The sequence below is a fragment of the Ciconia boyciana genome, chromosome 2 (assembly GCF_034638445.1).
Source record: "Ciconia boyciana chromosome 2, ASM3463844v1, whole genome shotgun sequence".
Taxonomy (NCBI): Eukaryota; Metazoa; Chordata; class Aves; order Ciconiiformes; family Ciconiidae; genus Ciconia; species Ciconia boyciana.
Genome location: NC_132935.1, coordinates 115105139 through 115177227, shown reverse-complemented (window position 1 = coordinate 115177227; position 72089 = coordinate 115105139). Strand labels below are relative to the sequence as shown.

Genomic DNA, 72089 nt, shown 5'->3' with positions numbered 1-72089 from the left:
TCCTCAGTAAACCCAGTATGGGGTAGATGTATTAGTAGACTTGTTCCTCAAGCCTAGGAAGTGGGTCTGGTTTCCCAACAGAGTTTTGTGAGATCTGGCCTGTTCTTCCTTGCTTTGATCACATAGGTTTTTGTGATTGTTTCATTTGTTATAAGCGTCGGGGGGGGCGGAAATTTGGTAAATTCAAATTATACCAGAGAGGGTAAAATTAACTTTATCTGTGTGGCATGTGCTACTATCTCACATATATTAGTTTAAACCTCTTCCAGTCCTTGTCACTTGGATGACTAAACAAGCTTGTTAGGAGCTTCACCATAAGCCTTCAAACAGGACCGCACCTAGACACGTCTAAAGCTATTTGGTATCAGTGTGGCAAGTTAATACAAAGTCTGCTGAACAGACAGTAAATCTGGTTTCTGTCTTTCTTCTTAAGAAGAGAACCCAGCTTTTGTAAAATCTGGGTTCCATATGCAGAGCCAGCTATGAAATCTTTCCTTTCACAGGAAAAGCCTGCACCAGTGTCCTCAAGTTTCATCAGCTCTGTCATGTCTCTCATGTCCCTTCCTTCCCCCCAGGAGATTCAAAGTACCAGTGCTTTGGTCAGGCCTGCCTCTTCTTTACTAGAGACAGATGATGATAAGTAGGTTTCATGTCCCCACTACCTGTTAATAAACAGCAACTCAGGGATAAAAGTGATGGGCACGTTGCAAGGACCTAGGTAACAGCCTAGTGAGGAACGGCAGCTTCTGGTGTCAGTCATATGAGTCAATGAAGAAAATGTGACTGGGTTGCGGACAGCCTATTAGTACAATTCACTCTTAGTTTGGCTGCAAAAGAGTTTGTTGCAATCCTTCCCCTTGATTTATGGCTCTGAGGAGAGGTTATTTTAAGATACCGAGAACTCAGTTCAGGAATATGGTTAACTGCTGAAATGACTCCGTCTTTGCTAGATCACGTATGGCATGTTTCCTGCGGATAGCTGAGCTAAGTTCACCAGTAACTCTGGGTGTTAGCAAAGCTCCAGCTAAACAGCAGTTTAAGAATATAAACTGGTGACACACCGCAGGAAGAACATTGCAGAACGATCACTGTTTACTAACTCCTCTGGATCTGGGGCTGAATGTGACAAGGTTTTAGCTTTACCTCAAAGTTTATGTGCTCTGAGAGAGAGCTGGCATTTCACAGCAGAAATCGCTTTTCTTAAAAAAAATTTTTAAAAGTAAAATGAGAACCAAAGTGAGTTACAGATGTCAAGGACTGTAGGCTGCCAGTGATGGCTATGAGATAGCACGCAGATGACTTAGGCAGTGCTTGAATAAACTGAAAATTCTTTTGTTTAAAAAAAGACAGGAAAGAGCAAAGATGGCTTTCAAATGGACTAACCCTTCCTTTCTTTCTCTGCCTGTATGACCTCCCTTCTCTACCCCTGTAGCCCATGCAGTTGTTATTTATGTGCTTCAGATGCACTCAAAAGTTAATTCTTTTTGGTTCTTGATTTTCTGTGAAAGCCCTCTCATTCCTGTGACAGTTGGTTCTCCAGCCTTCACCATGATGCAGCTTTAACACACGCTTCTGTCAACAGAAAAAAAACAGGGTAAGCGACAGGGATACATTAGAAATCCCACTCTCTGTGCAGTGTCTGCTTCTCCAGCCCCTGTCACTGCCATCTACACCACTGTCGGTGGGACAAATGCATGCTGCTCCTATAATTCCACCATCACCACCACTGAAAGCACCAACCCGTAACAGACACAAATTTGCAGGCAAAAGAGCACGGTCTAGAGACAGACAAGAAATACCAAGGTTAACATGTTATTCAAAACTGTATATACTCAGGTTTTAGTGGAGAAGATCAGCAAAATAATGGTGACCGTTGTATTCTGCTTGTGACTGCCGTCTGTACCCATTCAGTCTTCCAGTGCTCAGGTCACACATTAGAGAGGGATCAGTCACTCTAGATTAGCACATGTCATCCATTTTAGTGACAGCAGAACTAAGTAATACTCCCTTTCCTGCAGCAGTCGGTGGCTTCTCTAAAGACATTTCCAAATTCAATTGCTGTTGGGTTAATTCCTCTTCTCTTATATCATACTGCAAACTGGACAGCTGCCTCAGCTGGTGTCTGAATCTTCAATAGAGAAGAGGTCAGCAAAACTATTTTTCAACATTTAGCAGAAATCTACTGAAACTGTCAATTTTAGAAAGCTGATGGCAAGTTGTTTGACAGATGCCAAGTGGTAAGAGCCCAAATATACTATTGGGAATGTTTATTTGTGGGCATAATCTCCCCTGTCAAACCGAAGAAAAGGATGCCACGCAGGTTGCAAATATTAAGTGACAGATTTCATACAGCCTTTCTTTTGCTGAAAACATGAGTGCATGTTAAACACAGAAGTGCTCTTCCCAGTCCCTAGGAACACATCAGTGTAAAAGGCTCACAACCCTTTGAAACTGAACTTAGAAAAGAAAGGGTTCAAATATTGGTTGCTTTGATAACAAAAATATTTAAAAAGCTCTCTGAAATCTGACCTAATTGAATACGATAGTGTCATCGGCTGTTAGTGAGTAGCAACGCCAGCTTTAAGAATAGGCTCTATCTTCTCCTTTGTGAAAGCTCAGACAGAGTCTACAAATCAAGCTGTCTTCCAAATGCCCTGCTTCATAAGCAGTACTCATACCAGCTCTCTGCATGGTGCTTTTAATCAGCAGACTCCAAAGCCTCTTATACAGCAGGCTGGTATCGTTGCACTTGGTTTTGGGCAAAGCAAAGTGCAGGAACGTAGAGCAGTCGCAGTTCTGGGCTAGAGTCTAAGACGAGTCTCATGTTCTAGTTACCATCTTGTACTGATCGTGAGCAAACGCGGCATTGCCAAGGAAGGGTGGAAGCATCACCTGAGGTATAAAGCTGTCATTACAGCTGTAAAAGTGTAGCCGCGCTTAAGCCACTCTCCCCCCCCCCCCCCAGCAAGTATTTCCACCCCTGAGACTTCTCTCTCTCAACCCTTTGGTCTTAATTTTCTTTCCATTACCAAGTGACAGATGTGTCTGTTTATTTTGGCAGAACTAACTTTAGTTTTCCCTTTTTTGATATAAAATACGTGTTTCAAAGTATTCACTAAATTATGTACAGGCTTTCCCCCCCTCACCTCTGCTACTGTACATTACTGTACCCCGTTATCTTTCTTTTACAGTGCCAGCCTCCGTTTTACTATCCACTTAGTAAATCCATATAACTTATTCTGGTAGGCTAAAGGGAGTTTTCTTTTTGATTCTCATTTATTCTAGACCTTTTTAGGATATCCACACTAATCATGGTGAACAGTTTTAGTATTTTGTGCACCATATAAAGGTAAATATCGCTTCCACAGGATCACTTACATCCAAGTGTTTCAAACCTGAGAGACGAGGTTTGTCTTAGCACTGGCACTCATAGCATTCCTGGTGCTAGAAATAAAAATTTATTAAAACTTTATTTCTTGTACTGTACTTTGGCAGCTGTCTTTGAAATTGAAAGATGCACGACAAGGTTCTGTACTACATACTTGCTCAAGAGTTTCTGTAAAAGAAAGAGGAATATAGACTTAGGTATATAAAAAAGAGTTATACCATGGACTTTTAAAGAGAACTCACTCTTTTCAACTTGTGCTAGACCTAAGCTCTTGGTCAAATCCTTAACTTGCTGAAAAGTGACAATGTAAAATATTTTTTTAACTTGAAATATATAATTCCAACATATTTTTTAAAATAACTTCCATTACTGGAAAATGTTTCAATTAATGAAAGAGATTTATTATTTGACCTTTTTTTTTTTTTCTTTGACTCCATATATGGCTAGAATTACAGCATATGGCTTCAGGCTGATTTTCATCAATCCCTTCATCAAAGAAAGATCTCTTAAAAAGAAAAAAAAAAAACCAAAACCAAGAGAAAGTGTCTCGCCTTGAACTTAAGAGGCTACAGTGGAGGCAAAGAAGTAAGTCACTGGATTAACTGGGCTAGGCTTAGCCCAGACCTCAGCAGTGGGTAGGGTTGAAAGTATACCCTGTGCTCCCCTGACTGACAGATGGGGAAGATAATCAACAGTAGTAAGTCAGGGCAGCTTTGCTACTAATCGTCAACTACGTTGTGGTGGGATTCGGCTGTACTGGGTAACTGCAGCCAAACAGAAAGGTCAATTCCTGCTCCGGAGACCTTGCAGCCTCGTTGGAGGCGGGGGCAGGCCAGCAGTGGAGGGTCAGGTACGCTGTCTTCCTCCCCGATGGTTGCCTTGCGCAAAAGGAATCCCTTCTGCCTGGCAGTCTTTAAAAAGCTCCCCATTTACCTTCCTAATGCTGGGCCAGAAGAGCACACTGGACTGCAAATGGAGTTCCATCCTTGTGTGACAACGAATTGTCAAAATAAAAGCCTAGGAACGGTTATTTCTCTGTGATGGAAAAAATAAGATGCACAATAGGTAGTAAGTGGTGTCTCTTTTTTTTGGTGGAAATGAGTTGTTTTCACACTTTTTACTTCCCATTGTTTTTATCCCTAAAATATCCAATTTACATGACTTATAAGCATTTATAAACTATATCTATTATTATATTTATTGGTTATTTACTCAACATGTACAGTGAGATACTATTCTATCGGTTGAGTTACGTTTGCTTCATTCGTGTTTCACAGTAACAGCAGTCACAATTGTGTTAAATTTTGTAAACCTTTCCTGTATCTCCGAAAAACCAGCCCAACTTCCATCTTTGTATCCTGCAAGAACACTTGAGGCTAACACCTTGTTTACTCTCATTTATCCATATTTTAAATTAACAGATGCAGGCACTATGAGATTATAAATGTTCATTAGCAAAAACTACACATTCATTTATATTACATATAAACCATCATAATCTCATGTCTGTCATAGAGAAATGTTGTGTTAGTTTCTACGGCACCCAGAAGCCTAACTGATTTGTATTTTCATTACCACAATCATTGCTGCTGAAAGCTTTAAGTTTGACCACGAATAACGTACTACAGTCACCAACTTAAGCTCTAAAACCAGCCTAAAAAGGCTTGGTAAGGTTGAACTGAAGTATTGGTTCAGTTCAACCAATAAGTTCTTCTCTGATCCACTCAAAATGAACTGTTAACTTTAAAGGGGCCAGATTTTCACCTCTGATCGCCTGAAAGCTGATGGCAACCTACCTGGCTTTTAGCCACGTTTTATGGTGCAAATTCCAGGTTGATTGGTTTCCTCGCTTTGATATAAATAATGGAAGCAAGCTGGCTGCTGCTGCAAACCCGCGCAGGCAGGGCAGGAAGCGCTTAGCTCGTACAGTTGTCTTCACGCCACTGAAATGAAAACCCTTTCGGTGCCAGCCTTCCAGCAAAGCGTTTGTTGGGAATTGCACAAACTTGTGAATTGCTTTCTCCCAATGTTATTTACAACCACGTTATTTCAAATAAGCTTCGTTTCCCTCTGCAAGCTTAGCCGTTGCCAGATGAATCAGCGGTATGTTATGGGTACTGAAATATGTTTTCCAAGCCCTAATCCTGAATACTTTCAAAATTGCAGGCTTAAAAAAAAAAAAAAAATTCCTTTTCATGCCAGAACACCCCCAATCCTGTTCCCCATACTGTTAAAATAAGCAAAAGCGATGCCTTTCACCGCACCACGGTGTGGGAATGCTTCTCCCTCTGTCCTTACAGTGTGGAAATAAGCCAGAAATATCTGGCAGCCACGTCTGCGGTGCCTGATGGGTCCGGCAGCGCGGCCCTATCTGTGCGCGCTAGGTTTCTGCGATCATGGCTGTAAGGCTTCAGAAGGCTGCTAGAGCAGTTTCTTGGTGACAGCAGTGCTGCTCCCAGACCGTATAACACACTTTATTACAAGCTGCTCTGTATGATCTGGGAGAGTTGTAAATCACAATGCTGCTTCTCACTTTCCCAGTTCACTAGGCCAGAAATTCAATCTTCTTTGTTCTACATTCACCTTATGTCTCCTTGTTTTCTCACTTTTTTCTTTTTTTTTTTTTTTTGGTTTTTTTTTTAACTACCATTTTCCTTTACATCTACCAGGAGGGACATGGGACACAAATATAGATGCATCACTGAGCAAAAATGGAAAAGCATCTGCTACTGAAGTTTTTGGAAAATGGCTGATAGTCTTTTTTTAATTCTTTCTACCACCAGCCCTCAAAGCAAAACTCATTGTCTTTGGGCGTATTCCTACCGCTGTATGTTCACAGAGGGAAAATATGCAGAGGTCAGCAGTTTCAAAGGCACTCTCTAATTTTAGGTTCTTAGCTTTGGATATTTTGGGACAAAACTTTGGACGCAACAAAAAAAGTGTCAAGGAACTATAAATCTAGATGAAGTAAGTAACACCCAAGACATCTCAAAATGGAGACCCAAAACCAGAGACTCTTCTATTTAAAAAAAAACAAAAAACCAGTTTTAGCATTTTCCAGAAAATGGTTTTCGTAGTTCTTGAGGTTTCTATCCTTCCCCACACTTCCCGCTATTCCTATTTTCATATTGCCATTACAGGCAACTCTGAAATTCTCGTACCAGTCCAAGGCCTGCAAAAGTTGAGGGAAAAAAATTGCCCTTTCTTTTAATGCACATGTGATCATCTTAAGATTGAGTGCTGTGTAAAGCCTGGGGGTTTTTTTTAACCCCAGAAATGCTCCTTGAGACTTTTTATTTAGCTGAATTTGTTTTAAGTACTTTTAATTGGCGATGTATTTTTTTGATCTTTTTGATCAAAAAGTTATTTGATCAAAAAAGTTTGATCAAAAAGTTTATTGATCTCTTTTAAATATACAATGTTCAAAAATGTTTAAATTGCAAAAAAAGACCTGTTTAAATTCCAATTATGTAATAAAGCTCAAAGTGCTGATTTATTAAATAATTCTTTGAAAATCAAATATGAAATATGAAAAAAGTCTTGAAAGAAAATTAAATTAAAACAGTTTCACATAAAATATCTGTCACCAATACAAAAAAAAAAAAATTAATACTATTCTAAGAGCTCGAATAAATTTTCCAAGCAGTCCCACTGCACAGTCACATCACTCGGTAGCCAGAGATTTGCTTCAACCAACAAACACTTGCAGAGACAGCTCTCCTGGAAACTGCAAAGCCAAATTGCGGAAGGACCGCAGTACTTGATCAAAGGAGAGGGAACCATCACAATCTTACAGTCTGCCAGGAACTGCTGTTCAATCCTCAAGTTGAAAGTCAAGAACGAGCTCAGTCCTATCTCTAGGACAGACAAATAGACAGGCGTACATACGCCTGTGAGGACATGGTAACTTCAGTGAGACTTTGAAAGTCATGAACTAAAAGAGATTTTTCAGATGCTCTGGCAAACAGCATCCACATCACTGACATACATTTTTACATCTTTAAAACGAGCACTGAAATACAGAAGTCTTGTTTTCCACTAAAATTTTGGTTGCAAGCAGTGGTTTCAGTTTACAGTAAATCTTGCGCTGTGGCAGATTGTGGGTTGTTTGTATTGATTCATGGAAGACAACTAAGAAAAGCACCACTGGGAAAGTTTAAATGTATGGTACTGCAGATGTATGTGTATACATATGTATACCTATGCACACATATTTTTCATGTTGACTAACATTCCCATCCGCTAAATAAGCAAGTCATGTTTTATGATTTATAAAATTTTGAAGAGCATTCTGAAATGCTTTGTGTATAAAGAAATTAAAAATGCTTTTTGTGTAAAGAAACCAGGCAAACAGATCCTTTTGCAAGCCATTGAAATGCAGTCCCCTCCGATTAAGTAGTTGGACTGTAAATAGAAAACTTTGTATTCTCTGGGGTTTTTTTTAAGACCTATAAAGGAGCTTTCCTGAACCGATCCAGCCCTCCAACACGCCAGCCTTTCTGCTTAGCTCTGCCAGTTAATTCAATGCATATTTCCTCTAACTCTGCAAAACAGGTGGAAGGGCTCTTAAGGACCTTGGTTTGAAATTGAGCATGAAATGGACGTATAAAAATAGAGCGTTAAAGATCATGCGGCTTTTCGTAACACTGCTGACCATTGCTTTAAACCCCCAAATCCAAAGCGGGCTCTCGGGCACTGTGCATGCGTGGTGTGTTGCACAGGTCTTGGCTGTTCTGGGTGCTGGTGGGGATGATTTGCTTCGCTTTGCTTTTTCAATTAAACGATGTTGGGAAAGCTGGGCAAGACAAACTTGTGTGTTAATTAATTTTAAAAAAAAAAAAGGTAAAAACAGAAGACTCGTGACTTCTGGTACATGTGATGCCAAAGGAGGCAGAGGTCCCTCACTGCATGGAGGCAGGAAGGCCCTGCTGCCTCTCCCTACCCCATCTCACCAGGGGGAGCCCAACTTTGCCGTGGACCCCCCCTCTCTGGTCCAGGACAGGACCCCCTCACCCACTGGGGCAGGATGAGGGGCTGCACCCTTCCCGGGGGTGCAAGCGCCTGCCCTCGCCGGGGGGAGGGAGGCTCCCTGCCCCGGGGGGGGGACCCTCCCTCCCCCGGCGAGGGCAGGCAGAGCATCGGCGGCCACAACCCCCTCATCCCCTGCCTGTTCGCTGCCTGCACTCGGGGAGGCGAGGCGGCTGCGAAGCTGCCCTCAGGGAAACCAGCCCGGCTGGTTAAAATGTGCTGCCTGCCACAGGGAGAAATAATTGCATTGGATAACGACCTTCGTGGATAGTCGGGGTGCTAATAAATTCAAGCCAGAAACAAAACAAAACAAAACGTTTCGTGCGTTGGTTGCAGCTTTCTCGGTGGCTAATCTTTAGGTTTAAAGGGATTGTGCAATATTTGAATTAAATGGTCGCGTCCGGAGGCTTGCGCTGCTTGGTGGTGGTGCGTCAAATTATAGCTGCGAGAGCGTTAGGAGTACAAACCCCTAGTGAAAATTTCGGCAGCTTTTAGTGACGGTTTTAAAACGGAAAAAAAATAAATCTGTGGAGTACCCAAACTCGGATTTTTTAAAAATAAAAATGTCATCGCTTCCATTGAGCGTAAACTTTAGGTTTATATGGAAAATACAGTGTATTTTCTGCACATGAAAGGGGCGTAAAAGCCTAATCGTATCCAGCTGACCTCCCGATGTGTGTCTATACAGTATCGCACGTTTGAATAGGTGTTGATACGCCTATGGATGCGTCTATACTCGCATGTTTGTAGCGTGTGTGCGTGCCCTCGTAAGCTTGCACCAGAAGCAGATTTGCTATATGGCTTTTGATCAGGATGGATGTGTGTCCGGCTGTCCGTGTGTCCGGGTGTGTGTTCAGCTATGCCCGGCCGTTCGCGCTCTCCGTGGACAAAGACGTCTCCCGTTCAGGAGAGCAGCAGCCTGCAAAGTGTGAATAATTTTCAGTGAGGAGTTACACTAAGTGGGAAAGCTTTTAGCACATTATCCACTGGCAATTGGTCTATAATCTGATTGTCAGCCCTCGGGTCTTAATAGAGCCTTTCTCTTTCCACCATTGGATTTGCATCTGGGAGATGCCTAATGGGTTTAAAATGCCTCGCATTTTGCTCCAATAAGCCGCCTTCTCGCTGTAGGTGACATTGAGATGTTTTTGTTGTGAAATTGGATCTCGGGTACCTGGGCTTCTGCCTTGATGGCGGCGGCGAGGGGGAGATGCCCTCGCCCCAGAAACAGCGCTGGGAACGGGGTTTGCTCCCAAACCGGGGAGCGGAAAGAGAGGGTGAATCCGGCGGAGAGCGCAACGTAATTATGTGCGGCGGAGGAGGAAAAAAAAAAGCCTGAAAGCAGAGCTGATAATCGCGTAAGCTTGCAGAGGAGCAGAGCCGGCGCCGGGGAGCCCTGGAGCCACCGCTTTGCACAGTAGCGATGCGCTCGCAAGACGTGAACGGGCGCTCTTGCCACCCTGCCCGAGCGAATAAACACGATTCTTTACACAAGACAAGCTGTTTTCATCTACGGGGGGGGGCGGGGGGGGGGGAAGGAAAAGATTTTTAACTCCTCCCCTCCCGAGGCGGGGATGCGTTCAAGCCAAAAGCAGCACCGCAGGTTACCTTGCAGCGGGCGGTGCGGGCTGAGGGTCGGGCATCTCCCGGCAGCACCGGGCGAGAAGCGGTTAGGATGGGAAGGCGGCAGTGAGGGTCTCGGCAGCGGCACCCCGCACCCGTAGGCTCCTAATTAAAGGCGGGGGGGTGGGGGGGTGTCTTGCCTTCTGCACAGGCGAGGGCTTCGGAGGGGAGACGGGGAAATAACGGGGGAGGAGGGATGGGATGCAAATGCCACGTTATCCCAAGGGGCGGCTGGGAGAGGAGCGGGTGTCAGCTCAGCTCGGTGCTCTGCAGGGAAATAGCAGCCGGGGCCGGTTTCGGGGGCACAGCCCCACGGGTACCGCCGCGGGGCTGCGTGCAGATTTGTCCCTGCGGCGTGGAGTGCGCGGCGTGGGGGCTTTTGCGAGAGAAAAAAAAAAAAAGAGCGGTGGCCCCTCTCATCACTGCGCGAAACAGTTGCTTAAAAACTGAGCGTGGTCCCCCGCCCGCTCTGCGCCCCTGTCCGCACACCTCGCCCGCCGGCGGGGCTGCGCGGCCGCGCAAAAGCGCGCAGGGTCGGAGCTCATGTCACCCAAGCAAAGGCGCACCTGAAATCATCCCTCCTACTCGGCAGGACGCTAGGTTTCCTGGAGGGTTGCTGCAGGTTTCTGTCCCTCGTGTCTCGTTCCCGTCGTGATTTTGGCTAGGTGAGCGAAAGGGCCGGGAAGAAGCGGTGTTCATCGTTTTCACGGGATCAGGTTTTTCGCTTTTGCTTTTCAGGGATCAGAGAGACGTTGCGGGGGGGGGGGGGAGGGGGGGTCTGCAAGCTCCTTGTTTGAAACCTGACGGTGAAACTGAGATCTAGTCCTGATTTGAGCTGGTAACTGAACGAGCGCACCGAGGTACGCAGCAACTACCCGCAGCGATTGCCCGCACGCTGGTTTTTGCCAGAGCACAAGACAGCAAGGAGCTTTTTACGCAAAGGAGGGGGGGAAAAAAGGTACTTTGAAAGCGTAATGAAGCCTAATGAAATGGTTCTGCCATGCTGGGCTGCCACTAGCGACAAACACCTGGATTTGCTAGACAGAAAACAAACTGTGCGGTGTAGATGGCATGTGCTTTATATACGGATAAAGAAATAACGAAGGATTTAATGTAAACGGGTTCATACAAGGCAACCGCCCTGCTCGGGTGCAGCAGGGTTTGCAACTCCGCTCTCGGGAGCGGGGTCGGTACGGCGGGCACGGCCGCTCTGTGCCCGGCTGCAGCGGGGACGGGCTGGGGAGGACGGCGGGGAGCGGCTGCTCTGGCTCGCATCCCCCGGGAAGGGCACGCAGGGGGTTATTAGTTACCTCCCCTTGGTTGGGAAAGCAGAGGGGGACCAAGAGCACCGGGGGAGTGGTGTGTGTCCCCGACACCCTCCCGTCTCTGAAAGCCCCCCATCCCCGGAGAGGGCCGTGGGCAGGAGCAGCCCCGAGGAGCCGGTCTCTCTCCCCTTCCCCACTCGGGTCCCCGGACCCGCGTGTCTCCCCGGCTCGGCCCCGGCGGGGGAGGGAGCCGCAGCGAGGATTAGGCGGCCGGAGCCGAGCCCCATTCATTGCCCACGGGGGAGGAGGGGGTGCTCTGGACGTCTAGACAGGGCTCATTTCCTTATCGGAGGCGGAGCGAGGGGAAAACTAAGAAAATTAAGATTCTCGTGGGATAGACCGAAAGCTTGCATGGCTTAACCGGGCAAACAAGAGCCATCCCGTCTGGACGGACCCCGTTTAAAACAAAATAAAACGAAGCCCCCGGTTTCTTTCCACCCTGGTATTTGATCTCCAAGGCAGGAGCAGGGACCCGCAGGTCCCCAAGGCCGGTCCCTCTCCCAGGGGAGCAACCCCCCGCCCGGAGGCGACCGCCAGCCCCGTCCCCGCTCCCCGGCCGCGCCGCGGCCTCGGTCCCCCCTCGCCCGCCGAGCCGCTCCGCTCCGCTCCGCTCCGCGCCCGGCCCCGCCGTGCCCCTCTCCCCGCTCCCCCTCCCCGCGCAGCGCTTCCCCCCGCGGGGCTGAGTCCTTATCCCCCAGCTAAAGGCAGTGACCGGTCGCCCCGCGGGGCTGGACATCCCGCGGCGAGGAACAGCAGGAAGGGGTCCGGGCGCTGCCGCAGCTCCCGGGGCCGAGCCGATCCCCCCATCTCGGTGTTTTCCAGCCAGGCGCGGTCAGCACCGAAATATTCACCGCCACCCGCCGCCCCCCTCCCCTGAGCCCCGACGGGCCGCGCACGCCGGGAGCAGCCCCTGCTAGGGACAGGTATGTTACGACCTGGCTTCTCGGGGACGAAGACAAGCAGGGGGAAAGGGAGAGCTTTTTTCTGCAGGACCTGCGCTGTTACTTCGACGGGGGCTTGGCTTTTTTATTATCCTTACTTGCGCGGCGCATAGAGGAGGTAGGAAACCAAAGGGGACTTCGGCACCCCCCCCACCACCACAGGGAGGGTGCAGAGAATAATTCCCCAGGCTATTTGCACCCTCCCTTGTCTTTCTTTTCAGGCAGGCCGGACCCTGCTTTTCAGGCTGGGCCAAGGGAGCGCAGGGCCGGGACCCCGGGAGCCCCCGTCCCGCCGCCGCCACCGCCCCTCGCACGCCGGGAGCGACCCCAGGAGCGGGGCTGTCCCGCAGGGAAACCGCGCTGTTAAAAGGAGGGAACTCCCTCGGAGTAAAGCGGTAACGCGATGTGGGGACTCCTTATTGTTTGTTTGTTTTCTTGGGATTGACGTCGGGAGAATCGTTCGTCTCGTTTTCTCGGTGGCAAGAGGCGATGCTTCGTGAGCCGACCTTGCGGCTCCAGGCTCTGCCGGCTCCCCGGCCGCGGGGCCCGGCTGGGCTCTTCCTCCGCGCCCCTCTCCCCCAGCTTATGCCTGAGGCAAGACCCGGCCCCCAGACCACTGTGGGCCACGCTGAAATCCTCAGCCCTCTGCCAAACGCTTCAGGAGCTCCTAAATATGCACGTCCTGTTTGTGATAGAATACATATATGTATATATTCTATTCTATCTATCTATTGTGTTTATTAGCAAATTCAGGTAATAAAAGGGCAAACCGCGGTCGGTTATCGCTCATGTCAAAGGGGTAAGGCACTGTTTTGTGTTGCCCGCTTCACTGGCTGTGAAGGGTGACCCGAATAATCGTTTCGTCCGTATTAATTGATGAAGTTCAGCAGGAATAGGAGTCGCACAGATCTGTACCTGACCGGGGGTAGTCCTTCCAGCAGCACGACTCTTGGCACAAGCCTGCGTATTAAAAGCCCCTCGGATTCTGTTCTAGGTTTAGAAGTTGGAACTTTAGTGACAACTTTGCCTGTCCTCTTGAGTCGTTGTAGCGAGCAAATGTTTTCAGTCTTCTTTTTATTTAAAGGACTTTAGTTAAATTCTCCGCTTTTTTATTTACGGGAGGATGCCTACATGATGTGTTTGAAAGAGTACTGGTGAGCAACTCACTTAAATCACTGCCCTGGAATAATCTGCTCATTGGCACCATCAGCCCATCCTGGTTTTTCTCTCTGTCTTACGTGCTTGATCAATACCACCTAGTTTGGTGGAGCCGATGAAACGGAGTTGAAGAAAACTGTGCGACCAGTGGTCCACGCACCGGCTTGGCTGGGACGGGAACCCAGCAAGGGTCTCACCTGGAGTCGGTCGGGGCGAGTACATCTGATTGGGATGACAGTATTTGGGACCCGGTGCAGGAAGACCAAGTGCACGATCAGCCTAAAGGAACCTTCTGTCCCAGCAGAAGGCACACAACGACGAAACGGCTGCTTTAAAAGTTGTGGTCTTTTAAAATTCGAATTTAAAACAGAAAGTTGACACACACACGCACACACACACGCAGGAGAAAAAAAGAACAATTTCTTGTCCTCCTTTCGACCATCTCTCCACTGATTCTTGCCTCCACAAAGCGAATAGTCCGGGGAGCTTCTCGGGAGCATCCCCGGCCGTGTGGCCTGCCCTCCCCTCCCAGGGCTCAGAGGAGCGGGGGGCGCACCCCGAACCGCTCCCGCAGCCGGGGCCTCGGCAGGCAGCGGGGCTGGGTCGCCCGAAGGGGGAGCGGCGGCGGCGGGGAGCCCGCCCGGGGGCCGGCCGCCCCCTGCCCACCCCGCGGGCGGGCAGAGCCCTCCCCTCCCCACCCTACCCCTCCCTCCTCCTCCTCCTCCCTCCGCCTTCTTCTCCTCCTCCTCCTCCTCCTGCCCGCCTCCGCCCCCTCCTCCGCGGCCGGGCCGGGCCGGGGCCCTTGACGTGTCCCGCCGCCGATTGGCCGCCGGCCGATAGGATCTCCGCGGCCCCGCGTTAAGGCGGGGGAGCGCGCAGCGGCGGGCGCAGAGCGCCTCCCGCCCGGTAACCCCGCTCCGCCGCTCCCGGTACCGCCGCCCGCCCCGTCCGGGCAGCGCCGAGCCCAGCCGCGCCGCTTCTCCGCCGGGTGGCCATGGAGTACACGCCGCCCCCCAAGCCGCAGCTCTCCTCCCGGGCCAACGCCTTCTCCATCGCCGCCCTCATGTCGAGCGGCAGCTCCAAGGACAAGGAGTCCCCCGAGAGCACCATCAAGCCGCTGGGTGAGTGGGGACGGGGGTGGCCCGCGGGTGTCCGCAGGCGCGGAGCTCCCGCCCGCCCGTCCGTCCGTCCGTCTGTCCCCGGCGGAGCCCGCTTTCCGCTCAGGCTCACCCCGCTGAAAGCCCCGGCAGCCGGGTCAGGCAGCGGCGGGTTCCCCCCTGCCCGTGGGTTTCCCCGGCAGAAGGAGAAGCCGCACGGCGAGAGCCGGTTAAGTCTCCTCGTTACCCACCGCCGTTGTCAGGCCAGGCTGTTGATAGCACAAACCGTTTCCTAAATTCCTCCAGCTTAAATTACGCCGTTTATTTATCCAGCTTGGCCGTTCGTAGAATACTCTGACATCCTAGCGTAGTTACATTTCTCTTCGCTGGTACGAAACGAACCTCTTAAATATTTATTGCAAATCATCTATGTTTTGGAAGTCAAATGAGAGAACCTCCGGTATCGTGCCTAGGCTTACAAGGGGTAGCAAAACTTGTACGTAGACCTGAGAATCCCTTCGCTCCACACGCAGCTACTCGAGGTAGGCTGATGTAGACTGTTTTACTCGACATCGACCGGGAGGGTTTTTATAGTAATTCCTCGCGATTTTCGGGTAAGCGATTTCGCTTCTGTTGGGCCGCCTCGATTCAGATTCCCGAAGGCTTTTAAAAAACATTAGCATCTTCCCCTCCTCCCCCGATTTCTGTGGCTTGTGGTCCTTGCATGTATCCAAGAGTTAGCAGAAAACTACCATTAAAAAAAAAAAGTGTATTAAGCTTTCAGGGTGCCCATGAACAACATTACAGTCAAGCTTAAAGGAATTTAGAAAAGGCAGTTCTCTGTGTCTGCTCCGTCTAATCAACTGACTCAGTGGATTTCACAGAGTCCAGCGGTTCATAGTAAACTTTATTTTTTAGTCTAGGCGATAACGTAGGCCGGGAGTGTTGTAGTATTCCCGTTTGACATCTTACACGGTCTTGTTAAACGTAGCTAACTTTCTTCATTTTTTTTCCCCCCCTGAAAACGCTTGCTCAATTAATTTCACAATTTTTTTTTTCACTCGCTGCCCCACGCCACTCAATTAGAAATCGAAGGGAAACGACTGCCTGTAACTCGGCTTTTATTAAGCGGAGATTCGGGCGAAATCCTCCTCTGCAGGGGCAGGGCGCATTCGCGCTCCTCCCGTTTCTCGGCGCAGGGCGGCGGATCCGCCGCCGCATCCCGGTGCCGCAACGCGGGGCCGGGGCAGAGACCCCCGCAGCCCGGCTCCCTCCTGTCCTCTCCTTCGGCCGAAACTCCCGGCGAAGCAGCTGAAGCCTCCAAAGCCTCCCGGGGCTTGCAGGGCGGGGAGAGAGCCGGCGGGCGGCAGCCGCGGCGGGCGGCCAGCGCCGGCGGCAGCCATCGCACCCGCGCAGCCATCGCACCCGCGCAGCCATCGCACCCGCGCAGGTTGCGTGGCCGCACGCAGCTCTCCCGGAGCCTGTTTCTCCAACGGAGTGTGTTCAGCCCCAGCAAACCGGCTGGGAGGCTGGGCAGAGCCGGCTTTCCGGGCGGGCGAGCCCGCGTCCGGCGCTGAGTTAGTATTCGGAGCTCGCTTCCCCGCGGAGGAAGCGCGGAGCCTGCGCGGCCGCGCTCGGGCTCTTTCTGTGTTACGCGCGCTGCCAGCGGCGCAATTTAGGAGCAGCCGCCCGCGCTCCCCCGGCCCCCAGCAGCCCCCCGGAGCCGAGCGCTCCCCTGTTAACGAGAATTAGTGACCTTTCCATGGAGACCCTCGGTTAGCAGGGGGCAGCGCGCAGGGCCCGCCCTGCCCCTCCGCGCCCCGCGGAGCGGGGAATAGCCGGGCGGCGATGCGGCCGGGGCCGCGCTGCTCCCCGCCGCCCCCCGGGCGCCTCTCCCCGTGTGCCTTCGGGGAGAGGAGCCGGTCCGGGCTCTTCCCGGAGCTAATCTCCGAAAATCACCACCCCTGCCCTCAAATGATGACCCGACGCCTAAGAAACAGCACGGATCTGGGGGTCTGCTGGACCAGAGGGGGGCAGCTGAACGATAAATGCCTTTTTTTTTTTTTTTTTTAAAACCAGTTTTTCTCGGCGGTCCCCCCGTCCTGCCTGAATCCCCTCTCTTTTTTTCCCTCCCCAAACCCTGCAGAACAATTCGTTGAGAAATCCTCTTGCGCCCAGCCTTTGAGTGACTTATCCAGCCTGGACCCTCACGGGGATTTTAGCACCAGCCCTTCGTCCCTGTGCACCGAGCCCCTCATCCCCACCACCCCCATCATCCCCAGCGAGGAGATGGCCAAAATCTCCTGCAGCCTGGAGACCAAAGAGCTCTGGGACAAGTTTCACGAGCTGGGTACCGAGATGATCATCACCAAATCCGGGAGGTAAGGCTGGGCAGCGCCGCGTTCCCTCCAGGCAGCTTCCTAAAGGTGGCTTGGCGGGGAGCAAAACAGGCAAAACCCCACAGTTTTTATTTTGGGAGAGCAGCACGCATGGGCTGAGGGGAGAAGGAGGAGGAGGGTGAAGCCCCTTAATTGCCGCCGGGCTGGTCAGCAGCCCCTCGGCCGGCTCAGCCCGGCGCTGCGCGGCACTGCGCGGTGCGGTGCGCGGAGCCCCGCGGGGGGCAGCGGGAGAGGCGGCCGCTGCCGTGCGCCCGGGGCGGCAGCGGGGTCGGTGCGGCGCGGCCGGCCGCTGAAATCAAGCCGGGGGGTGCCGGCGGCTGGGTAGAAGTGTCGTTTCCCCAATAATTTGGTCTGTGGCTATCTGCTCCTTGCCGCGGCGCAGTCATTTTGCGGGGCGGGGTGGGTACAGACACAGGGAAACGCGGGGTCGTGGGGAAGTAACTCGGGCAGGGCTTGGCTTGGGTTGGGTTGGCTTTTCTCTCGGTCGCAAATAATGTGCGGAAGAAACCCAGGCTTTCTCGTCACCTTAAACCACGCCGTTCCTTCAGTAAGGCTTTGGGGTTCGGGTCAGTCAAACGCAGACCGGAGGAACCAAATGTCTTGTCGAGTTTTGTAATCCCCAAAGTTACTTCTTATTAATGTAGGTCGCTGATGACTTTTTTTTTTAATCTAACTAGCGAGCTCTACCAGCACATGTGGTTTTTTTTAAAGTACATATAAAATCTGCAATTTGAAGTTCAAAGTTTTAAATTGTTTAAAGTTATTTGTTTCTGGTCTATGGGAAAACCTTACATTTTAAAGTTGCGTTTTGTCAAAATTTAAGTGAAGAAAGGAAAGTTTAGTTTTGAAAATGCCTCTCCGAAATATCGTGAGCAGGCTTAAAAGAACATGCATCTAAAATACATGAGAATAGTAAAAGAAATAATTTCTGCAATATTTCCCTAACGCTAGTATGGATGCCATTAAAAAAAAAAAAACATGTTTCTAAGGACTTATGTACCTTAGGTACAACTATTTTCTGAAATCGTTGTGTACTTTTAACTAACAGGCAAAAGTACATTTCTCCTTTTTCACTTTTACCCTTTTTTCTTTTTGCTTCCAAAAAATCGTTCTGATTTCAAGCTGCACTTTCTGTGCGTATTAGAAGTTAAAGCCTGTGTATCTCTATCATGCTGAAGCAGAATCAATAGATGTTTTAATTTTTTTTCAGGCGGTTTAAACATAATTCTTAATTTTAGCAGCTTTTCAGGAGCTCTCTTATTTTTGTTCTCCATCCATGTATTTATTTTCTGATTTGCCTTTATTTCAGGAGAATGTTTCCTACGATCAGGGTTTCCTTCTCGGGAGTGGATCCTGAAGCCAAGTACATTGTGTTAATGGATATAGTTCCTGTGGACAATAAAAGATACAGATATGCCTACCACAGGTCTTCCTGGTTAGTGGCTGGAAAAGCTGACCCTCCGCTCCCTGCAAGGTTTGTAGATTTTACTGCTGGTCTTTCTTTTATTGTCTTCACCTTTAATTTTCTTTTCCTTCAAGAAATACCTGCTAATATCTTTTCACAGTTTGCAAATAGTGCTCTGAGACTTTGAATCCCTGCTCAGCAAAGTTGATTGCAGAACTCTGATTTTTCTGTGATGCAGAATCGGGCCTCAGACCTCTGGTTTAGGTTTGATTTATACTGAATGTACTGAATGTTCCAAGGCATGCAGGATTTGGCTAAAGGCTCTTTTATTTTTATATATATATAATATTTTTTTTTAAATGAAGTTTGCCTCAATTCAGATAAGAAAGCTTTAAAAAAAAAAAAAGATATTGATTTTTCTGTTGGGTTTGCCCCTCTGGTATTTGACCTCATAATTTAAAGCAAGCCAAGCACCACCAGCCAAGTCCAAGTAGAAATACTATATTACAATTCAGTGCTGTTTATGCTTGAAATGATATTATTTCTTGATAACATATCCAGCGTTTGCTAACCAATAATTTTATTCTTGCTTTTAGTCGTCTCTTAGACAGCAGGCAAAGTATGGATCAGTTCTACAGCACAGAGATTTTTTTGTTGTTGTTGTTAAGAAATGACATTTTCTGAGATGTTAGGAAAAAAAATCAAGTAAATTCCCCCCCTCTTCTATACAGAAACAAAATGCTGTAGAAAACCAATTTCTAAAATCATTCTGTTACTGTAATTAATGACTGACTCCTTTCAGCATCGGGGAAACTGAGGCTGCAGCACTAGGCTGTATGGCAGGAGGGCACTTCAGCAGAGACCCACACTTCATCGTATTCAGCCCAGCACTTCAGTGCCTACTTAAGTCCCCAAGTCCAGAAAGACTGAAGCACATGTTGAAAGGCTTTGCTGAGTCAGAGCCGGAGATATGGAAATAACGTGGATGCCGCTCTGGCTTCAAAGAAACTTTTCGTGGAGGGCTCTGCGCAGGCACACAGATCCGATCCAGGTGGCTTAGCCTGGGGTTAAGAACTTGCTTATTACAGAGTCAAAAATTAGAAGCGAAACACAAGAAATGGAAGCACATTTTTTTGTGAGTATAGGGACCAAATCCTGCATGCTTTCCTCATATAAATAGTTTGACTGAAATCTTGCTGACTGCTGATCTCTGGAAGGCGGCTCAGGGAAGTAAACAAACAGAAGGCGCATGCAGAGAAGCTGTGATTAAAGACAGCAACCTAGGAGTTATGTCGGCTTTGTTTTCATGGCCAAAAACTCCTTCTTGCAATGTGGTTAACGTCTGAGGGCTTCATTTGACGTATTGTAATGGGCACTGATCAAAACCCAAAGAAAAAACATGGATCCTGCTCCAAAAGAGTCAGCATCAAAAGAAGAAATAAGGGAAGGACAGAAATAGTTTTAAGGCAGGGTTCTCCCCTTCATTTTTCTGTTCAAGTGCCTTTTGGGATATAGATGGCTAATTCACACTATCTGGCATAGACTTGTTCAATGAGGAAATACAAGAGTATAAGACAAGAGATTGATCCTTGGAATAATTAGCAACAGCCCTACTGTTTTAGAGCTGGCGTCAAACCTTCTTGGAGTTTTAATATTTATTATCATCATACTGTGGTAGCTCTTTAAGATCCTCATTGAGTCAGTGACCCTATGTGCAAATGTATACCTGTGCTGTTTCATTTTCTGGATGTTTTCAGGATGTTTTGCCCCTGTGTGCAAACATGTACCTCTCCTGTTTCATTTTCAGGATGCTTAGCCAAAAGACCATTGATCATAGCACAGGCACAGTTTGCTTTTTCTTTGTATGAACAGTACTTGCATACACATTTATGCACTTTCTGCTTCTTTTGCTCCTGTTTGGTGAGAAAAAGGATGTCAAGAGGCTCAGCGTGCCGATGTTTGCATTGCTAGTGCTTTTTCTGGAGTGTTGATGCATCTTTTGAGGTGGGAAGCCTCAGTCTTGATCAAACAGATTAAAAGTAGTACTCCTCCTATCGTGAAACGGGTTTGGTCCTGCTCTAGTAACAGGAGCCCTTAATGCAGTTATCACTCATGATTTCTTGTCCTCCAAACACATGGTTTTAGCTCTCCTCTCTTGAGGAGCATCAGCGAGGAGCGGAGGCGTGCTCAGCGTCTGGGTGCTAGTACCAAGGTTCTAACTCCCCATGCACATCACTGCCTGCATCTGCATAGGCACAACGGCATCAGGGGAATTATTCAGGAGTCATGTTATGCGTGGGTGTAAGATTTTGCAGGATTGAACCCGTTAGGTGTTTTGCTCTTTCCATCAAAAATAACTTTCAACACTAGGACAGCTTTTTTCCAAAATTAACAAGTATTCTGTAGTTCTGTTTGAGAGATTAGCCCTTCAGGGAACTTTCTACAAAAAACAGTTCTATCCCTGTCTTCCTGCTGTCAATGTTTAAGACAAGTTTATGTTGCAACAAACACTTAAATAAAAATACTTTTCAGACAGTCTTTTGTAAAATTTCTAAAGTGCTATCTGGGGATAGAATTCCTATGTGATATTTTATGTTTGTTCTTCCAAATTGCTAAGACTGTGTGAAACATCAGTTTAATAAATTTCAGCATGTACCTTTATTTGCTCTTCTTCCTTTCTCACCTCCTTTCTTTCACTCAAAAGTTTGTCTTTTATTTTATTATTTTTTTTTACTGTATTTGGCTACAATCATTTCTTTAATGAAGTTATAGTGTTTACACACGGAGAACTCTAGGTAGGAAACCTTTAAAAGGTATTATATTTTGCAAATAATTTGAGACATTAAGGTAGTTAAAAGCAGCATGCACAGGGCTTGTCAGACCAGACCAACTGTTAAACTAAATAGGAGAGCAGTGTTGCATTCCAAAATAAAGAAGGAAGCAGTACCCAAACCTTGCATATATCATGAAACATTATATACCGTGGAGCAAATTCACATCCAAATATGGCTCTCAAATTAAGCCTTTGTCAATTGAAGCAAGCAGCCCCTTGTATCTGGCCAACAGGCAGCAGAGCCCACGCGAACTTCTGGGGGGAGCCTCGTGTGCTGCACTGGAATGTGCACGTTTATTTCTCTAACCCAGTTGCTCGTGAGTGCTCGCGGTCTTGTCGACTCCTACTTCAGGGGGTGATATGTCTAGTTTTCAAGCCTCTTCTCCAGGGCGTACAAGCTCAGGTTGTAGGAGAATCATTTGGATAGGTATAGTTCACCAGGTGGAACCATTCAATCAAGAAAAGCAAGGTCTATTAATACATTTATGCAACCGATATTCAGGTGTCCATCTTTCAGTGACTTTCCTGTTAGTGCTCTGCTAACTTCCAGGCACTTTGTAGTTTGAAAGCAGTGCCAAGCATTAACTGGCTATGGCGTAAAACAATTGTGCTCAGCTTTTAGACCCATGAAGGTCTTTACACATTCCCCAGCACATATTTGAAATAGTTTGGCTTTTTGGTCCCAGTTAGCCAAACCTTGCTGAGCCTGACACTCTGTGATCACAGTAAACATTATTAGCTATCCAGACATTCAAAATTAGGAGTCAGGCTCAAAAAAAAAAAAAAAATCACAAGACTGGCTGAAAAGTTGCAGGACATGTTTAGGACTCTCTTTGTTTTGCCTTCTCTAATTCACGGCACTAAAGATTGAGATTTTCACAGTTTTTTACAGGAAGGCAAAGTTAATTTTCATGAAAGGTAAAATTCTTTTGACATAACAGGATTCCACGTCTTGGGTTTTCAGATACATCATAATTTTTCATGAGCCTTGCAGTGCAATCAGCGGAGTCGATACCAGTGAGGACGCCTGTATGCTAGGAATATTTTATTGCGACAGGAACCCTGGCTCAGCATCCCTCCCGTGGACATAGCTATACCAGCCAAGCTGTGCTTCGGATCAATGTAAGGAAAACATCCTGCACATCTGAAGCAAGCTGTGCTAGTAAAACTTTAGTTTCACTGTGTCTTGGGGATTCTGCTGGCAAAAACGAGAGCGCAAGATCAGATCTCCTTCCTCTTTGAGCAACAGAGCTGTGCTCCCTGGAGTCTTTAGTACAGGCACTCCTTGATTAGGGATCAGCGTAGTCTATCAGAGTTACGCCCCGTCGTTTAGTGGTTTTTCCGTTCTCCTCTTGCCTAACCAAAATCGTAGCTCAACAACAACCAAAAATGTTTATCTTTCGAACCCAGCACCTCAGGGCTGCCCCACCCGTCTAATGGAAGAAATCCATCTGCGTGGCCAAAGACATCACCCAGAATGAGAGTCAGGCCCTCAGTGAGTGATAACCAACACTGACAGAAGCAGAACAGGTCTGGTTTGCACTAGCTGAAGGTCTAGTTCAGCTCTTAATTCACTATCATGAAAGAACGTTTGAGTTAAATAACTTTCAGCAATACATTATTCCTATAAAATAATTGTTTTTAAACAGCCTGGCACTTGTAATTAGTCTAGTCATAATGTATATATCATTGTATCTACATGTCTTCTGTGCTTCCTTTTCTTCTGCTTAATTTCCCAAGTGGTGGATTGTTAATTACAGAACTGCAATTCATTTTTTCATGTCAGACCACTGTGCTGGACTGCAGCCTTCAACCTCTTATAAACAGACGTCACCACAGCTAACGTGTGATCGAGTGCAGGTTAAAATCATTATCACAGCTTAATGTTACATATAAAGAAAAATGCATTTTTATCTACATTCCCCCATTATCTCTCTAATGACACCATGTTTTTTCTCTCGGAGCTGTAGTCATTGTTATTTTAAGTGCTTGTTAGTACAGCTGTGGGGAAAGACATGATCAATTTTTCATTTGGGAAAAGACACAACAGCAAATGTTAGTTAATGTCTCCATTTCAGATAACTAGATAAAATAATAGGTATGGCTAGAGAGCAATCTAGCACTTGGACATGGAAATCTTCATTATGTTCCAGTGAATTAAACAACTCAAGTCGTCTGCTTTACTGTCTTTCATTAATGGTCGTATTTCAGGCATTCATTAATTTGGGGGAGATTGTGTGTGTCTTGTTTGACTAGCAGCTCTGTATTACCCTAAGCGCTCAGGAAATCCATGTCCGTGAAACCACTGCATATCCTGAAAGCAAGATATTACAGGCTTTTTAATTTCATATGGAAGTGGTGCCCACGCACAAGCCAAGAAGTGAGGATTTTTTTTAATGATCAGGCTTTTTCCCTGTGTTTTTTAGGTTGTACGTGCATCCGGACTCCCCGTTCACGGGAGAGCAACTGCTGAAGCAGATGGTGTCCTTCGAAAAAGTCAAACTCACCAACAATGAACTGGATCAGCATGGCCATGTGAGTAGCTCTCCGTGTGGGAAAGGGTAAAGGAACCGCCATAGGGGAATCACTCACTTGTGCCACAGGGCTAAGCTTGCGGAAGAGAGAGACCGCGATGGGGAAAGGCTGCCAGAGCCCCGACCTTACACCTCTCTTGGCCAGCCCTTCATACCTCAGTGGAGGAGGGTGCTGCATGAAGGTTAAACATGTTGGGTTTTAATCTCTGTCGTAGAGGAACAGGTGACTTCATAAATCAGGTTTTTTACCTTTCATGAGGTAGAGCCCAGGTCAACAGAAGTGTTCAAATTATGCTCCTACCACCATCAGAGGCAGGATATCCACTGGGGACAAGTTCAGGGTGGAGTCAAGCATCAAAGTGAGGGAGCTAACGGAGGCAGGTGAGCTTTTTGTAGTGCTTCTGCCTGCATTTTTCTGTGACTTGGCAGTATGCTTTGCCACGTGCACTGGCTAGCAGGCTTGCACGCTTTTCCATGTGTGCTTCGAAGCTCCCTCTTGTCACAGGCAACCTGTTAGGGCTGGGTCCATCAATAAGAGCTCTTGTACTTCCAGAGTCGATGCGGCATGGGCACAGAGTCAGCAGAAAATACTGGTGTGACACCAAAGCAAGGGCTGTCAAATTATAAAAATAAGTGTGCCTCAGTTGCCCTTGAAATAACTGTAGGCTACCTGCAAGTCAAGGTGCCACAAGGTGGACTTGGGTCTCTAAAGGAAACAGGTCCCAGCTCTGACCGGTACCAGTTTGTTGTCACAAGCCCTGGGGCTGGAAGCTAGTAAATAGGATGCAGAGCTGTTGGCCATGAGCTCCCGCTATGCTCCATCAGCGGGGACAACTCCTTTAGCTACCTGACTGTCTAATAGTAGGTGGTAAGAAGAAGTGTCATCCATCCTGTCCCTTCCCCAGAAGTGCCTGTAAAGTGCAGGAACAGCTTGGTAGTGCCTCCAAATTGCAAAGGAAGAGCTAAAAGTGTTGTCTCTGGGCTCAGCGGTTCCCCAGGGGAAGGCTGAAGGAGCAGGGGGACGGATTTGAAAGGGTTGTTGGCTGAGAACGGGGCAGTTAAGAAGAATGAGCGTAAAGGCAGTGTTAGTAAATGAGGTGTCAGGAAGAGAGAAGTGATTTTTAACTCTGAAGCACGTGGAGAGGTAACTAACCTGTAAAGCTGAATAATTGTGGCATACGCAGTGTCAGAAATCCCTCCCCACCGTGTGCTATTTATTGCCTTTTTGGACTGTGTGAGACAGTGGCCAGTTGTCTGAGCTGTGTTCTGTGCAAATGCTTCTCATCCAAAAGATAATCCTTACTCATTTCAAGACGTAAGAATTGAACCACAGCCATGATCATTTAAAATACATCCTGGAAACAACAACAACAAAAGTAGTTAAAACAACAAAACAAAAGAAAGCCCAGATAGATGCCTCTGTGTTCTTTTGTAAAGATCCGTCTGTGGGTATATTGTTCTTCAATCTGGTTCCCACCGTTGTTCTCTTTCTGACTAGCGGAGAACATATTCCCCGCCCCCCCCCCCCCCCCCCCCTTTTATTTCATAATCTGTAGAAGGGCAAAGCTGAAGATTTGTGGGCTCTATCACCGAGTGATGATAGAGCAGTATACGTGCGCATTTAAAAAGAAGCATTTTTCATCGTAACAGGGGCCATGTGTGCCTCTAATAAAGGGCTCGCAGCAGTATATTGCAAACTAGTTAGGAGCCGTGCAGTTCCCAGAAGCCCAGATGAGTATAAAAAAAGTAGGTCTGAGAAGCTGTCGGGAACAGAGACATGTGACAGAGCAAGAAGACGTAATCGTCTCAAATACAGGCAGTGGGAGAAAATGATCCATAGCGTTTGAGATGCAGCCTCCCGATTAACTTTCCAAGAAGCGGCAGAGGTGATCCCATTCTTTACGTGAAGGCTTTGGACAGCTGAAGTCGATGAAAAGTGTTGCACGTTCAGTAAAGAATAAGCCCCGAAGGCTTGATCCCATGTTGAGATTTGCATGACAAGTGTTATGCCTTCACGGAGCACTCCCTTTTTAATATTTCGTGGTTTTTTATGTTCCAAATTAGGGTGTCAGGTTTTATGTGCTGCCTTATTGAATCTATATACATAACATCATTGGATGCTCAGTAGAATTAAGGATGAAATTCATTCTCTGGAGCCTTTAAGGAGGGCTCACTATGCTATGGCCCATGGCATTTCTAGGCTCCTGTGTACTAAGAGAAGGGGAGAATTGAAATGCCTCCTGAAACCTCTCCCTTCATTTTGAAAGAGCCCTTCTTCACTGATGAGATCTTTTTAATTGGCCTGCTAAAATCTTAATTATGTTTGACAAGGCGTGTTGGTTCCTGAGAAAGTTTTAATGACCTAAAAGACACCTTTAAATACTAGTTATAGGTAGAGAAGCTGGATCCAACCTGATTCCAGTTTTTTCTAGTTGCTTGCTTTCTCCATCCTCCAGAAGACAGTTTTGGTTGTTAAGGTAATTGTGGTGTTTTATTTGTAGGGTGGTTCATTTCCTGAAAAGGAATCTGAAGAGAAGAGAAGCATTTGTTTGTTCTAGCATTTGTTTGTTTTCTCTTATTCCGAGACTTTTGGAGTTGGCAAGCATCTCTGCTTGTGTATCTTCAGCAGCGTGCATAACCCCATAGCTATGTACATATTCTCCCCAAGCACCAGGCAGAAGTCTTATCTCTGTGTGCATGACATACAGCTTGCTCCATGGAAACACTTTCAGATATCCTTACCAGAGGAAGGAAATGGCTCCTGTCTCTGGATTTTTACAGCCAAGCGAGTAATCCCCATTTTTCTGGTTGTGGAACATTTATGAATGTGATTTTTTTTTTTCCAGATTTCTGGTGATGTTTTTCACACAGACTGCTTCTTTTAGGACTATTGGTTGTATTTAGTTGGGGTGGCATAGTTTCTGGTTTTTGGTGAGGTGAACCATGAGTGTATACATTATCGTAATTGCTTTTCTGGCATTTATGATGGCAAAACTCAAACACATGAATGTTTGCAAAAGCAAACACAAAGGTGTGAACATGGCCAACAAAAAACTGTGAAAGCAGGCCAGCCTCAGAATAGCCACAGGGAGCTATGCCCAGGTGTTTTTTTTAAAGTCAACCTGGCAGAAGTTAGGAACCTCCATGCTTTTAGAAAGAAAACTTTGCCTGGTAACACTCTTCTTTGGTGAATGTGGAAGCCACATTCACAGCATAGTTCCTGAATTCAAAGTCACCTTGGGGATTTCGCAGCTGGCATCCAGATTGCCTCTGATGACTGGTCTGTAGCCAGTGGGAGCCAGATGCCTACAAACCTGCCTGACCTTACAGCAAGCGGGATCCTGTAAGGACGGATCCTGGTCATCTTCCCTTGCTGCAGGGTGTCAGCACGAAGGCAGATGGGATGGCTGGGGGCCTGTGACCACGCTGTACTGCCAGTAAGCGTGTGCTGGGGGGGCTGCCATAAGTATACGGGTACCTGATGTTTCTCTTGGGGCACACCAGCATGAGTATTGCAGAGCTGGCATCAGGGATTTTCTGATAGCTGGACCATGCAGGTAGTGGACTGCTTGGACTTTGAGACCACCCTTTGGGGCTACTCTGTGAGATGCACCCTGTGTACCTAACTCCTTTAGGCTGTTTTGATGGTCCTAACATAAGAAGTTGCACGGATATTAAGGGGTATCTTTGTGCAGTATCCTGCCGACTTTAATATCAGCGAGTACTGCAACATCAGCAGCCTGTGTGGGGATGCAGATGGAGCATTACATACACAGACCCTCATGAAAAGGAAATAGTGACTTTAACCTTGGCCATGGGTCTTTTGTGACCTCCTGGCTACATTTGGTACTTGTTTTGTACCTGAATGACCAGACTTGCTTCTGGTGGGAAGGCATGAGTAGAGCATCATGGAAGGGGATGTTATCCATGTGCACTTTTGGTTTCGGAAAACTTTCATAAAGGATTACATGGTCTTGTTTGAGAAGTGGAGTTTCTTTATCACAATTTGCATTCACAGAGGAGTGAAAGGAAAGGGCACGCGTGGGAGCTGCTCTATCATGGCTTTTTCCTCCTTCCGCTCGGCTGCTGCTCAGATGTAATGCCTTGGTGTGGATATTGCGGCCATGAAAGGCAATGGGAAGCACTGAGCTCTGCGGGCTAACCCCTCAGTAAACTCATCATCATCCACGCACCGTCCTTTAAAATGTCTTTTCCAGCTGCTTAGAGCAGCCCAAGTGACTAGGCTGGTAAGACAAAATTTTACAAAGAGAGGGAAAAGTGCTGAGGATATTAACAGCAAGGTCAATGGCTGTTGTGTGTGCATATATAAAATGGTGAAGTGATTTGAGAAAGGACCTGAGTTGGTAAAAGCAGACATGCAACACTTTCAGGATGATGGTTCCCCATCACTGTAATGACTTTCTTGTTGCTGGGTGCACCCCCAAAGTCACAGTGTGAATCATAGCAATATTTGTCCAAGAAGGAGCAGCGAAGAAAACGCTGATGGAAATTTTAGTCACGACAAAGCTGTGCCTAAGCTCCCCACTCCAATGCAACGTGCAACCTTTCTCATTGACTGAGTTAGCATGAAATACTGCATCACTTCTGCTGTGTTTCAGCTGAAGTTAACGCTTCCCAAGGAATGCACATTAGCTATTCCAGATGTACTGAGCTGGCTGTAACGTCATTATGGCCCCTGCAAAATAGAACCACCCACACCATTGCCAATTTCGTCTTGTGACTGTGATTATATCCAAAACAAGGACTGGTGCGAGCTGAGCTCTGTATTTAATTCTTATATTGTAATACTGTGGTTAGAGGCAGCCAAACAGGCCTCCAGCCAGTGGTAACTGTAGTAAGTGGGACTCTCGGTTTGACGCAGTCAACGTTGAAATTGGTTAGTTGGTACATTAGGTTTAGAATTATTTTGAGAGCTCATAAACAATTATTAATGAGGATAAAATGGCAAAACCTGGTCATTTTGGGGTTCTGTATGGGTTTCCCCCCTTGCTCTCATTTTCAGTCGTCTGTGGTGAAAAGCATTTATGAAGTAGTTTGCTTTAAAGGTTTGCCACAGTAAAAGGATCTGAGGAGTTTTATTTTTGGTCATCCAGTTTGTGGTGCTGCTGGTGGTGGTTTTTTGGTTAGGTTTTATTTTTTTCTGTTTTTTTGAGGGGTTCCTGGCTGTTTTCATTCTGTGCCTGTGTATTTTTGCAAGTGTGGATTCTTGGTCATGAGCTTTCAAGAGTTACATATTTACACTTGCAGCTGACACCTGCAAACTGGGGCAAACGCTAGCAATAACAAATTCTGTGTGTAAAACACCTCACCTGTAGGAACAGGTATTTATGCTTCAAAAACACGTGCTCATCAGCAGCGTAGGAGTGAGAGGAAACCAGCTCCTGGGGTGCCTGCTTTTCCACCTTCATTTTCTGGAACTGCCCAAAGGAGCAGGAGAATTTGCTCTGAAAATCAGCCCCTGGCTAGTTAGATTTCAGATGTGTCCCCTGCAGTGTTAATCGGATATTTTTATTTTTTTTTTTGTTCCCCTATGGTTTTATAGCCTTCGAGGGTCCTGTTAACCTTCCTCTCGGGACAGTGCTTTGTCACTCTTTCTTGCAGATCATTTTGAACTCCATGCACAAGTACCAGCCAAGGGTCCACATTATTAAGAAGAAGGATCACACAGCTTCTTTGCTAAATCTGAAATCGGAAGAGTTCAGGACATTTATCTTTCCAGAGACAGTTTTTACAGCTGTTACTGCCTACCAGAATCAATTGGTGAGTATGGTTGCTAACTTCCACGGATTTAACTAAATCCCACCCTGCTGAAAACTCCCTTTTCCCCGGTCTAAACTAGGAAACTTTCTGATATAACCTACTTTTCCATGCCAATGTCTGCAGTGACCTTGCCCAACCTAATTCATATTCAGCAGTAATTCTTTAGGTATATGGGTAGTACTACTAACTTCAAAGGGCCATAAGGATTATTCATGGGAGTAAAGATGACATGAAAGAGCCTTTAATTTGTCTTCCCTTCTGTCTATACAAAGCTGTTTGCATATTATCATTTAGTCCTTTTCTAATTATAGCTCATTAAGGAACTGTTCTTATTTGCAGTGATCTTTCACGCCATGAGCTATTAGCCGAGAGATATTCTGGTTTGCACATGATGATTTCATGGGCTTAAAAAGTTGACTAATTAAGCTGTAAGGCTCAAATGTAAGGGAAATCACTCAGAGATATGCTTTTCAGAGGCTGCCCAGATTACATCCAGATGTTTGAATTTCGATTTGCATGCCAGTGAATAATATATACAAAATGGAGGGGATCATAACAATGGATTGCTAATGAGTAATTTTAGGAAGCACATAAACAATCAGAAAGCAGTGGGTCTGCTTGACAGTGGCTAGGGCTTTAATATTTAAGTCAGTGGAAATATGCTGTTGGCTTCAGTGCGATTCAGAGTGTGCTTTAAGGGGTTAATGACTATGGCACTTCAAAAAAATACCTCTTTCCCACTCTAATTCCCCCAAGTTAAGAAAAATATAAGTACTGTCCAAATACGTGGGCAGGCTGCATCACAGAGTCAATGTACCTGCTGGATTATTTAAAGTCTGCATTTCTTAACATGAAGAAAAAGTAACTAATTTCTAAATGCTATGAATAAAATGAAACTACAGCACAGGGGGCCAAAGAAGCTCTGAAGACAATAGTAGTAGTATTAAGTCAGTCCTTATGACAGACCCCACATCCCACTTTAAGGCTTTAATATCAGAATGTATTGATTTTAAACTCAGGTTTGTATCTGAATGCTGCAGAAAATGCATTCAGCACCTGGCAATCTCAAGAATATAATGTTTGGACAGGCGATTAGATTTTTCCACTTAGCTTTCTGTAGAAACCAGCAAAATAGTAACAGGCACAAAACCAGCTAAACCTGGAATTTATTTATGTAGGATGGATTTGTTTACCGATTATATTTACACCAGAGATGTTTCTAAACTAACCTTCCCAAAGCACATACATTGAGTCCTGGAAAATTTCTCAATGGAACATCTCCGGAACCCCTAGAGGTTGATGCTGTCATTTTATTTATGACTAATGAAAATGGAGCCTTTTTTCATTTTTGCCATTTCTTTCAGAACTGTTTTAAGGAGGGGTTGATTACATTTCTGGAGGTTATTAGATAAAAGCTAAATACATTACACTTTCAACAAACTATCTCATAATTTAAGATTTAAAGGGCATGCATTTATTTAAACAGTCAAACCACTGCCACAGAGTTGAATTGTAGGTCAGATTTCATTTTAAAATGCTTTCTAGCAGATGTTCTCTGATTGTTTGTGAGACAGTCTCTCAGGAAAAATATGGCCATAAATGATTGAGAGTCTCATCTGGCTTTGGTGGATACAAAAAGTTTCTCTTGTGATGTCATACCAAATCTTTAATATTAGGAAAATGGAAGTTTGATTGGTGAAAATACGCTCAGGAGATGAATAGACGCCCTTATTATTCTGCAGTGCAGTTGGCTTGGTGTGTTGGTGATCTAAGTCAATGGAACTAGTTAGAGCTCATCTTTTTTCAAGGTAGTGTTCAAAATGCTGCCATAAAAATGTTCGCTGGACGTGAGGCACTAACTTGCTGCTCTCTGCAACACCACCATGAGTCAAGGGCTTATGGATATCTTGGGAGTAGGATGAGACTATAACTAAGTTGCTGAGCTGTTGCAAGATCATAGAATGGTTTGGGTTGGAAGGGACCTTTAAAGATCATCTAGTTCAAACTCCCCTGCCATGGGCAGGGACACCTTCCACTACACCAGGCTGCTCAAAGCCCCATCCAGCCTGGCCTTAACAAGGTCCTGTGACAAGGCTAGCATTCAGGGTAGTTTCCACCAGTTGTACCTGCATGATGAAACAGCCTCAAACCCTCAGCCAGCGCTGAGGTCCTATGCTGTTTGACCAGCCCATAGGAATAACCGGTGGCTGCAGCACCTCCTATGTAGTGCCTCAACAAGGACCTTCTCCAGAGAGCTTGTCCCTGTATGGACCTGAAACGCCGGGCAGGGAAGGCAGTAGCCCAGGGGTGCAGTGAGTTTTCCAGGGTGGCAGAGCAGGTGGGTGGCAGCCGCAGGAGCAGCTGCTCAGCACATTGTTCATATACTGCAGATCAGTAATTAAACACTCAGGCTTTGTCTTTGTAAGCCTGTCCCTCCCTCTCTGTGTTTCCCTCCCAGAAGACGTCTTTCTAAGAATGAAAAATTGGGTTCAGTTGTCCTCTTTTTTTTTTTAATTTTGGAGGAGAAGGCACCCCATTTTGAAATACCTTTGTTTGATGAGAGCATTTGATTATTTGAGGATTTGGAAATGATCCTTTTTCTTTCTGAGTCTCGAGGGCCAGGTATTAAAAATTTGGTTGTGGCCTCTGCAATACAGGCTGTTTTTGAGGAAAGCCAGGCTGACATACCCACTCAGTATGAAATGCTGAGAGCTGTTGATTTTCATGGGCTTCAGCTGGAGTCGGTGGCATTCATTGCCTTGCAGGACAGGTCCTGTGTTGTCCCTCGTCAAGCTCCAACTCCCACTTACAGTTTTATTTTTATTTCTTGGAAGAAGTATGGCTGGAAAATCTGAATATTATGATGATGTCTCAGGTTTTACTCACCAAATCTCATTTGGTTGGACAGCTAGAAAATTTCACAAGGGCAACGGTGTAGTTTTTTCCTGCTCCCAAAAAACCACAGTGGCAATCACCACCTATGCCTGAAAAGTTTGACTGCAAAGTTAAGGGGAGCCTTGATGCTTTGGGGCAGAGCGACTCCTCATCAGTGGGTTACTCTCGCTGAATGCAAAGGCTGACAGGACACACCGGGCAGGTTTGTAGCTGCATTTGAAGAAGGGAGGAGAGTTTTGGTTGTAAGACCTGTGATGTAAGATGTGATGGTTGTAAGATGTGATGGTTTTAATATGGTTACCCTTTCAACCCAGGTGCTGTCACTTTAAATCTGAGTTCTCCCCACATTATTCCTCTGTTCTTCCCTTCCTCAGCCTCTTTCCATGCAAAAACAGTTAAAATGCCCCTATGTGATGGCTGGTAAGTCTGGCTGAGAACATTTGCATTGCAGTAAAGAAAAAAAAAAAAGGTGGGGCTGAACTGAAGCAACATCTTCAGGTTTGCAGGCAGTGGCTCCTAGTTTGGGCTCATACTAGATGATGTGCAGCTCCACCAATGAGGCTCAGATGTTAGCAGGGTGCTGTGCATTGCTCGTGGAAAAGACAACCTGATTCATGCTGTTAAAGTATTTGGAAGCAGTAATGTTGTACGTGGGTGGGTTCCTCCTGCTCTGGGTAACATGAAGGCTGAGCCCACTGTGCCTTTCGGTCTTTCCATTGCCATATGTGTAATACACCCTGGTTTGCCTCCCCAGCTTTGCAGCATCTCAAGAGTAGTGTGTGCACACACACAAGGAGCATGGTTAAAATTAGCAGTGAAGTCAGGAGGATGGATTGGTTAACACTTTGTACGCTGCAATACCTTAACACTATATTCATGTTCCATTGCTCTTTTCTGTGTTTCCAGATAACCAAGTTGAAAATTGACAGCAACCCTTTTGCTAAAGGATTCCGGGACTCTTCCAGACTCACTGATATCGAGAGGTAATGGGGACTTTCTGTTTACTTTCCATGCAGATAAGATAAAGAGAAGAGAGAGTTTGTAGGAAAAGCATCCTTTCAACTCCTGAGAAGCTGTGCATTTTAATGTTATCTTGTTGCATATAGTAAGCCTCCTCCACCTCCTTTAAAAATACTTATAAACTTTATGAAGAAAGAGCTGTTTTGAGTTTTGACATCTGTTCCAGTTGGGGCCGATATATTCATCTTCCTGAGGGGGCTTCTTGAAGGGGAGAGAGTCAGTTTTACAACTTCAGAATGAAAAGCTTTTTTCTTATCATGCCATTTAATCCTATTGAGGGCTGTGAATTGGGTCACTGGGAAACATGGGCAGTGGTCCTGTGAAAAACATCTTTATAGCTCCCCACTGCTCCACACAGTGGAAAAGAGAGAGGGGAGTTTCCTAAAATACACTTCAGCAGTCCCAGACACTGAAGTCAGCAATTATTGCCATCAGGACAAATCCCATAACTCCCACTCTGACGACAAAGGTGCCATTTTTGTTTCACCAAAACTGTACTGCAGGCTGCATCGGGGGAAAGCTTTATCTGGAAACTGTTGAATTTTGTGTGTGTACAGCTCATTATAAGCAACTGCTGCCATAGGGACAGAAGTATTAACCCACAGTTGAGTAGGAAACAAACTTCAATCTCTTGGTAGCTCTCCAGTGCATCACATTTTTATGATATCGTGTCAAATAGTTTGGCAAATGAAGCAAATTAAGCTGCCTTGCGTCCTTTAGGCTGGAAGAGAACTCGATGGAGATGGATATAACACATCCAAATTTTCCTATGAGCACACAATCATGAAAGAAAGTTTGGAGAGGCCAAAACCCTCTAGGCTCCTATGTGGGGATATCCAGATGTATCTGTGAATCATCTTTCACGGGTGCATATAGGGGACAAAGTGCTCAATGAAGTCATATCCATATAGCTAGAGAAAGTCTTTATAGCATTTCAAAGGTACATCAATCTAAGCAGGTCCATGGCTGCGAAATAGTGGTATATTTTATACCTTACTAGTGACCGGGATCATTAGTGATCCATTGAGTAATTGGGTGAAAGAACAGTAATTTGGGAAAGCAAGCTTGTAGACTGCAGTGCACACTTGCAAAGTTGTTAAAAGTTGCTTCGTCAGTGGAAGTCTTAGTTGAAAATGGGGAAAAAAAACCCAAAGCAGATTTAATTAAAATAGCATAGCCTGCTGTATTGACAGAGTACTAAGGTAAACAACATCCAAAGCTCAGGTTTGTATGCAATAAATAGTCAAGAAAGGACCTATAGGAAGAGAAGAGGCTTTGATTTTTCACATTTCAGTTTCCTTGTTTTACAGACAGGCGATATCTAATGACAGAGCTTTGCAAGGGCTGAGAGAGTCTGAATAGATAAGCTGGGAGAAAAACTTAGTTACCTCTGTGCAGATGAACCAACTATCGTGGTGCTGGATATGAAGGGAATTTTTCCAGAGGACATCTTATTATAACAGCACATGGCATGGAGTCAGAAATGCTGAGCATAAACCGCAATGCCCTTTTGTTTATTGATAAGTGTAAGAATAGAGACTGAGACAGGCAGCTTAGCCCAGGCACGAACATTGCCATGAAAGATAAGGTAGCCAAATGTGAAACCTACAATAAATACAAGAAACAGAATGTGAAAAGTATTGAAATGACATTAAAACTCTGGATTTGAGAGTCCAGGTTTGGGTAAGGTCTTATATTGACTTGAATGGGAAAGCTTAGCCCTGATCAGGGAACAACAGTATTTAAAAAAACCAAAACTTGCTGCACAGCACATCATGTAATGAGACAGTAAAAGTGTAACAGACAAGAGGGCTGGTAAGAGACTTTGAGAATTTCCTAAGTTATTTCATATGGTCCAGAAATACCAAGGGTTTTTTTCAGTTCCAGTATAAAAATATTCGGGCAGATGAGAATGTCATTCTCTGAGTGTCCACTGGTTCTATAGATTTCATCTTAGTGCCAGCAAAATTACTTAAAGAAGTCTGATATAAAGCAAAAGAAACAGCAAAGTGAGATATGACAACAGGAAGAATTTCTTGCTTGATGTCCATCGCGACATGCATTACAAGATGTAGGTGATACATTGAATAGTACAGCATGACTCTTGCTCGGTCTAGTTGGAAACTTAGTTATTCCTATAAGATCACTGTCTGAGAAAAATATTTATTTGCCAGGGGGAAGACTATGCAGGCCAAATGCACATTTGCACAGCTCTTGAAAGGTGAATATTTATCTAGAAGCTGTGAAAATACCTTCCATGCGCTGCTTCCTAAGCAGGCCTGTGTACAGAGTGTGCATGCATAATCAGCAGTGCTGTGCGGTGATCCTAATGGTCTCCCGTAAAGCATCCTGTGATGTTAGGGCCAAGAGAGCACTCATTTATCGCGAGTTCCAGCTTTTCCGAATGACCCAAGTAGTGTGAAAGTGTACAGAGCTTTGTATTTCATTTCCAGGTATTTAAGCCTGCTTTTTCCTAAACAGCCTTTGGGGAGGGAAACAAATCAGATCAATTGATCTTTAGAGACCTAAAGAAATTAAATTAGTCTGGAGTCAGTTACTGCACTAAACCATCCAGTAATTGGATTGCTCCTTGTAACTGATTGAAAACAGCCTCTATCTGTAACAATATAGGGAGCTTTTCTTTATAGGAGATCTGAGAGAAAAACACATCTTTTTATGACATGATGACAGAAATTGCACTTTTTTAACCTAATTGAATATGATTTTATAAATATGTGACTTTAACGATTTCAGGCTTCCCATTCTAGATTTACGATCCCTGTGTAGGAAATTCAAGCTGTAAATGCCTTTAGCATTAAATCTGTTTGCATTATATGTGTTGGAGTTAAAATAATATATGTAAAGGTAGCGAAATTTGCAAAATGGTAGAGGAGGTAGGCAACAGCAAAGCTATTGAAGTGCCTGTATTTTCTTTTGTTCCTGCCTAAATACCTTACAATGGTTTCCTTATACTCATAGCTATATATGCAAAGCTTTTAACCATTGAAAAAATCTTTGGTGAGTTTGGTATACACCGAATTTTCAGTAGGATGTGACATTCCTTCCACAACCAACTCTTTCCATACATTACTTGTGGTAATCCATTTATGGTAATGGGGCAGACTTTATCTGGGGCTACTGTGATTTAGATAAGTTGCTGATTCACCTTTTGATCTTTTTATGTGGTATTTACATTTCCTCTATTATAAAAAGGCTCCCACAGTGGTTGTGATTGAAAAACTGAACATTTAGCAACAATTGTCAGAATGTGGAGCTTAACGTACTATGGTGTTGACTGCGGGATGCCAAGTGCATTAATGTGGATGAGCGTGATCTTTTTTTAATGGTAACCTTTGTGAAAAAGGCTAATGCAGGTTTTATGAGCAATTTGCTCTGGAGATAGGCTTTAAGGGAATATCTTTATGCTTTTGCTTAAGAAAAAACTGCCAAAGTGTGAAGGATGCAAAATCAGAACCCAACACATCAATTTTTTTATCTTGAGCCTGAATTTATCTTTTGGGTTGTTGTGAAGAGTTAGCCTTTCAAAAACAAATAGATAAATAAATAAAACCATTGCAATTAACTATCATGCAAGCAATTCAGTGAAAAAGGTAATTATTTCAAGAGGGTGAGTCAACAGAACTACTGAATCATAAAATAATGATCAAACAAGAATTGACAGATCATAATTGTGATCTGAACGTTGCTTGTCTATTTGATCCAGTATGTGATAGGCAAGTTCAGGGTGTGGACTTGTAACTATTAAAGAGAGCTAAGGGAGTATACCCATCTGCACAGGTCCAGTAATGCTTCTGGGAGGTAGATACATACTTCAAAAGGCAGTATCTTAGGTAATGGAAAAGTATGGCTGCACACGCAAGTAATTTGTAGGCAGAGAAAGGAAGGATTGGGAGATGGGGAAAGTAAGTAAGAGAGCTGCATCCCAGCATCCCAGCTGGATTTGCATGGTAATCAGATTCTGAATTTTCCCCTGAGGAACTTCATGTCTAAGATGTGGAAATACATTGTACTGGCTTACAAGGCTGTAAGCGAAATGGATGCTAATGCCTGGATATGGGCACTTCCCTGTTGAAGTAGCAGTCAAAGCCATGTGCTTAATGATGTGCTACCCGCAGCAGACCTCTCTTCCATCCCTTCCCTGCTCACCCCACAGAGCTGCCTTCCTCCCCATTCCCACTTCTTACTGATGATCTAGAAGAACTTCCCTGACTCTTGAAAGCAGCCTACCAACAGCCAAAACTACATTCTCTCTATGACCTACTCCCATGTCCATGGTTAAGTAGGGCTTCGTCATAGTTCTCCTCCAACAAATCAAATTCACCAGCTGATCTTTCTGTTCTCAGCTAGTTCTCAGCCTGTGAATGTTGGCAACCAGCCATGGGAGATCATCTCCGATGCTTAGGTTGGGAGAAGAAGTGAAGTCCTGAGTTTAGGGAGAAACACCAGGGACCCTGGTGCCTAAACACTTGGTATCTGGTGCCATTCCAGGTGTGCTCAGGTTCCTCCAGCCTCCAGCTGCTGCTCCAGAGGGGTAGATGGATTGTCTGTATTTTCTATATCATCCCTTCCATTGCAGATGTCTTGGATGTTTTAAGACATCTAGAAAGCACTACCTGCCTACATTTAGACATGTGAAACATTCCCTTCAAATCTAGTTCCTCCAACTCTGCTTACTGTTAGCCAGGCAACTGTTCCTTTTCCCCAGCAGAAAGTCCTCCATGCCAGGTAAAATCTCTTCAGTTCCCAAGCTTTTAAGCACTCATGCCCTGGCTCATTTTCCACTTAGGTATTCTGTTATCTCTTTACTTGTGCAAAACAGTATAAAAATGTTTAATTTTGCTAGTGTTTTCCACTGACCTCGTGTAGGTGTAGCGTGTGCATAAGGGGAGGGGATGATGTCAGATCAGACCCCTGGTTTCCATCCCAGAGGAAGTTTTCCAGGGACTTCCCCCAGTCCCAGTTTCATAGCACTGCTCTGTCCTCCCCTGTCATCGTCTGCCTGGCAGTCAGAAAGAAATGGTTGCAGTCACTGGGTGAACTGGAGCTCCGTGGGGTTGGCTATGTTAAAGCGTGTCACTCTATTTGGGGAAAAAAAGGATACAGAGAAAGAGCTTTGACATACATTTGCACGTGTGTGCTTTTTTCCAAGTCAAAGAAGAGAAATGTAATTTTCTTCTTTTTTTTTTTTTTTCATTCCCTGTATAAAGATTAGCTGTTTTTCTCATTTTTATTTGCGGTTGAGAGAATTGGGGTGGGTATATTTACTAACCTCATGCTCCTTCTTCATAACTGTCATTACTTTTCCCATGTCATGCCTTCAGCCAGGCTACGTCACCTCCATGCATATTATAGCTCTTCCCGAATTGCCATCGGTAGCCAGGTGTTTATTGCGAGGGCACCAGTAAACACCACTTTGGAGATACACTTGTTCTTTCTCCTGCAACCATCAAAACCTAGATTTTTCATAATTTAGTTATCATTTCACTTGTTTCTTTAAATTGCATGTATTCTTGGAGTATTGTGTTCATCCAGCGCTTGCCCAATAGTTTTGGCTTTGTGTGAAAGTGTTTGGTGGCTCTGTATTAGCTTTTGGGCCAAATTAACTTTCAGCTCACGTGAGCCAATGTAGTGTGATGGGCCCTGGTTGGAACTGGTTCAGCTCTAATCCAAGCAGTGGAACAGAGCTACTTTGTTCTGGTTGAGGATTTGGTTTGTACCGTGTCAGAGCTGAAGCAGGTTCCTAAGGTCAGTCTGCAATATTAATCTATCAGTATAAGAGCAACTATATGTAGCAAATTAATATGTCTGTATGTTTGTGCATGTGTAAAATAGCAACTAAAAGCCAGAGGAACATGAAGGCTGAGTGATATCTGAACAGTGGTTCTGACAGTGTTTGTTGTTCACTCTTAGCTGCTGTTATGGAAATGTATTTGTTCCTCCTGCTGTGTTATGGGTTTTTTTGTTTGTTTGTTTGGGTTTGTTTTTTTGTTGTTTTGGGTTTTTTTACAGACTTGTTTTTAGCATTTGCGTCTTGGACAAATTAGTCATCTTTTCCCTTAAAAAAAGTTCTACTACAGTGCGACTTCCGACAAGTTTATTTTTGTGCCTTCTCAGCCCATTTATTCCATCTGTCTTCACCTCACCTCACTTCTGATGTCTTCTGTTATCTGGGCTTTCTTCCAAACATACTAACTGGCAGCTACAAAAAAAGGAAACCTTTGAAATGCAGAACTAAAGAAGTCATTCAGGCTGCAAACTGATAATTCATACACTTTATATCCTGTTCTGTATTTTTCTTTGTGTTGAACTGAATGGCCAAGCAAAACATGGTTGTCAGATTTATTTTATTCTTTTCCTTCTTTTTTTTTAATTAACTTTGCCTTTTTCTTGTAAAGAAAAAGACAAAGAAAAAAACAAACCAAAAGAAAAAAACAAACCCCATGACACCAGGAACAGGGAGTGGATTCTGAGGATATCGTTACCTTTTTGCTTACCTAGCACTTGGATAGTAAGGGCAAAAAGAGAAAACACTAACAGGTTGCTCAACTCTGCTCTGAAATTTGTACCTCTTGTAGCCATTTCTGAGGCAGTAACTTCTGCAGAAGATATGAGTTCAGAGTGCTTGGCTCTGCCACCTGTCCTTTCTCACCACAGTCTGGCTTTTGCACATTGTCTTCAAAGGATGTTGAACCTGGCTCCCAGTGGAATGGGTGGCTGCCTATTACATCATCTCCATCCTCTTTGGAGCCATGGTATAGATCTAAGATGGATACTAACCCAGGCCTGGCTCCAGCAAGCTAGATTAGATTTTCTAACACCTTCTGCCAAAACCAAATATATTGCCTCAAGCCTCCTTGTCCCAAAGGGAGAAGGTAGGTTTCCTGTCTCCATCCCCTGGGTGCACACTCTGCCAAATTCAGGAAAATCCATAGCTTCAGGTGCATGCAGGCATGTAGCAGCATCAGTGTTGACAGTGCATTGTGGCCAGGTGAGCCCTCTTCCATATCAGCAGAGCTTGTGGTCATGCGCTTCAGAATCAGGGTCATGGTGATCACCAGGCTGCTGTAAATGCAGAGCTGAAGCAGAGTAACAGCAAAAGGAGCAGAAAAAATGACACAAAGAAGCATCAAAGAGATGCCTGCTTCCACCTACAAAGAAGAACTGCACTTTCATCTTGATTAAAGATTCTGCTCAGGGTAATCTGGGACTTTACCATCTCCTGAGAGAATTTCTGTAATCTGGGTTGACAGCAAAAGGAAGTGAGCATCCTCATGCAGGGCCTCGCTCCTCAGCTGCTTCCCAAGTCAGTTCTGTTTTCTACTATCTCCCAGTTCATATCGATGGCAAGATCTTGGGTTTAGTCTGTGAAGTGTTAGTGAATCATTTGTCAGCTACATCAGGATTTTCCTATCTACTTTTGATCCTCTGAGACTACTCTGTATGTACAGGGCACTGTTAACTAAATAAGGCCAAAGACTCAGCTTGTAGCTGCAAGACATAAACCATCCCTAGCTGGAAGTTTAGGTTTGGAATCAATTGCCAGCAGAGACAAGAGTGAAATGTTCAGTTAAGAGGTTAAAACCTGCAGAATGGCAAGATGCTCCCTGTGCACCCTTGCTAAATTGATAAATTCTCCCAAACCTTCACTTCCTTCGATTCCTGGTTCAAAATTCACTGTTTTACTTCTTGCACAAAGGAGAGAAATGCTTCATTCATAATAAGCAGAGGCTTATTGACAGGGCTGGGCTCAAGGTGTGCTTCTGTCAGAATGCAGATCACTGGGATCAGCCTGAGCTTCTTTTCCATACTACTTCTCCTCACATTTGTCCTGCCTCAGCATCTTCTCTGTGGGTGTGCTAGCCAATACGAGCTTAGTTTTTTCTTCTCCATTTGGCACATGGTTCCTTCTTTTTCTCAAACAGCTTCAGCCCCTAACTTGCTCTTCTCCAGCCTGTCATCTGCTACTATTATCCAGTTGTACACATAGCACAGCTTAATCATAGTAATATATTATGCCTATGTGTGTGTTTTTTTCCCCTCCTCTGGGTATTTACAAGATATCTGTGAGTTGAAGAGCAGTCTGTAAGACTGAAAATTGTTGGTAGACCACACAAAAGAATTTGACAGAAAGAAGACATCTTTCCTTTATCCAGCTGGCAGCTCGTGATCTCTCAAAGTTTATTGCTAATTTATTGCTAATAGAAGAAACTGTGGAGTTCTATGATACATTAAAAAGTAAAAATTGTTAGGTCCAAGTATTAGATAACAAGTGTCTGATCACAAACTGAGTAACAGAAGTACAGAAGTTGAGCATTGAGTAACTGGAAGTCACTTTGTTCTTCAGCCAGTTTAGTGTGGATCAGCTCTGAAAAAAACTAAAGGAAAACTTTAAAAAAACTCCACCATACTCTTCATTTGCCTTTTTTTTTTTTATTGAGCAGAATCATAAACCGGCAAATATTTATTTATTGTTCAGTAATTTATAAAATTATTTCCATAAATCCTTTGAACTACATTGAGATATCTGAATATGTTGCATAAAGAACTATAAAGCCAGACATTTAAATTAATGCCTTTCCCTCTTAGTAGTGGTATTATTATTATTATATTTTGGGACTTTAAAAAAATTATTTTATTGGTCCACTCTACAGAGCACCATATTCTGGATATCCTAAACAGTTCAGATTTCCATAAACAGAATTTTCAGTAAGATTTAGAGATTTAAGTCCTTTTGGCTCCAGCTGACAAAAGGGTACAAGCAGGAACTTGTGTTCCAGATTGCCAGTTTTGTTCCTGCATTTTGAACTAGATTTCACAGGCACTTAAATCTTGTTGTTAAAGTTTTGCTTCGTCCTACACATCTACTTTGGAGAAAGTCCTACAGCACCTCTGTCTTTAAAGGGTGGAGGAGGTTGGCCTCCTCTTTCCAACCTATGTGGGAAACTCCACATTTCTGTAGATTAGATGAGTTGCAAACCCTTTCTTCTCCAAGAAGACTTGATCTCCAGGTGGTGTTCTCTGAGCATGAAATATTTGAGCATGGTGCAGAGGCCACCACCCCTTTCCTTTGAAACAAAAAGGGAAGGAAAGATTATCCCTTAACTTAGGTCACTTGTCCAGGATGGGGGAGACCTGAGTGCAGACTTCAGCTCTTGTTTTTCTAGGTGGAAGAAACAGTGCTTGGTGGGATAACTCAGAGATATACTTAATGAGTGGAGAAAATACATCACTTCTTGTGATGAATAACACTTTTTCTTTGTGATAACACTTTTTCTTTGTTTCCTTTTGCATGCTTAGGTGGTTTCTGGCTCAGCCTTTTGCATTTTGTAGGTCTATTTGGAGGTTTATATGCAGCATGTGTTGTACGTGGAAAGAAGAGTGTCCACCTGAAGGGTGTGGGGGCCAGGTGCCTAAATTCTGGTGTGAATCTCAATGCTTTGCACTCATGATGTGAATCACAGCCTCAACCTCTAAAATGAAAAATTAGTAGGCGTGTTGTGATTATAGCATAAACCACCAACATGGTTAGGCAAGATAAGCATTATACCGTTTTGAATATTAAATCCCAGCTGCACAAAAGGAGCTACTTTTGTGAAATTAGTTGCTTTCCCTGCTCCAAGTTTCCTCGTTAGACCATTCCCTCTGCCTTAAAAACCTTTGCTTCTTGTGTGAATGAATGAGATTAATCTTCTAAAACCTTTAGCATACTACCTGCAACATTACAACATTAAAAATAAATAAATAAACCTACCACATAGTTCCCTGGTTTCAAACTTTGCAGATTCAGGGTTCACTAAGAAGTCATCTCTCTTTTTCCTTTAAAAGAAGACAACCATATAGAATAATAGAGTTCTCTGTCTAGCATACAAACCCATCTGGAAAGAATTTGTCTGCAATAATTGTGGGTATTTGATTTAGCTTTAAATCCCTGTAGGTAATTCAAATGTAAATTTATTGGGGTGAGTTTATCCCCAAACTGCCATTGGATCCAATATTTTAGAGATGAATTTGGACCACTGCACTAAAACTACAGTCTGCATTGTTTCTGTTGCATTAGGATATTATTACATGCTGTAATGTCTGCCATTATAAGCAGACCTTTACTAGAAATAAAGTCAATAGAGACAATACAGACAATCACCTGAATCACATTTATTTTTCAGATCTTAAAGATTAGTAATTCTTTGGTTATGAATATGTTTGTAGACTGGTATCTAAATCATTCAGACAACACTGGTCTAATTCATTATTCTGTTATTCTGTACTCATCTGAGATGGTCTTTTTGGTTAAGTAAAATTCTTTGCATTTCACATTCTGCTTCAGAAAAAAAAGTTTCAAGAGGCATTCAGCACATAATGTAAACAATGCCATCTGTCTTTTTCTTTGTAAAATCTTCTTCGAGATAGCCCTGATATGCCTACTGTTTTCAATCACTTAAAAGGCAGTAATTCAATTATATCATCCTCTATGTAGGAACCGCCATTGCTTTCAGTCTACTTCCAGTCCTGACACAAGTAAATCACTTTGATAAGATCCCCTTTTTATTTATTTTTTTCCGAGGAGACTAGCATAAGTAATGATGCCAGTGATAGACCAAGGACAAAATGACCATAATGGGCTTTCTGTAGGAAAGGAAAACATGTGCCATTGTGATTTATTGTGTTACTTGGAAAATGTTTTTCCTTGGAATTTCTGCAACAGCCGCACTCTCCAAGCGAAGGGCATTAGCAAGTATGAATGGCCAAATGGTAAATTCAGACAAAACCTTCACTGAGCAGCAGATTTAAACAGCTATTGGTACCTAGATTTCTTAAACGGGAACAGAAGGTCAAAGCCATTTTGGAAATGTGCCTAGCTCATATTCATCTTTGGTATAATGCCACCTACTTACATGGAAATGCGCTGGGAATGTGTAAGGTTGGATCTTCCTTACAAACTGCTATGGCTTATCATGCAGATATGCCTTCCTTCTATTTAAAAATTGTTTGGGTGACTTCAGTGCTTTGTGCCACCAGCGAGGCGGGGGCCTGGCAGACACATCTAACCTCCCAGAATAGACGCGGCACGAGATCGGTAGTATCTGTAGACTTCCTGCTACAAACTGGCCTGGACTCTGATGCTGAGAGAGCATGGTTAGAGCTGAGCTGTCTCTGGACACCTCTATCTCTTGCCCCTGATTTCAGAAAAATGGGAGAGTGCCAGATGAGGTGGTCAGGTGTGATCTGAAAGCATGTTTGAAAGGAGCTGGACCACAGGCATCTCTTTGAACCCAGATTGGTCACTCAGCACAAATAATCCCAGAGCTTGCGTTTTCAAATTTGTGAAGAGTGCTGGTCTTATATTCCCTGTCTGAGACCATATCCAGGAAACGCAGTGGGAAGTTCACTCTACTTTGTCTGCTGAAGAAGCAGTACCACACAGGTAAGAGGTGATCAGCAATGTTAAAATACCACAGGCCAAGTTCGGCATTTCCAGTGACATGCTATGAGGTAACACTTTTGCTAAGTAATTTTGGAGAGTCTGTGTGAGAAACTGTGATCTGGACAGGAAAAAGGCAGAACGTTCATTGTATTTAACCTAATGAATTAGGAGGCTGTTTAGGATGTTATTGATACAGTATGTTGTTTCCTTTCACAGAGAAAGTGTGGAGAGCCTTATCCAAAAGCATTCCTATGCCCGATCCCCTATTCGAACCTATGGAGGAGAAGATGATCTTGGAGATGACAGCCAGGCAACACAAAGCAGAGGTAGAAAAATGTGCTCGTGAAGTAAACTGTGGTGACCTAGTTATGCTTGAGAAAAGGAGGACCACAGTCAGTACTGTGTTACTCTCAAGCATTTCTCTGGTGTGTCTCTCTGCCATGAAGTCCTATAATGAAGAAGAATACTTGTTACCTTATGGCTCTTCTGGACATCTGATATGCCTATGGCACTGGTGTGGGTGGCTAGTTCAGGAGGCAGCTGTAGACATGCGTATACAGCCTTTGCCAGCAGAAGAGAACTATCTCTGCTTCCTCTTCAAGATGGCTGAAAAACAGGCAACTTCATTATTGTGGTGCTGAGAACAAGCTAACACTCCCCATCCCTTAGTAGGACTTACTAGCTGGGGCTCAGCACCGTTTGTAAAGTACTGTGTAGAGACGTGTCATTTGCTGTCCCTCCAGCCGTCTGTGAACAGAGGACTTGGTTCTGACCATCCTCGACCAACCTGTGGTTAACCTGCTTTGCCTCTACAGGAAGAAAAGTCCATACCTTCCTGGAAAACTGATGTTTACTTGTTATCTCTTGGTCTCTAAAAGGTGCTTTTCCTGCTGAGGCAATTCACCTCAAATGCTTTATCAAATGGTTTGTCTACTTTAGCAGTCACAAAAGTAGTAGCAAAGCAGAGTTGTTCTTTGTGGGGATACTCGCTGGACAAATTGCATCGGTCATAATTTGCCACTGGAAATAGATCTCAAACCCATCCTGTGGGATCACTGACTAGCATAAACTTGTGTTGCATTATACTTTGCATGTTGACTTCGTGACCTGCCTGATATGCAACAGCCACTTGAGGTAAAGCAGTTCTATCTGCCTTCCGAATGGCAGTGCCCTTGTCTTGTCCTCTAACTTCATACAGTGTTGCTAAGATAAGAGCATTATTTCTGGTCATAAGCTCTTTGGACTTGTGCAGGGAAAACACACTTATTTTTAACCACGAGCTGCTCTTCAACAAAATGTGATTAGGTGGGTTTGTTCATACATGTCTATTCCAAGAGCAGTTCCTTAGATTGCGGAGTTTCTGGAGCAACTCCTCAGCTGGTACAATGCCATCCTTTCACATACTTCTGGAGGATTACCTTGCTTCACGTCAGCTTAGATCCTAGGCCAGTTATTGTTGAAGTCAGTGTTAAATTTTCCCTTGCCAGAAGTGCTCAGAGCAAGGCACCTTCTCTCCAAGAATTACATTTCTCCCTGGTATGATGTCCTCCTTTGGGAGTGACAAAGTGAATGAGGTGAACCTCAGTATGAGAACTGGCCTTTAGAGCCTTTCTCTTCTGAAGACAATCCCGAGGAAGGTGTCGGAGGGGGAAGGAATAGTTTATTAAAATTAATTTTATTTATAATAAATACAGGGTACAGTTCTGCATTTGCTTGCAATATGGCAAATGAGTAAGTGAGGAAGATGATGAGTTGTGGCAACCAACTTTTTTCTAATTTGGGAGCCATATGCTAACATAGGACGTGATTGTTCTGGGCAACGAGAGGCATGCACAGAGGGTAAAACATACTGCTCTTGCAGATGAGTACCTTGTACTGCCTTCACTCTCTGTTTAGGTCTAGTGTCCTTAAATAAGGAAAAGTCCTCCAAGATATGAGGAGAGAAATAACGATCTTACTGAAACTCCACGGACATTTTTATTTCTTCTGATGCATTTGAAAACTACCTTGCATGCAAAATTGAGGCGTGTCCTTCCATATGTATGAGAGTTGACAAATACACTACTGGGTGGTGTGTTACAATCTCTTTGAGGCCGCGACTGCCTCAGAATTACTACAGCATATTTCCTTGGTGCTGGCAAATGTGGTATGTGAGACTTTTTCGAGTACTAAGTTGCAATTAGAGTCCATTGCAGTTGGAGGAGGAAGGGGCCCTTATGGAGGTTCCTCATGAGAAGGAATCACATACTTTGTTCTGTGTAGAACAAAGAAAGTCTATCACTGCTATTTATTAGTAGTTACATCCTGACCATTCTCATCTGAGCCAATTTCAGCCATCTAAAGATGGAAGTGGCTAGCCTTCAGTAGTGTATTTATCACAAGAAGTCTGTTTCCAAAGGAATTAACAGATATGAAATATATAAATCCAATTAAAACTCTAATGCATAATGTCTGGGTGCCTGTGCTTCAGCATCCACACACAGGATTCATGGTAGCCACCTGGAACAGAGCCAAATGTAAACCTTCTTGTCAAATCCAGATTCACATCCCGCTTTCCCTGTAGTGCAATAATGCTCAGGTATCCCCTGATTTGTAAAGGGTTTTGCTCTGGTCTGTGAGTATGGTGTCATCCTTATAGTTTGGCTCTGGATCCTAGCAATTAGGATCTGGTTCAGTGGTGGGGTCAGGATTTGGTTCAAGTCCATTTCTCCTGCTGAACTGACACAATTTCTCTTTTCTGTTACTGGGCTGTTTTACTTGTTTCATTAAGCAGAGGAGGAATTAATCAAGAGCAGCTCTCTGCCTGATTTGAGAATATATCCCTAAAGAGATTTATGATTTTTTTAAAATAATAATTTGCTTTTTTCCTTTCTATTGTTGTTTGCTCATAGTTTTGAGTACGTGGCTACGATACACATAATTCCAATAAGTTTACCTTGACAGACAGATGTCTTCATATTTTTTCTTTTCACAGTTTGGATGAACCTATCTTCTAGAATCAGATTTATGAAACTAATACCTGTTGTAAAATTTGTTTTCTCAGAATGTTTTGCAATACTGGCTTGAAATTATATTTTGCCAAATATTCTTTCCAGTAAATTTATATCTTAAAGTAAGAAACATTTTCTCAATGGACAAAGTTGGACAAGAAAGAAAATACAGAAGGGACATGAGTTGAATTACTGTTTGAATAGGAATAAAAAATAAGAGTTTGTTTATAGGATTTTATCGTATTCCCCATTTCTAGAAATCAGATATCTGATGATGACCAGATGCATAGAGGAACTGCAGAGGTGAAGGGCAACGTCATCACCAGATTATTTGGAAATCACCATGTATAATTATCAAAACAAATTATTCATTGGTTTACCAAAAATTTTACTGTCAAAATAAAATAAGTAATTAGTTCTAATTTAAAGATAGCATTTTTCTTTTTTTTCTGATTTTGCAATCTTCAGAGAAAAAGTGTTTTAAAGAGGTGGAAGATTTGTGAAAAGAATTTTTGGAACTTTTCAGATTAAAAAAATACCAAAGAAACCACTTCCATTTGATCAAAAGTAGAAAATTACCCTGTGAGCAAGTTTTTAATATTTTTGTGCATTTCACTTAAAACCTCACACCTTTTACTATGATTTAGCATTAGTGTGGTTTCTTAGAGCACTGTACACAGTTGAAAAATAACAAATGTTTTGACATTTTAGAATTTTTTGTTCTATATTTTGGAAAAAGTCAAGTTGAATTAAAAGATGCAGTGTTGACAAGTTTTACTGGGGTAAAAAAAAAAAGGAAAACTTATAGTGCAAATTACATTTTTCTGCATTTTTACCAGACTGGAATTCTAGAAAAAAACAGTTCTACTGAGGATCTGATGTAAAAAGCTACAAGCATGTCTTCAAAACAGGGATGTAATGCAGTGAGATTCCATGTCAGAGTAGATGCTTCAGTGTTTAGTGGCAGCATTGCAAGGTTCTTCAGTGTTTAATACCAAAAATGTCCAATGCACAAAGCTGATTTTACTGTTCAAGCCACTGCAATCAGCTTCTTAAAATGGAAATTTGTCTAAGATGCAGTGATAAAGGACAGCAACTGGCAAATAATAATATAAAGAAAGATATAAGGAGAAGTATTTGGGAAGTATTTCCAGTGACAACTTGTCATTAAAATTAGCCTTGCTGTGAAAGACTTTTTCTCCCTTTTTGCTATTTTACTAGCTTTGTGTGTTGCAGTGCAAACGTGAGGCATTCTTTCTCTTTGCTTGCAGGGTCAGCTTTTACAACATCTGATAACCTGTCCCTCAGTTCCTGGGTATCCTCCTCAACCAGTTTTCCTGGATTTCAGCATCCACAGTCTTTGAGTGCCCTGGGTACCAGCACTGCATCCATAGCTACACCCATTCCTCATCCAATCCAAGGATCTCTGCCTCCATACAGCCGCCTGGGAATGCCTCTTACACCCTCTGCTATAGCCAGCTCCATGCAAGGTAGTGGCCCCACTTTTCCTTCCTTCCACATGCCCAGGTACCACCATTACTTTCAGCAGGGTCCTTATGCAGCTATCCAGGGACTGCGTCACTCCTCCGCAGTGATGACACCGTTTGTATGACTGATGTAAGACAAGAGAAACATGAGATTTTAAACCTGCAAGTTTCGTATGAAAAATACAAGGGACCTTCCTGAAAGGCCCGTGGCAGGAGTGCTGAACTCGTAACAAACCAGCTAAGAAAATGCATTATGGATATAGATTCCTCTGTTGAGGGATCACAAGAAGCGAGCATGCAGCTTGGAGCTGCTCACAGATCTATGTGTAACACAGCCGAAATGGATCCCAAAGCTCCCAGGATTTTTGGTCACATACAGCTTGTTCCAAAGGTGCATTATACCTAGCGGAAAGAGATTATGTTTATGCAGCAGTGTACAAATTAATTGTGTATAGGTCTTTTTTCATACACTAGAAGAATTCTGAAAAAGGCAATACTCTTACTCATCTTAATCTCCTCTTGTGACTGATGAGCATCTAAACAGAAAAAATGTATTGCTATAACTTTGAGCATGTTTTAGGCTATTTCAGCATATATTTGCTGGGAATGGGACAAAGTGGAGAAGGCCACTGTCCTTTTTAAGACTGGCTTATATTCACCAAAAGCAGTATTTCTTAGTTGCTACTATAATCCCAAAGAGAAAATTATTAACGAGTCTATCTTTCTTTGTTTCTTTCACAAAACACTATCAGTTCCAAAAAAGAACTGTGTTACAGGACTGTAGCAGTAATGATGTATTCTGTCCTTCAGTCTAAAAAAAAGTTTGTCCTATATCCTAGGAGGAGCAATTTAACTGTCTATTAAGGTATGATGAAGGAAAATGTTGATTTGGGAATTTCCGTTACTTAAACTTAGAAACCCAAGATATCAAATCAATGCTTGTTTGCTGGTGTGCTTGCCACTGAAGACCTGTTTCTAGCTGCAAATGTGTACCAAGATAACCGAATTTCTGGCTAGATCAGTCTATAGACTCTCTAGATCAAACTATAATCAATGGACTGGTATAAGATGAGTGGCATTGGAGTATCCTTCTACTTGCTCTGATTTTCTTGGGTTTGGTCATGGCTGTTGTTATACAAGATGTTTGGCCAGGAAAATGAGGGTTGTACTGTCTGTTTTTCCATGTCGCAGTAGAATGGGGTGCAGAACTTCACATGTAAATTTTTTTATTCATATCTGCCTTTTTTGAGTTAGTAATTATGGTTCTCATTCAAAGTACTGCCCACTTTTTCTAGTATGTTATGTCTGATGCAACAGAGGAACTGTAGAGGTAAAAGAAAAATTGACCTCTCTGCAGAGAGCTAGCATGAATCCTTTGCACTGCTGAAAAGAGTACCTGTGCGATGCTGGTTTTCTGCATGGCGGGAGCTGGGATTTCACTGTAAATAAGAAGTCAACACAGAGTTTCTGTGTAGAGTTGCATCCAAGTTATAGATGATAACGGATAAAAAAGAACTAGCAATCCAATCTCATATATTAAAGATCTGTGCAGAGCTGAAACACAGAATGGAAAACAGACGGTTTTGGCACTATTCTCCTCTACTTTTGACCAGTGTGTGTTGGTATCATATGGTAAGAAGCGGAGTGCAGTACACTGAGTCACCTATCTCCCATCTCAGCAAAGTGCAAGGCAAGTTACGTGCCTTTTTTTTGTCCCATGGCCTCATCTTAAATGCCCAATCACACAGAGCAATGACAACCTCCCAGGCTTTTCCCAGTTTCTATTGTAGACCAGTACTTGCATCCCACAGATAAGGGGCATCTTTATGTATTTCCCAGTAGCTGAATTTAAAATCTTGTCAATATGGCCGTTTCAATTATCTCAGTTATCTGTAGTATCATGCTAATTTCCCCTTACTTACTCTTGGACCTGCTGGTAAAAAATGACCTGAGGCAATTTGCAACTTTTGTGTCTGTATGTGAACGAAAACAAACTTTTATTTACAGTTTCTGGGTTCAGAACTACTACAAAGAGTTCCATAAATGCATATATTAAGCCAAGCTCTGCAGTATTTAAATGGTTTAAAATCAGACACTGAATTTGGCCTAATGTATCCAAATATTAGATTTTGCCCCAGGCTATCGGATTCACCTGAACAGTGCATGTTGCAAGGTTGTGCCTATTCATGACCCGTTTTGATATAAACCCCCTATTTTTCAGGAAATTAGATGATACTGGCCCTACAACAAAAAACCTCTGCGAGTACATGTATGATTCCACAGAAATGAGAATTTCAGGGGAGATTTGGAAGAAAATTTTAATCTCTCTCCTTCAGTTGCTTGACTTCTGTTAGAGTTGTATGAAGGTCCTATGACAACATGCACTAAAGCCTGTGGCAAAATTCTATTTCTTTTATCTGTTTCCCTCTGCAGCTCCATTAACTTATCTGGAGCTGCAGGCGATATGGTTAGGTTCAGAATTCAAGCTTTAATGCTGATACTTCCATCCGGAAATGGTCAAGTAAGTAGGCAGCTTTCACATGACTCCAGAAATAAGTTTGGAACAGGCAGGCTGATTTAGGCATGCTTTACAAGTCACATAATGCCAGGCCAATACATTGACCTGTCCTTCCTTCGTGAAGCCAGTTCAGAGAAATAAACTGTACCATCTCTTTAGCCCTGTCCCAGTCCCTTTTCTGAAAACACCAATATTTGGCATGCAGAAATGCCCCTGTTTCAGAGAAAATTCTCCAGGGTCTTCCTGGAGAATGAAACTGGGTTTTGACAACATAATTTACAAAAATACTAAAGAAAAGACAAGTGCTTTTCACTATGAATAAAGTGTGATTCATATCTGAAAAAATATGGCAGTAGACTGTCCCTATATAAAAACATGATAAGGTCAACTCCTCATCCAAATTCTCTGTGATTAGTTTCACATTGTAGATGATGCAGAACTCTCCGTTAAAAATCCACAGCTTGATTCTTCCACTCAGATCAAGTCTCTCTCAGTGTGATCATCCCACCCTGCACTGCTCTCTGCCATATGCTGCTCTCCTATGGTTTAATTCCTTTGCATCAGAAACCCACTGGGTTCCCCACTAATGCAGAATCATGGGCAGATCCCAAGCAAGGGAATGAAGGCAGCTTGTGAGAGCCTTCCCCGGGAATAAGGTCAATAGGTATGTCCAGTTCTCACCTCCTCTTCTTTGCTCTCACAATCCTACCTCTGAAACCTGTTGTGTGGAGCTGAGGTGGAAGGGATTAAGTTCACAGAGACCACAGGATGCCCAACAAAGAGGTCTTGCCACCTTGCAAGGTTTCTTCTCCCTGTTCCTGTCACTGTCCTGTGGGCAGGGGGCAGCATGAAAGTGGTTCCAGGGATAAAATTCCTGCCCCACTGAAGTCAGACGCAAATTTCTTGACTGTAATGGAGACGGAATTTCATTCAACATTCTTACCTAAAAATAAAGTCTAACTGTAAGAACAGTGACTGTAGTGACTGCAACAATATAGGAACTCTACAGAAAAGACTAAAAACCAACTACAAATCAGCTTTAGCATTGATTTCACAATTGGAAGAAAATGAATGTAAATTTGTAATTAATTGGTTAAAGAGTGAAATCGCTTTTCCTAAAAAAAAAAAAATTATCTGCACTACTTTGACAACAACTCAGTAATTTATTTAAGGAGTTGCTGTACTGCTGTCAAAATTATATCACTTTCAGGACAGAACATCTGTTGCTGGTAGATGGTCTAGGAATGCCAAATATAATCTAGAGTTTATTTTCCAATATAATTCACATTTCATATCCCATGAGAAGTGCTCTTCACCTTTATGAGCTCTCTTGGCTGAGCAAACTGATGCTGGTTTATATTGTTGGTTTTTGTTCTAAAAAGGGCGGAGAGAACATGCCTGAATATGCTTTTTAAAGAGAATGATAAGATTATCCTCCAAAGTGTTACAAGTACTTTTGGGTGTTTTCTGGATTACCCTTTTATCCATAGATAGTTAACAGCCTCAGGTCTTTAATCCAACAAAAGCATCCCAGAGACTAACAAAACTGACTTACATGCATTTGTCTGAATTTTTTTCCCTTCTACTTTTCGAGCCCTGAGAGAAGCTAGACATAAGAAACATTTTAAATTTGGCTGTTGGGTTTGCAGTATTGCTTTATATGGCCTGAGGCACCGTCAAAGATAGAAATTCAATGCTACTCGTTTCAGTGGTACTCTTCTAGGTATAAACTGACAAACAAGCACAGACCAAGTGGATAAAGGTGCAGAGTTTCTAATGGAAATGTTTCTTCATGAGTTCAAAGACAATATGTCATATGATAGCTAACATACTTGGTAGTACAGTCTACAAAATGCAATAACAAATTTTCTCCCAGAAGGCTTTATCCATGGAAGCCAGGACACTGCATAAGCGTGTACACATCAGATGTTGCCTCTTCCAACATCCAGCAACACTAACCAGCATTTGAAAATGAACCTCTTTTAAACAGAAAACATTTTGGCTAGCAACTTGATTATGCACTACATCCTCTTTATGTGTGTGTACTACAGGGAAACAGAAATGTCAATGAAAATTATTGCAAAATGGGGAGCTTTCCAAAACTGTAAGTTAATATAATTTGTGGTAATTTACCCCTAGATAAGGGGTAAAAGCAACAGTGAAATCAGTGTAACACTTAGGGCTCCTTATCTGGGAGGAAGTTGTGGCCACAGCGCTTACACTCATCATCTGCAGAGGGATGACATTCACTCACTGCAAGATTATTTTTGGGTTTGGTGAGATCTTATTCTCACTGTTCCTTACAAAGTGTTTTCTGCTGCAGGAGATGTGGTTTCTTTACTAACCACTTACTTGCTGGCCAGAGGATTTATGTATTACTCTGTGATAAACTGTCCTTGCATATAGTCTCTAGTTTATAAAATGACAACTTCTTTTTCTTTATTTTATCTTTTTAAAAGAAAACTAAGCAATGATTTAAGTAAACTCTGAAGTAACTTTTTATGATAGTTTAAGGACAAAAAATACAGTTTGCTGTATTTTACCTTTAGCACATTTAAACATTTTTTTTTTTTTTAATTGTACCTTCAGAAACATGAGGAAAGATTTGGGTTAAAAAAAAGGAAGGTAAAAAACTGGATGTAACCTCTTTAACAGAATGTACCACAGTTCTGCTGTTTGCTGTGTTGACTTTGTTGTTTATAATGCATTGCGTGAGCACATTCACCATGTACTGAAGTGTGTGTTTGTGTGTATGGGGTGGGGGTAGGGGGAAATCTTTTTATGGAAAAAGAAGTTATGAACATAAACTATGAAGCAACATCTAATGAAAAGTTTCTTTTTAAGTGCAATATATTTATTTCTGCTAGAAATATAATATCAACGTTATGTAATATTTGAAGCATTAAATGTTATTTGTAAACAGCTTAAAATTATATATATATATATCACAAAAATTGTACAGAAGTGCAAATGTGTGGATATTCAGTTTCTTTCATTAAAATATTGGGTGTTTTGACATATCATTCTTATTTAGCCAAAGCTTTCTGCTTCTGTTGTTTTCCCTCTAAGCAAGTCACCGAGTGCAGTGGAACCAGTGACAGATTTTTCTGAGAGCACACAAAATCCAGTAGGGCTTTTCATCTGCAAAAGGTGGTCTAAATCTTGGATCCATATGGAGTGATACTTGTACTGTAGTTAAATACAATTGTCGTTTGCATATAGTTACAGAAATGATATTTTTCAAAGTGCTTTGCAATCATACTCAGAAAAGTTGCTGGTTTTGCCACCAGAGCCCAAATAAATAAGGGGCTGAAATATGGGGTTCCCAGGTTCCCCAAGATAATAAACAGAAACCTAGGAAACATAGTCTAAGAAGAAAGTGGAAAGGAATTAGGTCTGTTTAGTCTGCAGAAATGAAGATTATGGGAAGATACAATAAAGTTTTCAAGTGTATGAAGAATGTAAAGAAGCAAGGAATAAATTCCTCTCCATATCTGCTGCAGGCTTTTATTTAATAGGATTTTATTTCTATTTTAATAGCATATATTAAAGCAAGGGGGAGTTACCTGAGACATCTAAGATATTCAAAGAAGAGGGATAGTGAAGCACAGCACTGGATTGTCCAGAGAAGATAAGGAGCAATGTCTATCACTGGAAGTCTTTAAGAACAGGTTGAACATGCATTAGTCAAGGATGATGTGATTAGAGCTAATCTTGCCTTGGGACAACCAAATGATCTTTTGAGATGCTTCCAAGCTTTCTAGGAGAGCCCTTAAAGCAGTTTCTGACTAAATCCTCACGTTGCTCCAAAAGTTTTTGTTACACACCTGTAGTGTGCTGAGATTAGCTGCTGGGTCTTTTGCAGCTAGTTCACAAGAGTCGCTGGTTTACAAAGAAACTCAACGTGATAGAAGAGCTGCAAGGTCCTAATGAACAGCAGCAGCATTGCCTTAATTTGGTTTTGTCTGTGAATGTAAGCAAGGAGAGAACAGCCTGAGGTAATTCAAATCCACTTTTAACTATGCTGAGTTGCAACCATGCATTAACGTATCTCTTTTACATTTGGAATATATGAAAATGAGGAAAGCTCATTGGTAACCGTACGTTGAGTTGGTAACCGTATATGATGCCTTTTGTCTCTGTATTATATTTTTATGTTATCTTGGTAGCAAAAGCCATGTATTCTCTCATGGATATCCAGTACTGTGAAAATCTTTTGCTTAACCTCAAGCTAGGGGGCTTTCTTGATTACATGAAAAGCAAGTGCGTGCATTGGCACTTTCCTGAATCAGAAATATTGGCTGTATGCTGATTCAAGATGTAGTTATGCTAATGGTCTCACTGAAATCAGTAGGCTTGCTTGCTTAAAGTTAAATCAGTGCTTAAGTATTTCGGTGGCTCTGCAACTGTAAAACTCCTTGTGCTTTGTAGAATCAAGACCTTTGGGAACAAGTTGTCTGTGCAACAAACACCTGTATAATTGGAGCCTTTATTTGCTGTTGTCCAAAGAGAAACCAGAGGATTAAATAAAGTGAAGATTCTGAACTGCCTCCCAGTAGGATTACTCAAAAGAGACTGATAAGTAGTCATGATGACCGTAGGCTGCCTTGTGTTTCACATTTAGAAAACAGATTTATATCCAAATTATCTATCTTGGAGATAAGCAGTGCAGAAAACAAATGATTTGGAGAGTGATATTTTCTAAACTTCCTGTGCAGAAGCATGATGAATGCACTGATTTAATGGTATGCTAGAAATATGGAGCAATAAATGATATTTTGAATAATGAGTAAAAAGGCCATTTCAAATATACATAACATATTTAGATTATACACCATCAGTTCAATAAATATAAACTAACAATAAGCAGTAATGATAATTCTAAGAATAAAGAATTTAAACTGTCAGTGGTCTCATGCCCAAGATCTTTATTAAAATTAGTCATTGATAGCAGGGTTGGTTAGTGAGGCTCTTAGAGACCTGTAGGAACTACAGAAGCTGGTCCTTGTTCTCCATAGCAATAACCAGAGGGACTAAGAAAAACCTATGGGGATGCCTACCAGAAAAGTTTGCCACAGAGAGGTTTTTTTGAAGAGTAGGATGATAACTTCTCCCAATGCAGAGAGTATTAGATAATTCACTACTGCAGTGTTTTTAGCTCTGTTAATATAAAATACAGATTTACAAGTAGACCCAGCAAAATCTGGTATTTTTAAGGCTTTTTAGGTCGGAAAACAGGCTTAATACAGGGACTGCATTGACTAACTAATTTGTTGAATTGAAATCAAGCAACCATACTGAATCATTTTGGTCTGTTAGTTGACTTTGAATTGTTTTTATTCTCATTGTGAAGCCTGCCAGGAATATGTGCAGTAATTTTTGAGTGGCTTCAGGTTTCTGTGTCCTAGACAATCTCCTGGTTTTGAGTCATGTTTTCACGGACTTCATGAGTACCTCCTTCAAAGTTCTGCGCTCTCCTGTGTCTGGAGAAGAGTGGTTAGCAGAAATGGTGATGAGGTGAATGATTGTCCTTCAGATATGCAAGGGGCACTCAGCTAGCTCTTTGTTTTACTTCAGCCAGCTATTGCAGGGGACTAGCTCAAACGGTAAGAGGAATTAAAGAAGGGCAAATGCTTACAACTGCATCTGTAATTGATGCTATTTAGAAAAAATACCCCCCCAAAACCAGAGGTGATCTACTTCCTTGCACAGCTGCAGCTTTTCTCTGTTTAGATGCTTAATGTCTGGCCATTTGTTCTTAGAGATTCATAGAAGGGAACAAGTACGTAGCATAAAATCTGTGTCTTTTATCTGCATCAGATATCTGTTATCTACTCTTTCAGAGGCAACGCATTCATATACCCTTGTCCCCTCAAACCAGAATTACTACTGTGCTTTTTACCTGGGTCTCTGTCTTAAGGCATCTTAAAATGTCCTGAAAGCAATAACATGGAATTGCACAAGTTCATGACATCTTTACTTACAGTCTGCACTGTCTTCCCGTCAGCTTCTAGGGACAATGCATATCGCAATTTTGACTATAAAATACTAAATCATTTGGCTATTTGGTGTAATCAGAATCCACTCTTTCTCTTTGAGTTCTCACAGAGCTAGAATAAGCTGCGACTCTTAAACTGGTAGTCTGTGCTTAATAGGGGCTGCTGGAATTGGACTGCCTTCAATCAGGTCTCTTTCTATTGAAAATCACTCCTCCTGTTCCGTCTGTACTTGCATTTTTTGTATGCTTTTATGAGACAAAAGGTCTATTGGTCTTCACTGGTGTTTTCTGGTGTGAAAGCTGAGTGTGGGAGAGAGCAGGTTTTTTCTATTTATCTATCTTACTCCCTGTCTTAAACTCATTGTTGATACATAGTCACTTACAAATCTGTTATTTCTTCCTGTGCTCTCTCATGGATCAATCCCAAGGCAGCCAAAAGAAGAATTAATTTTTATCTTGATGCAAATAGTTGGCTGTAAAATTTGCATTTATAATATCTGAACATGTACCCAGGGCTTCAGAATGGGAGGCTTCAATTACCTTCCTCTGAATGTCATAGCTTTTAGACTTGAGACACCAGTCATACTACTCATCGTCAATGATATTACAAATAAGTTAGTAGTACTCAGGAGATTTATCAGCCTGACTTTATTTAATCACTCCGTGTTCAGTTAACATAGTCACCCCAAACAGTGCATTTCCAGAGGATGATTAGATTGTTTCAGATGGTTAAAGACTTTGGCCTTCTTTGCTCCTTCATTTTACAATGCACTAGGAACCTCGTGCATTTTTGTATGAACATGTAAAAGTCTAACACTTGTGCCCCCTAATTTCCTTTACAAGGCTTTAAACATTTTTCAGTTGCTCTTAAATGAATTAGTATGTACCATATAGCCTGCCTAGCACTTAAAACAACTTGGCATGGTTTCCAGTAGTTCTGGACGGACAACTACTTGTGTTTTCAGTCACAGAAAATGTTTTCCTTCATACATGCCTGATGAGGGAAAAGACTAACAAGGAATATTATAGGCTGAGATTTCAAAGCCATTATGGATGTAGATGCACAGCTCCCACTAATTTTAGCAAGAATCATGCTTCTAAGTCCTGTTTTGAAAGTCTTAGCTATAGTGTTTGCTATTTTGAAAGATTTATGTTTTTTTCAGGGACCAGCCTAACAGTTTTATCATCCGTTCCTGAAACAGTATTTTAAAGCTTCTTTTGCTCTATGCCATAATATCATGCCTTTGTTCTCCTGTTCTTTCAACCTTGGCCAAACTGTTAGAGAACACATGGATACTTCCTTTTTATTTGCTACCTCAATAATAAGAGCACTCATCTAAGTTGCAGAGGTTAATTTCTCTTTTTTTTTTTTTGTTTGTGGGATTTGGGACATGTTTGCTTTTTGTGGATCCTCTTAGGAGCTTATTTCTTTTATGCTTTGCAGAAGAATAGTCTATATACCTGTCTCAAAGGCAGAGCTGCCATCTTGACAATATAGGCAAAACTGAACTTTGCTGTCCAAAATATGAGGGATGGGATAGAGCTGTCTTGTCACAAAAGAAGCTGGGAGAAGTCAGAATGTAAAATTATACGGAGGAGTGTAGGGTCAGCATGCTCTTACTGCAGCCAGCAAGCGGTGCCTCCAGCCTTGCTCCTGAGCAGCTGCTGCTGCTCTGCATGTTTCAAGTTCTCCCACAGCAAAAGCAATACTTCTTGCTCTTCAGGGCTTTGGTATAGGCAGCAATGCAGGCAGCAGGCTTGTGACTGGTCTCTCCCCCTGGTCCACCAACATATAAACACACAGACTATTTGATGTTGAGGAAGTGCCTTGTCAGCTTGTGCCTAGAGCCACTCAAGGCTGTGAATTCCCCTAGTGATCTAGGAGCCTGAAAACTATCTGCAATGTTCAAGTCTCTCTTATACATACAAAACCTTATGACTTAAAATACTTTTAACACTTGTATTATTCTGGAAAAGTGAATCTACAATGCAGCTGTGATGAGATGGACACTTTCACCAGAATGAACGCACTGGAAAAACTAGAAAGACATAAATAGCAACTGTCTGGATGCTACAGTATAAATAAATTGGAAGCTGATCATAAGATCCAAGTGGGTATTTAGAGTTAGTGTAAATAGAAATACCAAATTAAGCAAATAACATGTAATTTTGAGATGAATTGCTCTATGAGCCAAGCATAAAACTTTGCACTGACTATGCACTGTATAACAGGAGACTAGGGGACACATTTTAAAACCTAAAATCACATGAGAAATTGTAAGCCACAAAAAAGAATATTTTACTAAAAGTCACACGTGCAATATGATCATAAACAAAACTGCAGTACGGTTAAAGACAACTCTAGCTTAGGAAGAAGGTATCTATTACCATGTAACTTGAAGGAAAACCAGATCATACATCCAAGTTCCAGCTATGACAGACCCTGATCGAAGAAAATGTTAAAAATCACCCCTATAAGCATGCCTAAGCACAGGAAAAATGAATACGTACCCTAATTTTTGTGTTAGAATGCACTGCTAATTCCCTATTTACTGCTTTGGTTCTGGAGTATGTCCACATAAAATAACTCTCATGGCTGGGGCTAAACCAGATAGTCAAACACACAAAGACAACAAATGGGACGACAATAATGGATTTCTGCTTTATCTGTGATTCATGACAAGGGCTGAGCATGCAACCAGATGGAGAAATTATTCAGAGAAGACGAAAAGGACCCCAGAAAAGGAAACAGAGAACTGTATATCATCTTCATTTAAATAATGAAAGCCATAAGAATTAATAAGTGCACCAAGCTGTTGGAATAAAATTGAGAAAAGAAACAGAGCTCTGCAAAATTTCCCCCACCAATTGAATATGACATAAATAATCTTAAAATGAACAATGACTTCATTTTTGTTTCGTTCCACACTTCACTGATGTTGAATTAACGAATGCCTTAAAATAGATTTCTCCATGTGAAGTTGCTTTGAAAAGTAGCACTTGCAAGAAGCATTTTAAGCTAGTGAGGAAATCACAAGTTTAAAGAAAAATGCAAGCCTTTGCAAAAATGTTATGTGATAGTCTGCACTTTTGCTAGTAAAGAAAGCCATGATTCTTAAACGTTATAAAGTTCAGGCATAAACCTGATTCTAAAAGTGTTATGTATCTCTGTGATGGAAAGGACTGTAGCAGGGAGCTTGTTCATGAAACACAAATGTGGTTTCAGCTATTTTTACTGGATTTCCTTATTTATATCTACAAGACATTATGAACTAGTTGTTTTACTTTGCTCCACCCAACCTCACATGTATCAGATATCCAGACGTAGAGCTGTAAGGTACAAGACTCATTTTAAATTTGAATATGGGATGGCTGCAATCCCCGTAATCTGATTTTAAGACTGAAACATTTCATTTCAGCATTAAGGCACCCTCCCTCCCCCCCCGCAAGAGACCCCATGATTTTTATTTTATAATTTTATTGTGACTTTTGTGATGTTCCACTGTTTTGCTTAAAAGCATGCCCATGAGAAACAAAATTTCATGAGAACCCCAGCTTCCATTTAAAAAAAAAGCGGGGGAGGGAATAGTTGAAATAAATCTGCTCCAAAATTCAGGATAATAATATCTAAACCACCCTTATGAGTCTTATTAGGTTATGAATGTTTTTTTTTTTAAGATTTGGGACTGGAAACAGCAGAATAACTTTTGCTGTTGTTGCTATGCCAGCAAATACATTTAATTCTAATATAATTTATTCCAGTTTCATAATGAAAATAAACAATGACGGCAAAGTGACTTTTCTTCACTGTCACTCTTTAGTCAGCTCTACTTGGGAATCTAAAATAATGGGCTTGTGGATGTTTTTTGGTTGGTTGATGAACTGAAAAATTAGGGGAAAATTAATTCAGAATGAACTGAAAATGCAAAAATCAACTTTGGAGGAGTATAAAGGGCTGATTTAAAAGAAGTACAAGAAGAACCACGCATTTAAGGTAAATGTGCAATGTTATATTCACTGAAAATATTTGACCATGTCCTCAGGTTAGTTACTACTCTTCCTTAACTTATTTATTTATATCAGTTTCAAAATGAAACATTAAAACACTTTATCACCTATCAAAATAACATTTTTTTTAAACTTGTGATATAGTTTCTTCTTTTTATTCCAGCTGAAAATCATTTGGTCTGAATTACAAACTCATTTCAGTTTCAAGGAACCAGATCTTTCTTTTGACAAATTCACTCATCACTGAACTTCTTGGCCATGTGGGGTCCTAAGTCACACTCCTTCATTTGAATATCTAATCTTTACATTATTATACACTGCCATTCCATCATACTTTTTTATTGTTAGATGCCAAAAAAAATCCCAACCAAAAAACCCACCCTAACATAAAATTGCAGTCCTGACTACTGCAAAGGCTGAGACAATATATAATTTCCCACCCCCTTCTGTAGCTTGGGATGCTGTGATAGATTTAGACCCTTTTTTGCACATGCAAGATCAGTGCTTTGAGGGCCACTGCTCCTTCCCCACTACTCCATATGCCGCACATGCTTGCATTGTGGAGTGCTGACTGCTGGAGAATGGAGGTGTCCTGCCTGGCGGGGCTGCTGCAGCCCTGCCTTTTTCCACCAGCTTCCTTTAACAGGTGGAGACACGGTTCCCTCTTGCATGCTCTGCTTGGGGTCAACAGCTTACACCGCTCCATGCCACAAGCCTGTTTCTCTGCCATGCTGCAGCGGCTGGAAGCTTTGCATTGTACCCTGCCCACCCGATGCCCACGCTGACGTGCATGTGTGCACGCATACCATTCCTGGCACAGGCGTCCCCTCACAGCACAACCTTGCCGTGAAACTTCAAAGCTCAGGGAAATGCTTCCAGCTCAGGTGCCACCATGGGGGAACTTTTTCACGGGGAGGCCGAGACTCACATTTTCACACACTCACCGAGAAGGCCACTGCAGGGAGGATGGAGCGTGCTGCGCTTCAACGGAGGGCAGTCACCGCCGTGATTTCTCGCCAGGCATCAGTGAGTTTCTCTTTTTCCTAATCTGTGCCCTAACACTCCGCCTAACCTGCAGCTGCGTAGACACAGGAACAATTCCCACCCTAACGGTCTTCGGGACACCGTCCGCTCCCTCCCCGCCCGTACCTGCACACGACGGTGAGGTGAGGGAACGGCCTCGCGCGGGAGGCGCGCCCCCTTCCGGCCGCGGGAGCGCGGCGGCTCTTTCCCAGCCTTCTGCGCCCCCTGCCGGCCGCACCGCCGCACTCGGCGGGTCAGCGCCGCCCCGGCTCCGGGAGCCTCAGCGCGGGGTCTCTCCGGGGAGGCACAGCAAGGCGGGAGAGTAAACGGGGAAAGGGAAAAAATCACAAGGAGGCGGCAAAAAAAGATTGCTCTTTCCAAAATTTCCCGTGTGCTCCGGACCCCATTGCTGGTACTCCCCAAATCCTCTTGTTCCTGCTGGCCTCCATCCCCTGCCCTCGAGTCCCTGCAGCAACAGCCTTGTTCCAGTTCTTTCCCCAGGAACCTACTCTGTCACTGCTGCAAAATTTCATTGTACTGCTTCAAGCACTTTTCAGGCAGCAAAATGCATTTTTTTCCTACGCCATATGTAACCTACAGTCTGCCTTGAGTATATATTCTCAGATTTTTCTACCAGGTCCTCAGGTGCAAAATCCACACGGTGACCGAAGGGATGCATCAGCTATCTATTTATGTTTCTTAAGTGGATTAGGCTTTTCTCTGGTTTGTTTTTATCTATATCTCAGTTGGTTTGTTTGTTTGTTTTCTACTTACTGGTTGGATGGCATCCAGGCAGTTGTAAACTGTACTGTCTTTTTGGATTATGGATGGCAAGATTTACTTTTTTTTTTACTCTCTTATTTTCAGCAAATATTAGTGTTGTCTGTAATAAATGCTATCTGAACAAGAGAAAAATAATTAGCTCCTATCCACATACACTACTTCTAATTTCTTCCCAGTAGATGAAACAAGTATACCAGGCCATATCTTAATGAAGAAGTTATCTTTAAATACTTTTGGAACATGTACACAACACCATACCAGGCAGAAAATACACAGCTTGATTTTAATTTACACAAAAGCCAATTTATAATGTTCAGGAAGCCTTGCAAGGCTTAAAGCAGATGTCTGCACCCACTTAAAGCTTTCTTTCCACACCAGAGTTGTGTAACTGGATAGTTGTTCAGGACTTGCTGTTGCTGAACCAGGTAAGTGTGCCACACCTAACACCTTACTCAGGGTGAAAACCTATATGTAGATTGCACATTTGCATAACGATGCATGTATTTTCTTTTGTGGCAATAATTTTCATACGTTTGCAGACCTTCAAGTCTCAGAAAGCATGATGAGTGACCTATAAAGAGACCTTGTGATTTATTCTCTTGCAGTGGTCTCAACATTTTGCCCTCTTTTCCTTCCACTGTTTGCATAGATCTAAATTGTTATTAATACAGAAGCCATCCAAACACAAAAACACACCCTACTAGTGTAAAGTGTGACTGTTGAATTAAGTTGAAATTGGCTAAAGAGTAAAGAATCGTTTGGTATAGTTAGATGATTTCATATATGCATATACAGAGACTTATTTCTGTAGGTAACTGAGTAAAAATCATGACTGTAAGGACTTATCTTCATATTTAATCTTCATGATTTTGGATTCTATATTCAAGTGGACACAATGAGAGAAATGGATTCATCCCCTGAAAGGGACAAATACAGTCTCTGCTGGAGGATTAGAATGTCTCAGCTGGACTCCCTAGTGAGATGGGAATAAATCTCCTTCTACTGGAAATGCTGAAGTCCAGAGCATGTGTTTGCCATAGCCCTGCCATCTCTGAGAAAAAAAGACACATGCTTGACAGGTTGTGGAGGTTGAATTCCTTCTCGTTCTTCCAAGCCATATGTGGGGAGCTTTTCAGAAACAGGAGGGCTGAACCCCAGGAAAGAAGATTCCAATCCATTAGTGCTAATATTACAGGGACTGTAAGACAAGGATAAGGCATCTTTGCAGAGTAAAGCAGAGAGAGGACAGAAATCTGACAGTATTTATTGAGGTAAAGCTTATAACAGGAGAAACTTGAAGACGCAGTTGCAGGCTTTCTTCTTGTAAGGTGTTCGCTGGTATGAACTCCTTTGCATTCTTTAGCTTTCCTTTCCTCCAAGAACAAGGGGTACAGTGTTTCTCCTTTTTCAGATGATAATAGTGACAATGAGGAAGAAGGACAAGAAGGATGCTCTCCGTGAGACCTTTGGGATCTACTTGTGGAAGCCTTGAGGTGCAAGAGACCTCCACAGTCAGTTTAAGAGAAGAAGGCAGCAGAAATCCATCACAGGAGAGACAGACAGACCCACTCTTGAATGCAGGCAATAGAGTGGATATCATTCCATGAGAAAGCAATATTTATTGTATCCTGGGGTAGAGAATGTAAGTACAAGGAGGCCTTCTCAATCACTTGAATTACATAAAAGAATTTAATTATGACTGAACTTTTATGCACTGCTTCAGAAATGTGAGACCTCAGGGCTTCTGACCTACCATAAGCGTCAGGTCAGGAGATCCAAGTTCGAGGACCAAGTTTATCTCCAGTATTTAGGTATTTCCTTTCTACCCATAGCACTCCTTTGAAAACATATGAAACACTGAAAATAGCAGAATCTTCATTGGAGTTAGGTCTCTCTTGCACTTGCACATTTAAGGTTATTAAATAACCTTATATTTAAGGTTATTTCCAATACGACTTTTCCCCCCTCTTTCCTTGTCTTCTCACTTTTCATTTTCTTCCTCACTTATTGCCTGCTCCTTTCCAGTCTTATTCCACATACACAGTCCCTATTCTCAATGCTACTAATCAACTGTTGTCACAGCTCCCTTCCTTCCTTGTTATTAGCTCATTTTAGATCTTCCACTGTACTTACAAAGCAGATCTGTGGCAGACCCATTAGTGAAACTCGGGTGTTTCTTTAAGACCCAAGCTAGTTTTCAACTGCAAACTCTGTTTCCTCTTTCTTCTCCTGCTCCCCACCTCAAAACAAAAGCCCAAGCAACCATTACAGGTTTGGTCCTGCTCTTCTGCTTATGGAGTTCTTTTCCTTCTCTTGTTTTTTTTTCAGGTGTTGGCAAAATTTGAAGGTGCTGCCATGTATTTCATTGTAGAAGACTGATAATCTCTGAGTTACATAGAACCGTCATGATAAACAACCATGGAATGGCAGCTCAGGGTAAAAGTAGCATTTTCCTCGGTATATTAGGAGCTGGGTGGTCTCTAGCTCACAGCTCAGTCAGGGGATACTTGGGATGAAATTTTTTTCATAAAGACTCATCGAGGGATTAGCCAGTATAATATAATAAAACGTAGGGCAGGAAGGGATCTTCAGAGATCATCTCCTTGGCTCAAGACAAGATCAGTTTATAATTAAACCACCTCTGAAAGATGTTTATCTGATTTGCTTTTAAGAGCCTCCAACAATAGAGATTCCACAGGCCCTTTAAAGAGTCCAATGCTTAACTATTCTTTCCTTAGAAATTGGCCCTAATGTCTAACCTGACTCAGCCTGTAATTTTAGCCCTTCACTCCTTATCCAGTGCTTCTGTCTCTTCTTGTAGCAAACTTTTGCCTATTTGAAAACTGGTATCACATTGCCTCTGATTACTCTTCTCCAGGCTATTTTTCACATCTTCCTTGTGTAGACTTCAAGGGGGTTTTCTGCTGTGTGTATGTGTTTGGTGGAGGGGGAAATCTCTTTGCAACTACCATGGCTGATGTAAAATGACAGTAAGGGATAAAGGAGATTAGGAAAAATCCCTATCCTTCAGTGGGTCCGCATCTCTCTTGAAGTGCAATGCTCACTATCGGACACATTCCTTTAACTGAGATCTCACCAGTACTACCTGGAGTCAATAGATGACTTCATGAGTGAGATATGAAACTCCTTTTCACATACTACAGCGTAACATTTTGTTTTTCCACAGCTGTGCAACACTGCTGACTGATTTCATGAAGAAATCAGTAAGATTTCTTAGTAAGAGATAGATTTTTTTAATCAGTTTACAGTAAAGTAAGACAGTCGTAATTTATTTTGCATTCTTTCCTCCGCAACTTTTCTAACAATGCTGGCAATAATGACAGCTGAAATGTGGAGGTTCCACACTGCTTGCAAAACGCACTTCTGCATATGCATACAGCATGTAAATGTGAAGTTACTTTAAACCTGGTACAGATAGTTTGTGAGTTGTTGGTGGGCAATGAAGCTCTTTCTGTTTGAAAAGTAGGTAGAATTTTTCTAGGTATTGCCTCAGCAGATGGGAAAAAGGAAATATTTCTAAAGAGAAAACATCTTTTAAAGCTTTATCACCTTTTTGTGATAGTCATTCTGCATTTCTCTGCTCCCCTGTGTGATTCCAACAGTGTCTTCTTGCACCCAAAACCAGCACTAACATTCACCCCATCCAGCATACTCTTCTGCTCTTTGAAATCCTTTTCTCCTTCCATTAAGTGGTAATTTTAAAAGCATCCTTCCTGGGAAGTATTTCTTCAGAGAAACCCAGGATTACAAGTGGGCAACAGTTTCCTTGCAGTGCAGCCCTGGGGCTCATTCTGGAGCCTCAGCTCTACTCAGTATCAGTGAAATTATCTGTGACTTTCTGATGTCGCAGTTGCATGGAAAAAATGGCTAGATAAAGACAAGTATGTCTGCTACATTTGAAATATGTCTTCCATGCCCAGCAGTATTGTTTGATTTTTTTTAGTATTTTATAGATATTTTTTATACATACATGCATGCAAACACACACACTTTTATATTTATGAGTACCTGTACACTTGAAAGTGCATTGTTTAGTGAACCTTCCTCATTTTGCTATCAGACTAACATGAGAAAATGAATGCTGTACTATATTCAGGCTTCAGTCCATCCTCAATATATACATTGATATATATCATCAATGTAATCTCTCAGGAAGGAAAATCCTCTGAACTCCTACGTGTCATGCTATGGGGAATCATGCCACAAGATCCCCTACCAGGAAACAAGTTGTAGCACCTTGAGGAGCGGGAGTGGTTGTACCTGCCTTGTGAAACAATAAGCCAGCTGCTCTTCTCTGAGCATAATGAGTTGTTCTGTCAAGCTAAAAAAATTTCAGAATATGAGACAAACAGTATATTTTAAAAAGATGTGTTTCCCCCTGCCCCATAACCCCTTCAGTGCTACCTGCTGCATGCTTCTTAAGAAGTGGGCCAGGCTAGGGGTTTTTGTTGGCTCTAGATGCTTCTTTTGATTTGAATTCTCTTTGCTAAAATCAAAAGCAAGTAGGGTTTTTCTGATGGTAGGGATAGGGTAGGCAGAGTAGCCCATGTCTTGTGTGAAGGTAAAGGGGGCTCTGGGTGAGAGAGGGAGTGCTGCAAGGGATCTGTGGTTACTTGTGAGAGATGGGTTGGTGGGAGGGCAGGGATGGTCCCAGGCTCACTTGCAGGACAGTCTGTGGTGCTCCAGGGGACACCCACAGGGGAGTGAAACCACCTACAGTACCCCACATCGCTCATGAAGAGAGAGGGTGAAGGCAAACACAGACAGGAGAGGAGTTTGTAAAGAACCCCTCCATATGTAATAGGTGATTTGTATCTGCAGAGTCAGAATGATCACCAGGAGCAAAACAAATCTGTGGCAGATGTATTTACAATCTGTACTTGAAACACAGGCCTGGTTGTTCTCACTTTGCATGTATGTCAGAGAGCTTCCTTATGTGGAATTACTCAACATTCACAAGTCAGGTGTGATTCAGGCTCTGCATAGATCAGTGGTTTAATTCAAATTAACAGCAACTCTGACAAAGCAGCCTTATAGTCAGCAAGAAATTACTCTGCCCTGGCCAACCTGTTTTCTGTCCAATCAAACAACCCAGATTGGCCTGCTAGTCTAGATGAAAGTGTATCTTGAAACAGAAATGAATGTGTTAGTTGGGGGGTAGGTAGGGGAGTGGGGAATTGCTCTTTTTAGTGAGTGTATAAAGACTTGGCATATTGTTTTTTTAAAACAAAGATGATGCAGAAGTAAAGAGGATGCCTTAGACAGTAGAGGGCACTGTGACCTCAAAAATAAGCTCCAAACGGGGCCATAGTTGCACCTATTTGTCAGCACAGCTGATGGGACACAGGCAAACGCGTTATTCCAGCTGAAAGGGACCATTATTTGTTTCACAGTAGTTCAAGAGACTAGAGAGGTGATGTGAAAAAGTAAGGGGGGCCAGACTGATTGGTAGTGTAAAGCCACGATGCCTACAAATGAACTATATTTCCACATGGAAAATTGAAAGAAAGAGATGAATTCCATCAAGTTGTTTGACACTGTGGCATACCTTAATGCTTTGGGAACACAGCCTTTAAAGCCTGATTTGGGTGCTATTATTAGCAAGGTTTCAGAATGTATAATGAAAGCACACAAATGGTCAGGATCATGATTTGAGACAGATTATCAAAAAGTTAAAAAAGTGAAGGAGATGAGGAAGCCATAAACTGCTGCTGTTAGTGACCGACAACGACTCCATATGAGATTTTCAAAATTTTTCTGTGTAAAATTTATATTACATTTTTAGTTTTGTGTGGGTATAAATTAAAGGGTTTGTAGCCTCAGCATCATTTTTTCCTCCTCTTGATAAGGTCTCTGACAAAAAGACCAGATTTACCAAGAAAGGATGCACTGCAGCCCTCTAAGTGACCATGTTAGTCACTTCAGTTTGTCACAAAGAATTCACCTTTTCTCAGTCATACACAGGAAGCAAACATTCCCAAGTCATGGCTTTGTTTGTCAGTCTGAGGGGTGTTTGATCTGTAGGATCACCCTGCCTTTGGTCCGGTCTGCCATTTTGCTTAGTTTGCTAAAGTTACTTTCTATCCCTGTCTGTGGTAATTAATCTGCCTCTTCTCTACCTTCATTAACCAGGGCAGTAAAGGCTATACCGAAATCCCCACTGAAATGAATATCAGGGTAAGCAAAGGGTGAAACAGAAATAAACTTGCTAACATCTGAACAGGCAAACTTAGACCCTTGCTGCTGTTCCTGTTACAGCTGTCTGTAAGTATTTCGCAGTAGTCCACAAGCTTCTCTCACTCTCTTGCCAAAGCAGATTTGCCAGTAAATCTCCAGCAGTGCAGGTTTACTGACTTTGATATGGCAACATATTTCAAGAGCCCTACTGTTTCTCACATCTGGCTGCTCTGCCAGTTGTTAACTGAAAAGCTATTCTGTGAGCGCTTCCAGATCATTGCTTTTCTCATGTTTCTGTTCTAAGTCCATTGCTGGCCTTCCCCTATTTCCACCATAAATAGCGTTCATATTCTTAATCTGGCATAAAGGGCATCTGCCAAGAAATATAGTAATAGCTCAGCCCATGTTCATATGATCCTGTTCTGTTGTTGTCACTTAGCTCCTGCTTGTCGCTGCAAGCTGTTTCCTCCGTCATCCCTGATGCATCTTTTGGCAGCAGCTACTTAGAGACACACCAGATAAACACTGACTCTGCAAAAAATTAAGCAAAACTATGGTGGCTAGTAAATCAGGTTAGGGTAAGCTGGATCCATCACTTCTGCTTGTAATAGTGAGTTCTGTGGTCCTCAGATATCTTGCTCTATAATTTGCTCCTCCAAATAGAAGCATAACAAGATGCAGTTGCTGTGGCTGTGAATCATGGTGTCTATGCCAAATTAGCATGACTACTCGCTGTGGCCAAATGCCACGCAGTGAGAACGTGGAGCGTACAGCAAGAGATCTTCATTTTGAAAGCTGTAAGGAGATTATATCGTGCAGAGGAGTTAAAAGTCCTCAGAAAGGTGAAGAATTACAGCAACATTCCAGGCCCCAGTTGGGAGGGGATGATCACAGTCCCTGTTATAAGAAGGGGCACTGGCAAATCTCCCAAATCAGCTGCTCAACAGAGCAAGTGGACGGCTGTGCTGCTTTGATCGTTCTGTCTGCAGCAAGGAAGGAAGGGTTATGTTAACATAACTGGAGATATGTTAGACCTAGGTTCCCAGTGTAGCTTAAATTTTTTTCCTGATATTCATAGTATTTCTTGTTACTTTTTTTTTCAGAGCTGCAGGGAAGCATTTAAGGTAGCATGAAAATGGTACTGGAAACTGAAAGCCAAGAAATCAGAAAAAGTCTGGTGGAGAGTAATTGGGTTTTCTGAGTCACTAATGTTCTTCAGTGTTATTCTGGCAGCAGGCAGCTTGGGACTTACAATCATTTTTACAGAAATGAAGGCAGTAATTTCTGTGTCAAAGAAAGAAGGGTCTTCAGGACCTCTCATTCTAAAACTGTGATTTTTTTTTGTTGCCAGGGTAGGCAAGCTGGGTAAATTGTTCTCATTTGTTTCTAGTCAAAACAGGCTTTTGCTTGTAAGAGAAGTTAGCCAGACAGACATAGATGTTCCAGTTCTATATAGTTTTATAGTCAAAATGCAACTGCAGTTTTAAAAGTGAGAGAAGATAAATGTGAACAGAGATGTGCAAGCAGAGATCAGATTGCTGTATTACTAACTCACCATGAGCATATTTTTCCCTCTTCAATATACAGGCAATGCATGTTTAAAGGAGTTAACCCAAGGGGGGATATTTGTATCCTGCAGAAAGAGAATTGGCCTCACAAAGCTGTTAAATAGGATGAGGTACGCACTATAACTTGTTTGCCACTACATACTGCTGTTTTTTCCTGGCAGATACAAACTCCACATACAAACTCCAAGGGCAATCCCATTTCTTTACTGCCTTAAGAGAGCCCTTAGCCTTCTGCACTTCTATTCAGCCTGGTCTTCACAAGAAGAGATTCCTACTATTTCTGTTCTCATAAAATTCTTTCCTTAGGTAAGAATTTGTCCACTCTGTGACTGAAGCTCAAGTAGGATTAATAATGACTTAAGTCAGATATGGCCATATGGTATGGAGCTCAAAATGCTCTAATTGCCTGATTAGTTACCTGAGGCTCTGAGCTCCGCATTGCTGCAGCTAAGTTGCTGTCAGCACTCAAATGGCTAGTTTAATGCTAGGTTGAGTACATCAAACCAGGCAGCAGCCACACAATTGTTTGCTGAAGAGACATACCTTCCAGATTATGCCTTCACTGCACGTTAACCTTGGATTAAATAAACCAAGGAAAGGGAGCCTGAAGTTCCCTAACTTGCTACGATGCAGTCCTGCTATTATT

At 43.0% G+C, this 72089-nt stretch overlaps 1 protein-coding gene across 1 annotated transcript; it reads left to right on the top strand.

The window, feature by feature from the left end:
• Positions 1 to 14271: 14271 nt before the first annotated feature.
• TBX20 (T-box transcription factor 20) lies at positions 14272 to 51742 on the top strand. The gene is made up of 8 exons (XM_072853654.1): positions 14272 to 14584; positions 16707 to 16941; positions 18269 to 18433; positions 23624 to 23732; positions 29354 to 29512; positions 33314 to 33390; positions 45087 to 45196; positions 49132 to 51742. The coding sequence occupies exons 1-8, from the start codon at positions 14458 to 14460 to the stop codon at positions 49470 to 49472; spliced, it is 1323 nt and encodes a 440-aa protein (XP_072709755.1). The 5' UTR covers positions 14272 to 14457; the 3' UTR covers positions 49473 to 51742.
• Positions 51743 to 72089: the final 20347 nt, after the last annotated feature.

Excerpts from the sequence above, each read along its gene's own strand:
- TBX20 (XM_072853654.1), top strand. The coding sequence starts at position 14,458 with ATGGAGTACACGCCGCCCCCCAAGCCGCAGCTCTCCTCCCGGGCCAAC. Across the intron at positions 16,942-18,268 it reads ATCATCACCAAATCCGGGAG|GAGAATGTTTCCTACGATCA; the intron begins GTAAGGCTGGGC and ends CCTTTATTTCAG. Across the intron at positions 18,434-23,623 it reads GACCCTCCGCTCCCTGCAAG|GTTGTACGTGCATCCGGACT; the intron begins GTTTGTAGATTT and ends TGTGTTTTTTAG.